Genomic DNA, 72,089 nt, shown 5'->3' on the forward strand with positions numbered 1-72,089 from the left:
TTTATCCTCACCTTTATTGGAATGTACATCCAAGTTTAGTTGCAGGAATCTGAGGGAACGGATGTAAGAACAAAACTGGACAAGAACATCTGAAACAACCACAACCAAATTCACTCTATCCGGATGGAGCAATTTAACTGGATAGTTTTTTTAAAGACCAAAATGAAATAGAGTAACGAGGCTGTTTTTAAAATGTAAGGCAGGGGTCACCAATCCTGGTCCTCGAGGGCCGGTGTCCTGCATGTTTTAGATGTTTCTCTGCTTTAAAACACCTGATTCTAATTAATCATCGTCATCAGCTTGTCCTCCAGGTCTGCACAATTCTGTTAATGACACAGTCACTTGTATCATGGTGCAATGAAGCAGGGAAACATCTAAAACCTGCAGGGACACCAGCCCTCGAGGACCAGGATTGGTGACCCCTGATGTAAGGAGTAAAAAGTATAGATAATTGCGTGAAAATGTAAGGAGTAAAAGTAAAAAACCGTCTGAAAAATAATTACTCCAGTGAAGTTTAGATAACCAAAATTTCTACTTAAGTAAGGTAACGAAGTATTTGTACTTCGTTACTTGACACCTCTGTTAATTATCGTCATCAGCTTGTAATCAAGGGCTGCACAATTCTGTTGATGACACAGTCACTTGTATCATGGTGCAATGAAGCAGGGAAACATCTAAAACCTTTAGGTCACCAGCCCTCGAGGACCAGGAAGGCCCAACCCTTGATTTATAGAGGGTCTGCATTGACGTCACTTCCCCACAACTGTTTTCCGACCTGTAGCACCTTTGTCTGATCATTAATTTCCAGGCAAATAAAAAAATAAGTTGGACCATTTTTTTGTGTTTTAACAATCAGCTAAATTGTTAAAATCGACAGATTAAGTTTGACCCCACGTAAGGGTCACAGTAAAGTCACAGGCAGGCATCGATAGATCAACAGAGTGCTTTCCTCGTTGACGTATTATGTGCAGAAGATACACAGAATCACTGTTCTTTTACTAACACGTGCCGTGCCTTTGGCCGTAAATAAGATTAATAATCTTGGAGTTTAATGACCTATAGAAAAGTAACGTTTGGGAAACAAACAAACGTATGTGGATTTGTGTTGTGAGCTGGGCTTAGAGACGGCATGAACGACTGCAGCTAGAAAAGCCAGAGCAGCCTGTGATAAAAGCAAGGCTGCTCTGGATGCCAAAAGCTAACTATACCTTTGGTGCTCGTGTCAGCTCAGGATGTATGGTGCTCCCGTTCAGCAGTCTTTAACCTCTTCCATTCAAGTCCCCCCTGAAGGCAGATGGGGATGAGGTGGTGCCAGGCCCAGACAGGAGTGCACACGGACCCCCAAACCCATTCCATTCGATACAAAGATGTCATTGAGTCCCGTCTTTGCACCTGCTGAAGTCGTGAAGGAGATGGCACAGGCTCTTCCTGTGTCTCTATGGAGGCCACAACGGTTGGCCTCCTCCCTTCTGCGAGACAAGCTCAACAAACGTTAAAAGGTTTTTATTGTTGTTCTGTTTTTTTTTTCTTCTCTTTTTCTAGAAAAAAAAAGGAAAACTGCTGCCATGCCAGAAAAGTCAACAAATGAGGACCAGTGAAACTTTCTTCATCGTGTGAGGGACTTTTTTGTGGGAAGAGGAATGAGAAAGGTTGGTGGGAGGTAGGACCGGGAGGTGGAACTGGGATTACAGAGAGACGGGAGCCAGGAGGACGTGGTTTGGAGATGGAGGATAAGACCACCCTACGTGTTAAAGGTCTCTGGGTACCAGAGGTGTTACATTTACTTGAGTAAGTTTTAGGAAATTTTGTACTTTTTGGAGTAGTTTTGAATCACTATACTTTTTACTTTTACTTGAGTAGATTTGTGAAGAAGAAACTGTTCCTCTTACTCCGCTACATTAGGCTACGTTGAGCTGTTACTTTTCTTTTATCCCTTTTATCCACGTACGCGTCAATCTCATGACATCACTGAGTGATTCTTTGGGAAAAAAGTTTGTTTTTGCATGTTTTGTCACATTTACACAGACTCAAACACACACACAGAGTTCATGGGCTTGTTCTAGTTCTGCCTGGTTAAAAAAGAAAAGTACCAAAGGCTTGAAATTTTGTGCTAATTGTGCTTAATTTATTTTTTATTTCTGCTATTTTTTTATTTATTTTATTATTTATTAAAGTACTTGAATTTACTTTAAAGGAGCATGAGGCAGGATTGAGGCAGGATTTATGAAAAAAAATTCGTATAGGTTTTAAGTTTTCTAGTAATAATGTCAGATGAAGCGTTCCAAACCAAAAAGAATGAGCCCTCTAGTGTATCTCTCCTTTGCCTTGAACAGGCTGTGTGCTGCAAAATGTGCTGCAATTGTGACCGGAATTTCCCGCGCTGCCCTGCGGATGTGACGTCACATGACGTTGCATGCACGTTCTCCCCGTTCTCCCGTGCCGGCTTCACTGTTGGCTGCAGTACCCCCAACGGCCATCGTGGTGAAGGGTGGCGCTAGAGAGTCTCATTTCTTAAAAGGAGCCTCAAGCTCCTTTAAGATTGTTTTAATTTAAGCTATTTTTTATTTTTTATTAATTTGAATTTATTTTATTATTTTATTGATTTAATTTGCCTGAAGATGATTATTTTGTACTTTTGTCTGTTTGAATGGTTGTGTTAAAAAATAAATCAGACGTTACTCAACAGTTACTCAGTACTTGAGTAGTTTTTTCACCAAGTACTTTTTTACTTTTACTCAAGTAATTATTTGGATGAATACTTTTTACTTCTACTTGAGTCATATTATTCTGAAGTAACAGTACTTTTACTTGACTACAATTTTTGGCTCCTCTACCAGCTCTGCTGGGTACTGATGCTGATCAGGTGGCCGGGGCTGAAACATCTCCGTCCCCCATCACTCTGGGCCTACATTACAATAAGCAAAGTGTTTCGGCAAAGGCATGGGCGCAGGCTGTCTGGCTACCGGCTGGGGGATTAGAATAACAATGCCCTGGGTTAATGATGTTTGTGCCGTTAAAGACACAAAGTCATTACTAAAACACCCATTAGGCCTCTAAGTCAAATAGAATGAAAGGAGTGTTTTTTAAACACTGATTGCTTGCTGTGAATTTTAAACAGAACAGCGGTCAACATACAGACACCAGTAACTAAATGTCCCCAGATTATAGCAGTTTGTCGGTATTTCTATTTCCATCCTACCCACTTTGGTTTGTGCAGCTTGTTTCACGCATTAGCGGCAGTTTCTTTTAGGCTTTTCACCTGACTTCTTAACTCATATTGTTAAAGCCGCAGAGTCAAGTCGGAGCTGGCAGAAGGCGGCGAAAAAGAAGAAGCCAAAGGAGGGGAAAGAAGGCAAAAGAAAGAGAAAGCTTTGATGAGGACTGAGCTTGCAAAGCTGTATTTTAAAGTTGATGGCACATCAGAGGCAGCTATAGTTGTGCTTTTTCAGGGCCGTATGTGCTGGCGCTGCAGCGTCCAACCAGAGGATTGTCTTTAAAGCCAAGCGGAGTGAGAGCAAACATTCGCCATGCTCGCCATGCTCTGAGGCTTAATTATCCTGGATCACAAACAGAGAGCTGGTTTTCAGAGTTGCAAAGACAAAGAGAGGATGGCTGTATCTGAAAATAATCAAAAGTGACACGAGTTCAACTGTTATTTACATTCACGTTATAGGCTGACTCTATCATTTAGAGAAGTGCGGCGCAACTCAAAATGGATTTCCTCTGCTTTGCTTTTCCTTGAAGCTCCTGTTTAAGAGACAGTTGGAAACCAATTCAAGCTTGAGAGAAAATGCTTAAAGAGGAGTAATTATGGTTTGCAGTGCCTTTTCAATCTTGAATATGCTCTGCGTTTGAAAGATGCTCAACTTGGATTTTCTCACTCCAGCATAGAAAGGACCTTTTATTATTGATTTCAACTGAGTGTGAAGATGAAATATTCAACTGTTTGAGAAGAAACACAGCCGAATGAGGCTGACACCTTGAGGCGGATCAGCACAATAAAAACACCTCTCTGCCTCGGCCAAAGCCATTTCTATTGATTATGAATTTGCAGTTTTTAACTGTGCAGTTCAATGTAGAGAAAATGCAAACGGGGAAACAAATATCAACACCATGCTGGCAGATAATATAAGCCATCCGAAGTGAAGAGCAAAAGAGCCCAATAAATGATAAATCCACCAAATAGCTTAGTTCAAATATTTGTTTCAACTCCTGTATGTCTAAGCATCAGTGCAGCCATCCATTAAAGGAGCATGAGGCAAGAATAAGAAATGACACTCATTAGCGCCACGACGACCGTCGGGGTTCCTGCAGCCAACAGCAAAGCCGGCACGGGAGCGCACACGGACTCCTCACAGCACTGCAGGTGATGTGACTTCTTTGCGGCTAACGCTACTTAGCATGTTAGGCCACTCCGACTCCTTGGTAATCTCATGTGATTTTCAAATCAAGCTCTAAATATGACTTACAATGTTATCTTACCTGGTCAGTAGGAAATGAGCCATGTCAGCATCTGTTTTCAGTCCCAATTCAAGTTGAAGCTGCCTCCATGACTCAAACGCGTATCCAATGTTTACTCGTGTGCCTGCACGTTTTTGCTCGTAATTTCTTTTCGACTCGCAACTTGTTTCTGATAAAGGCTTCGTTTTCTTCTTGGTAGCACTTTTTAGTGGGCTTTGAGTGGCGCTGGGTCGTTTGCCGGCTGTGGAAGAATCCATGTCTACCCAAACAGAAGTTTGGATCCACCGCGCTCGTCTTCTTCCTGTTTCCAAGCCGAGTGCCGTCGAGAACGCGCATGCAGCGTCATGTGACGTCACATCCGCAGGACAGCACGGGAAACTCGGGCCCAGAATTGCAGCACATTTTGCAGCACACAGCCTGTTCAAGGCAAAGGAGAGATACACTAGAGGGCTCATTCGTTTTGGTTTGGAACGCTTCATCTGACATTATTACTAGAAAACTTAAAATGTATACGCATTTTTTTCATAAATCCTGCCTCATGCTCCTTTAAGTCTTACTTATCCAAATAAGTGGGAGTAAATGAATCTTACATTGCTCGTAATCAGCATTTGAATAAACGTGCTGCAGACAGTAGAAGCAGCAAATAGCAGAGCTGCGTAACGGAACAAGAGATGCATGCTGGGAGGGGTGAAATTGGGATGCATTTCTTTTGAAAATGATGAAGTGTGGCATTTGCTCAGCCCCCATCTAAACACTCGCTGCTTCTCTTTCACATAGGTTTGGGGAGGTAATCGAGGAGCGGGGAACTAAGGAAATGCCTGTGGCTGAGCCTTTTATTTTTCCATGGCAGCGCTATAAACATATAGCGCATTGACATCTCTTGTATGTACCCACTAAGCCCGCAGAACTATGGCTGGCCTCTCAAAAGCAGCACTATGTTATTACCGCCTCCTATGAATGTTTGCTGTGTGTATGTGCACATATACCGTCCATGTTCATCTGCAGGCTGTTCCTCACACATGTCTGTTCACGGGACACACACATAATGAATGCTTCCTGTGTAAATGACCCTGACACAGGTAGATTCACAGGTCCTGACGCAGGGGCGTGTTCATACCTCAGAAATAGACTGTGAGTAAATGATGGAGATTGTGCATCCACTGAATGGCCCTAACTGTGTCTGAAACAGGAATAAATAGGCCTTTGCGTCCATGAATTTGCAACTCAGCCCTCCTGCAACCCACGGGGTGGTAAATGCAGCGAGGCCTCAAAAGGTTGTCTGTGTATGATATGGAGTCTAACCATTCTGGGAGGAAAACATCTCCACCACACATTCATCACGCAATATTTAGTTCATTCTACAAGAGCCGTGCTTGTCCGTTGAGTTTCACAGCATTTAAAAGCCTGCACTACACTTACAAAAGTGAATTCAATGTTATGATGATTCGTTTTAACTTATTGGTCATTTTGGAGAAGGTGGTTTTTTATTCCTGCTTATTTTTATCGTTTTACTTAACATTGAATGATTCTTCTGTTAATCAGTGATTGATACAGCCATTGAGACTAAAAAAATGTGAGATTTATTCCAGGACTGTGTTAAGCTCCTTATAAGGACGTGCTGTTCTGGACGAGTTTCGTGACTTCGTAACTTAAGGTTCCATCAGATCTTCAAGAACTCATGCAGCAGTTCCGTATTTTCCAAGCAGAGCACTTTACTCTCAGACGGCAGGTTTACTTGTGGTTCCTAGAGTTTCTAAAAGTAGAAAGGGAGTTAGAACCTTCAGGTATCAGGTTCCTCTCCTCTGGAACCAGCTGCCAGTTTGTGTTTGGGAAGCAGAAACCCTCTCTACAATTAATTAACAGTTTTGATGAAGCTTATAGTTTGGGACGGCTCAGGTGACCCTAAACATTCCTTAGTGATGCTGCTATAGATCTGGACCAGGGGTCGGCAACCCAAAATGTTGAAAGAGCCATATTGGACCAAAAACACAAAAAAAACAAATATGTCTGAAACCGCAAAAAATGAAAAGTCTTGTTTAAGCCTTAGAATGAAGACAAATGTCGAAATGTTGAGATTAATATTGAAGTACAATCTCGGAAAAAAAGTCAAAATGTCCAGAAAAAGTCGAAATGTCGAGATTAAAAAAGAAAGGAAAAAGGAAGACAAAAAGAGAAAAAAGTTAAAATAGAAGAAAAAAAGAAAAAAAGAAAAGAGAAAAAAAGGAAAAAAAGAGAAAAAAAAGAGGAAAAAAAGGTCAAACATTTTTGATAAATCTGTAGGAGCCACTAGGGCGACGCCAAAGAGCCTTATGCGGCTCTAGAGCCGCGGGTTGCCGACCCCTGGTCTAGACTGCTGGGGGACCTCCCATGATGCACCTCTCCTCACTCTGGTCTCTTCTACTGCAACTTCTTGTTATTTACCTGTGTTCCTTCTTTCCAGCAGATGTTCACGATTGTTGTTGCTTTTCTCGTATCCTTCCTTCCTTCCTTCCTTCCTTCCTTCCTTCCTTCCTTCCTTCCTTCCTTCCTTCCTTCCTTCCTTCCTTCCTTCCTTCCTTCCTTCCTTCCTTCCTCTCTTCCTTCCTTCCTCCCTCCCTTCCTTCCTTCCTTCCTTCCTTCCTTCCTTCCTTCCTTCCTTCCTTCCTTCCTTCCTTCCTTCCTTCCTTAAATTTTATTTGAGAGGCACCATGTGCAATTAAAAACATAAATGTAAACATTTGATGCATTGCAGCAGAGTTAGCCTGAGGCTAATTTGCATCTGCAGTCCCTGGGTACAAATAAATACAGCACAGATAAAAAACATCAAACATTATCCAAGGACATGTAACATATACTGTAGCAATAAATCACACATGAAGTGCCCCTCACACACACACACACACAGACACACACACACACACACACACACACACACACACACACACACACACACACACGTAATCTGAAGTTTGCGTTTACTGTTAGTTAGTTGTTGTTTTATGTGTAGTTTAGGCATCAGAATTTATCCTAAGTGTTGTTTTATCATCTTTTTGACACTTGTGTAAATACATTCAGATTTTTACACAAATATGTATGTGCAAATATTTTTACACATATTTGTCACCATGGCTGGTTGCAAAGGTCAGTGCTCGGACTCCTTCCTTCAACTATTATTCTGAAGAATAACTTACCTTCAGACTGATTTTGCTGTTTAGCTATAATTTTCCTGATTACATCAGGTGCTGCCCCGTTTTGATTCATTCATTTTGATAATTCAATTTGATAAATAATCTACTTTATCAATTAGTAATGATTGTGGAAGGACAATCATTAATAACTCTGTGATAACTGAACCAGCACCCCTGTGGCACAACACCAGCACCTCCATTCCTTCACAGTTGGTGTAAGGTGTTTGTGAACAATACCCTTTGGAAAATGAGACCATAGAAGAGATTTCTGGTCATAATGCATAATGTCAAATTTGTCCAAAACCAAACTCAACATCTAATCCTAAAAGTCTAGTCTAAGGTCTCCACATTTAGCGTTTAGCTACAACACACCCCGATACAAATGTCAAGGTAGTCCTTGATGGTGAGCTGATGATGATCTATTAATCTGAATCAGCTGAATCATTTAAAACATGTAGGACATTTAAAACATGTAGGACATCAGCCCCCGAGAACTGGAACTGGAAACCCCTGTTGTAGATGCTTCCCAGCTTTAACAGCTTTGATTCAAATGGCGATTCAAATGGCGCTTTTCCACTAGTTCCTACTCAGCCCGACTCAACTCGGTTTGGCTCTTTTCCACTAGGGGTCTAACGTGCCGAGTAGATTCTTTTCTGTATCTATTCTGCTGAGGTTCTAAGTGACTGAGTCGGCTGTATGTGACACCATCACACTACAGGCCACCGATTGGTCGGGGGGGTTGGAGTCAGACGTCTGAGTCAAGATGTGACATCAGAGAAAGAGACTCTGACGGCTTCTTGTTCATTTTATTCCACCAGCAATGGCAGCAGAAGTCTGTTTCTGATCCAACTCTGAGGTGCAGATGTTGATAAACCTGGTGCTGAGGAGAGAATTAAAAAGGGATCTAGACGGAGATAAGGAACAACCAGATCTACCAGGAGCTCTGTCTCTTCATAGCTGCTCACGGCTCCAGATGACTTTTCAGCAGCACAGAGACAAACAAACAACAACAAAAAAAGCATTGCCGCTTGAAGCTTCTCTCTCTCTCATTTTTTAACTTGATATCAAACACAAGCCACAGATCCAGCAGCACATCTATCATCTCCTCCAGGTTCTACATCTTTAGTGTTGTCTTCTTCATTTAGATCACACAATCAAATACGTCACAGCAGCTTCACTCCAACCTCCTACTTCTGCTCCAGGTGCTGAATTGTAGTGGAAAAGAAACCAGGCCGAGTTGAGTCGAGCCGAGCTGAGATGATCCTGGGGACAATCTGATGGTGATTGATTCATTTGAATGAGGGGCATAGAGCTGGGAGGCTCTAACACATGCAGGACAGCGGACCTTACCCCTGCTCTCATCAGGCAACATTCTTGAATGTTTTCAACATCTCAATAATCTTTCTTACTCCGGATTGAAAAAGTCCAACCTGAATGAAAATCTTGATACTTGAACCAAAGTAGAGAAGAACAATATATCTATCTGATGTTTGAATTCGGTGTGTTGGAGTTCAAGTGGGAGGACAAGCCACGGCAACGAAAAACTAAAATATGTCAGGATTTGTCTGTTCCTTTCCTTAATTATTCAGTCTAAATCAAAGCGTACATGGATTTATTCCCATGCATTAAAGTCTGATCACTGAGAGAGCATCTTGACAAAATGACATCCATGTGATATTATTTGATGCAGATAAGAGCAACTCACGCGATCAACACACAACGCATGAAACTAAGCTGCTCTGTACAGAAAACCTTAAGATCGCCCGTGACGGGGGCTCCAGACCCAGGGAAGTTCTTCCTTTTTCCACAATCTCAGATTCTTTATTCTCGTTTGGCTGTGCTTGAGGAGCCCAGGGATTATTGTCATAGCCAACCCCGATATTATAGAATTACAGTCAGACAGAGCGACTCCTGGTGCTGCGTGGACGATTACCCTGCGGCCTGGATGTCAGTGGAAAAGCTGCATTAGAGTGAAACCTCAGTCTATCAGATCATGAAAAACAGGGGAAGTGTTGGCAGTTAATGTGTCAATACCAAGCAAATTAATCACAGCGCGGCTCAGTGGAGGTCTGATTCCACTATATTAGAAAGTTCCTCTCCCAGAAGAAATGAAACACCGCTGGGTTCAAGACAAACGTAGACAGGCTCTGGTAAAGAAACATTTATAGGAAAATGTTTTGTTCTAAGACCATGAAGCAGGTTTTTTGGACCGTTACTGGTCCCCTGCTGGGGGCTTCAGGTTGCAACAACCTTTGATGTCTAAGTATGCTTTAAGAACTTTAAAGATTTTCTTAAACTACAGGAGCTCTCACAGTAAAAATCACAGTTTGCAAAGATTTGTGAAGCCAAGACTAACGGGGCCCCAGTAACATTTCCTGTACAGGGAAGCTCTCTCCTTTTTTCCTGCTTCCTGCGTTTCTCTTCAAACTCTCACTCTCTGCAGGGAAATGCTTCCATCTTGTGGCGAATATGAATTCCAACACAGAAGTCTGAATAAAATAGGGGAGTCCACGTCATGGGATTTGCCATGGAAAAAGAAAATCCACACAGTCCACAAATAGTTCTCCTGATGAATGTCCAGAGGTGTCTTCAGTATTCACATTCATTACTCAGGTAGAAGTATAGATACTAGAGTTTAGAAATACTCCTGTAGAAGTTGAAGTATCAACTCAAGTTTTTTACTCAAGTAAAAGTATAAAAGTACTGGTTTCAAAACTACTTTAAGTATAAAAGTAAAAGTAATGTAAGGGGGAAAAAGCCATTGAAAATGAATGCATCTTAGTATAATGCAAATATATTAAAGAAGCATATATGTGTACTATTGAGCATTAACATGTGTTTCAGAGAGCAGGAGATATGATGACTAGTTGCCTATAAGTATTGTAATGGTGCAAAAAGTCAAACTTCAGAGGCATGTTATCATTTATCCTAACCTTTATTGGAATGTACATCCAAGTTTAGTTGCAGGAATCTGAGGGAACGGATGTAAGAACAAAACTGGACAAGAACATCTGAAACAACCACAACCAAATTCACTCTATCCGGATGGAGCAATTTAACTGGATAGTTTTTATTAAAGGCCGAAATGAAATAGAGTAACGAGGCTGTTTTTAAAATGTAAGGAGTAAAAAGTACAGATAATTACATGAAAATGTAAAGAGTAAAAGTAAAAAGTCGTCTGAAAAATAATTACTCCAGTCAAGTATAGATAATCAAAATTTCTACTGAAGTAAGGTAACAAAGTATTTGTACTTCGTTACTTGACATCTCTGTGAAAGTCCATGCCTGAGACAGAATAGGCTATAGTGACAATGCCCCAAAATATTTGACATACCCCTACCGGGGGTAGAACAAAACCTAACAATGTTTTTCCTCATCTCTAAGGTCTCCCATATATGAAATTGATTCTTAGGTTAAAATATTTTACTGCAAACATTGTTAAATTGATACATATTGTTATACACCCCAAACCTAAAAAAGAACCAAAATACAGCCTGGCCGTATGGGAGTTAAGATATATAAACTCATGTAGATTAATAACAGAAGCTCTGACAGCTTTGAAACTTTACATAATTGTGGTCAGGAAGTTGCTCTACCTTTTAGAAAAACCTGGATGTGAATATCTTGATGTGTGTTACAAATAAAGACCTTTGAACACTTGCCTAAAATAAGCGGACATGCAAAAAAAGAATATCTATGCAGAATGTTCTCATTTACATTATAGTTGCCTGGCCAGGGATTGTCATAGAAACACATATCATGGCTTGTTGGAAAGATGGGGTTGTGCTGAATCCAGTGATACCAAATATATAAAGATACCATGCATAGGCATTGTGGTACATCAATCAATGTATGAGGTGTCCCAAATTAAAGAAAGTGAAAGATTGACATAATCAAGCCTCCACAGCTGACCAATTCAATATTACTGCAATATAAGCAGGTAACTTGCGGATATATATGATGCATTAAATTAATTATACACTAATATGACACCTTTTATCCATACTTGAGATAACACTTTAATTATGGATACATGTACTGTCATATATGATGGCTTGAAGGAAAAATGACTTCCAAGGGCTGTGACACCACAGTATACTTGTGTAAATAAATATTAAATAAACTTCAACCTGAAATAAATAAATAAATATTAAATAAAAAACTTCAATAAATAAACGAATACGAGTCACAAATAGCCATCAATTACTAATCAAAAGAAAGTAACTTCCACCAGCTCAACCCCCACAGAAACCTCAAAGCAGGTCTAGCAGGTCTGAAATCAGGACTAAACCTGCACGTGTGTCTTTTACAGCTGCACACGTCTCTATTTTCTGGATGCAAAGTCATCAAGGAGGTTGAACACTTCTTAATAACATAAATTGATATAAAACAGAGGTTTTCAACTGGTTTTGTCCCAGGGACCACCATTATAACCAAGAAACAACTCGGGGACCAACTGCTTTTGGGGATGTTTGTTTTATTTTGCGCCTTGCTTTTAAATAAGAGTATGGGCCTATATAGACTATTTATTTGCATCAGTGTCTATTTTTATTTGCACCTTTTGTTATAAAAAAAAACTCAATGAAAAATGAACAATAGGAAGCCAAGAGGGGTTATAATATTACAAAGTTCACTCTCACTCATTTGACATAATTTGGATGTGTAAATTATTCACAAAAATGAATAGTAAATGGAAAATAAATTGAGTCTAAAGAACAAATATATATTTTTTAAATTATTATTGTTTTCCATTTACAATTTCACGGACCACCTGCAATACCGCCACGGACCACCAGGGGACCGCGGACTACAGGTTGACAATCCCTGATATAAAACATCAGCCAATATGTTAAAATTTGTCACCTATATACGACCAACTGGTCATGTTACTACTCTTTTTCAACAAACGTGAATGCAGAGGGCGTTAACAAGGCATTAAATAAATGTTCATCGGGGCTACTGGAAAAACAAAGTTCTCCAGTCCAGACAGAGATTCCTATTCAATGAGTGGCAGCTCAGGTGGTTGTGCTAAGTTTTATTTCAACAACATACCCACCTCTAAGTGAAGCACGAGTTTCCAAGTGTTTTGTATTTTTTTCCCTCTTGTTAGCTCCTGATTCTTTCGTAATGTCTTTTGGACGACATGTTGAAATCTCACTTTCTGCAGCGCTGCAAGAGCCTGCCTGCACGTGCACCCCCTGATTGGTCAGATGTCGGGTGCTGCCAATCATTGCGCGGCCAGATTAGAGTTGTCTTTTCTCTCCTCTTCCTCACGGTAGCGCATATGTGCATCCATTGTGCATATGCACTACCGTGCATATGTGTCCTGTGCAAAATGTGGCCCCCGTTGGAAGATGAGGCCCTACGCACAGCGTGTGTTCTGCGTTTAGGGAGGGGTGGTCCTGCTTGTGTTGTACATATTGAGGAATATATTAACGTGATGGCAGAACTAATTCCAAGTACTTAATTAAAAGCAATAAGTCCAACCAAAAGTGAACTGCGCTTTGATACCTCAAAAGATAGATCTGTTGAAAGAAAAACCCTGAGAACATGGACAACATCATTTACAGCTACTGTGTTGAGAGAATTGTGGTGAAGCAATGACAAAAATGAGGCGAAAAGGTTTTTTAATACAGCCCAAATCTAGGAGACAAGAGGAAATTGACAGACGGATGAAGGAGAGAAGACAACTGAGAGAGCAGTGAAAGAAGGACGATGTACTGCAGGCTGAAATGAGGCAACGTCTGACAAAGCTGCAAAGGGCAGGACGACTTAGACAACAGTGATTTTACAGCAACGCTTCAGCCCCTTGAGCTTCGTCCAAGGCCTGTTTGGCAGAGAGAATAGTGGAACCCCATATAGGACCTGACCAAAAATTATTATGATAAAATGATGAAATATGAAGCTATCATCATCCAACATGACCTGCCACTGTTTAACCCACACAAGCACCATATGATACAAGACCTCCCACGTGGAACAAGGAGACAACAGCTCTATTAATATATATTGATCTATAGTTATATGTACACATGTGTGTGTATCTATGTATGTATTTTATTTTTTTACTTTTTCATATTCTTTTTTTACATGCATGTTCGAAATAAAAATCTTCAAAATCAAAATCAAAACAGCTACAAAGGCAAGGTCATTCAGGACGTTTACATGCACTAAAAGAAAGTCCAATCACTGCCTTAGTCCGACTGATATCAATGTTTAAAAGCCACGTAAACACCTTAGTCAGGCTGCAGTCGAACCGAACTGGAGTTCTTGAAATCAAGCTATTAGAGCAGATAATGTGGTTCTAAATCGAGCTGTTTCAGCATGTATCCCCAAACAGCGCTTAGCCGAGCTATTGACTGGCCTGGGACTCCCCCTTCTGGAAGTGATGACCCCACAGAAGCAGGAACAGTTACAGCAGCAGGAGGAGAAGAGGAAGCCTTTGCATGCGTCTTACCTACAACATGATCAGGCTTAGTATGTGAGAAATGTTCAGAGTTGCTGCATGTTTTGAGTTCTCGGAGTTCTCGGAAACTTCCAGTTAAATCCTTATCTCATTTATTGCCAATAGCTTGAGTTATATGTGCATGTAACCTTACTGATTGTCAGACCTCTAGACCTGATGGCTTTTACGTAATATAGGCTCTATCTGAACACCCCAGGAGTCCTGAAAATACTTCTGGAGGCTGATAAGGGGTTCATGGCAAAAAAGGAACCATACCTAATTCAAGGCAAAGGGCAGTAGGTGTTGTGATCCCCACGGAGAAGAACTCCTCATTCATCAGAAGGTTTCACCAGATTAGCCTTCTCACAGTAGAAGGAAGGCTCTTCTTTGACGTGCTTGCTTTCCAAAGGCTCTCAAACTTTCTGCCAAGAAACAAAGTTTGCAGAAAACACCTCTGAGCAGAAAGTTGGGACACGTGGCTTTCCAGGATGTCTGGAGCAGGCCAGTATAATCTGGCCCCAAATATACTGTATAACCAAGAAAGAGCAGTGAGACCTTGTAGCACCCTATAATGTAATAACGCCTGAAAATGTAATAAAATTTGCACTTAACTCAATTGAAAATGTAATAAAATTTGCACTTAACTCAATTGAAAATGTAATAAAATTCAATAATGTAATAACTTCACCAATAATGTAATAACTGATATTGTAATAACATTTTTACCGATAATGTAATATCTTATTACATTATTAGGAATTTATTACATTTTCAGGTGGGTCTTTTTTTTTTTTTTTTTTTCAAAAAGTGAAAATGTAATACTTGACAAATAACTTAATATATATGTTCATTTTCAGTCCAGAGTTCTACTTTTTGTGTATTTAAGTATCTAAGAATCTTACATACACTGGATTTGAAACACCAGAATTACTATTGGGTTAAATTGCAGACTGAGTACCATGTAATAAATTCCCAATAACGTAATAAGGTATTACATTATCGGTAAAACTGTTATTACAATATCCGTCAGGATATTTTATTACATTATTGGGGAAGTTATTACATTATTGGGTTTTATTACATTTTCGATTGAGTTAAGTGCAAATTTTATTACATTTTCAGGCGTTATTACATTTTCAGGAAATTATAACATTATAGGGTGCTACAGAGCTGCATATGGTGTTTCTAGATCTTGCCAGCACTTTTAGATCAGTTCCTTACAAGGTCCTATGTGTAGCTTATAACTTGTTTCATGTCTCAAGCACATCACTTAATTGTTTAAAACCTATTTTCGGGATCACAAGCTCTCCTTCACAAAGTAGAATAAGGTGACTTTTTACAGTATCCATGTGATATGTCGACCAAGCATATCACAGCTACACAATGGGCTAAAATTGGGCTACATTTACAACACAGGTCTTCATGCTCAATTTTGAGTTGTTGTCAAGATCTGATTTTTCCTTTTTTTATGGTTGATTACATTAGTATCTCAAATGTGTCTTATATTCACTTCAATTCAATTTTATTTATATAGCATCTATTACAACAGAAGTTGTCTCTAGGCGCTTTCCAGAGACCCAGAACATGAGTTCCGAGCAATTATTACATAAACATAACATAAACACTGGCAGGTAAAAACTCCCCTAGTGGGATATACAGGACTGTCTCAGAAAATTACAATATTGTGTTAAAGTCCTTTATTTTCTGTAATGCAAAAATGTCATACATTCTGGATTCATTGCAAATCAACTGAAATATTGCAAGCCTTTTATTATTTTAATATTGCTGATCATGGTTTACAGTTTAAGAAAACTCAAATATTCTATCTAAAAAAATTTGAATATTCTGGGAATCTTAATCTTAAACTGTAAGCCATAATCAGCTATATTAAAATAATAAAAGGCTTGCAATATTTCAGTTGATTTGTAATGAATCCAGAATGTATGACATTTTTAGGGCCCGAGCACCTTCAGTGCGAAGGCCCTATTGTATCTGTAGGAATTTTTTTTTTTCTTTTTCTTTTTCTTTTTCTTTTTCTTCTGACGAAAGGAAGGCCTTTTTGCCCCCCTAAACGTGCCCAAAAAGTCACCAAATTTTGCATGCAAGTCAGGCCTGGCGAAAAATTTGATATTTAATGGTTTACATTAATGGGCGTGGCAAAACGGCTCAACAGCGCCCCCCGGAAAATTTTGTGCCTCAAGCCCCACAATACGGTTTGACGTACATGCACGGAAATCGCTACACACCTGTATCATGGGACAACTTAAAGAAAAGTCTCTTGGCGACATGGCCCAAACCGAACAGGAAGTCGGCCATTTTGAATTAATCATGTCACTTTGGCGCAATTTATGCCATTCCTTTGGCAGTTAATACGGCCCGAACCGTAACGTGCACCCAGGTGTGTGATACATCAAAATGTGCGTCTCCATCCTGCGACAACACGCATTACTTTTCTCTTTCAAAAGCGTTACCGTGGCGACGCTAGACGCCAAAAAGCGCGCCCACCCTTCATCTGGTTGGTTCAGACCGAAAAAACTTTGCGCCTCAAGCCCCAGAATACGGTTTGACGTACATGAACGAAAATTGGTACACACCTGTATCATGTCGCAACCTAAAGAAAAGTCTCTTGGCGCCATGGCCGAAACCGAACAGGAAGTCGGCCATTTTAAACATTCTGAATTAATCGCGTAATTTTGGAGCAATATGAGCCATTCCTTCGAGAATTAATACGGCCCGAACCGTATCGTGAACCCAGATGTGTTATACATCAAAATGTGCGTCTCCATCCTGCGACCACACGCATTACTTTTCTCTTTCAAAAGTGTTACCGTTGCGACGCTAGACGCCAAAAGGCGCGGCCCCCCTTCATCTGATTGGTCCATATTTGATAGTTCCCCAAAAGTCACCAAATTTTGCATGCAAGGCAGGCCTGGCGATAAATTTGATATTTCATGGTTTGTATTAATGGGCGTCGCAAAATGGCTCAACAGCGCCCCCCGGAAAACTTTGTGCCTCAAGCCCCACAATACGGTTTGACGTACATGCACAAAAATTGGTACACACCTGTATCATGTCGAAACTTAAAGAAAAGTCTCTTGGCGCCATGGCCGAAACCGAACAGGAAGTCGGCCATTTTTAATTAATTGTGTAATTTTGGCGCAATTTATGCCATTCCTTCGGCAATTAATACGGCCCGAACCGTAACGTTAACCCAGGTGTGTTATACATCAAAATGTGCGTCTCCATCCTGCGACTACGCGCATTACTTTTCTCTTTCAAAAGTGTTACCGTGGCGACGCTAGACGCCAAAAGGCGCGCCCCCCCTTCATGTGATTGGTCCATATTTGATAGTTCTCCAAAAGTCACCAAATTTTGCATGCAAGCCAGACTTGGCGATAAATTTGATATTTCATGGTTTGCATTAATGGGCGTGGCCTAACGGCTCAACAGCGCCCCCTAGAATACTTTTATCTGCCATAACTTTTGAATGGTTTGACATAGGAAGTTGTGGGTGGTGTCATGGGACTCTGTAATGAGTTCTTAAGCTTCGTTGGCCTTAATTAGCCCCGCCCCTTCTTCTGATTGGTTGTCCCTTTTTTCTGCTATAACTTTTGAATGGTTTGACATAGGAAGTCGTGGGTGGTGTCATGGGACTCTGTATGGAGTCCTTGAGCTTCGTTGGCCTTAATTAGCCCCGCCCCTTCTTCTGATTGGTTGTCCTGATTTTCTGCTATAACTTTGGAATGGTTTAACATAGAGAGTCGTGGGTGGTGTCATCAGATTCTGTATGGAGTCCTTGACCTTCATTGGCCTGAATTAGCCCCGCCCCTTCTTGTGATTGGTTGTCCCTTTTTTCTGCTATAACATTTTAATTGTTTGACATAGGAAGTCGTGGGTGGTGTCTTTTCTGATATGCTTATGGGGGGCGGTGGCCGTGAGTGCGAGGGCCTGTTCATCGCTGCTTGCAGCTTTAATTGTTTTTTTAATTGCATTACAGAAAATAAAGAACTTTATCACAATATTCTAATTTTCTGAGACAGTCCTGTGTATTATATCAGACGTTGTTGTTTGTTGACCTGCATGCACTCTAAGATAAATTGACGTCAAACTCAGAACGGCAGGTGGACGGCAAGATTTTGAACAACGACCACATGTGGAGCGATGGCGTCAACATCCGTACAGAGACGTGTGGGGACGAGGGATCGGGGCCAGGAGTGCTGGAGCGTGACAGGAATGATTCCACTGGAGCACATTTAATCCAAAAAATCCCAGCAGCCCAGCATTACGACATTAATCTCATAACAGTGACGTCAACGGTGGCTGAGATGACAATTCAGATTACGATGCATTGGAAAGCATCAGAAATGTCTTCCAGTTTAGGACGACACCCAAGTTTGATGTGAACAAATTGGACTTTGTGTCATTTGACGAAGCCTTAGAAACATTACAGAAATATGTCTTAGGAGTTAAAGTTTTTGTGTAAAAAATAAATGTTTTTGAATTGTATTTCTAAAATAAAAAAATAAGTTATATTACACGTATACTAAAAGAATAAAAATGCTTTTGTGAGCATTTTTTCACACAACAATGCCAAGTTGTAACTGCACGTAAAACATGGCGCTGACAGTTGGCAGACTGGCTGTGGAAACTCCTCAAACCTATTTGACAGTAAGTATGGGGCTTGTTTATATTGGCATTATTTAAGATGAAGAAATGGTTCTGACACTAATAAAGTAACAACTATTTGCTTCACTAATGTTATAACATGGATTCACAGTCTTACAAGCTTGTATTGTGCTGTGATGGGGACCGACCGGCAGCAGGTAGGAGGCTGCAGGTCTTCCTCTAACCCAGGGGTCGGCAACCCAAAATGTTGAAAGAGCCATATTGGACCAAAAACACAAAAAACTGTCTGGAACCACAAAAAATTAAGTCTTGTATAAGCCTAAAGCCTGAATTATGGTTCTGCGTTAAATCGACACGGAACCATAAATAAGCCTTAGAATGAAGACAACACATGCTGTATGTATCTATATTAGTTATAACTGGGGGAAGATTTTTATTTTCATTATGCACTTCAAGAAAAAAGTCGAAATGTTGAGAAAAAAGTCAAAATGTTGAGAAAAAGTTGAAATTTCAAGAAAAAAGTCGAAATGTCGAGATTAATGTTGAAGTACAATCCCGAGAAAAACATCGAAATGTCGAGAAAAAAGTTTAAATGTTGAGAAGAAAGTTGAAATGTCGAGAAAAAAGTCAAAATTTCGAGAAAAAAGTCAAATGTCGAGATTAAAAATGAAAGGAAAAAGGAAGAAAAAAAAAGAAAAAAAGAGAAGAAAAAGAGAAGAAAAAAAGGAAATAAAGAAGAAAAGAAGGAAAAAAAAAGGTCAAACATTTTTGAAAAAGCTCCAAGGAGCCCCTAGGGTGGCTATAGAGCCGCAGGTTGCCGACCCCTGCTCTAACCCTAACGTCACCATCCTCCTGCCCATTTATACACTATCTTCCCTCTGTTCATATCCAAGACATCTCAGTCTCTCTGACTCACTCTCCAAAGCATCTAAGGCCGTTTTCACACTAACACCATTTGGGTCGACCCAAAGGCCCTCTTGACCCAAGTATGGTTAGCTTTGTCACTGTGATAACTGTAACCACAAAAGCTGCGCCAACACCATTAATCCCATCGGCCATGGAAACACCAGTTTGCTTACAGCTGTACTGTTTGCTGTGTAAAAGCTCCAGGACCCCGACTGGACCCAACCACAGGTAGATCCCACATGTTTGAGTTAAACACTCCTGTTATGTTCATTTTGTCATGAATAGCAATGGTGTCCTCGGGTGCATGTTTAATTATCCAAAAGATGTCATAAAGCAATAAAATCCCAACAAGCAGTGTGAATATTTCATCACTAACTCCATTACTAATTATTCTATCAATATTTAGAGCAATGATGTTCCTTACCTCCAACACGTGATGGTTCAATTAGGATAATTCACTTGTTTTTCATTAAAAAGCAATAAATATTCAAACTTTTTTAATGTTTCACTACTTTATTACTTTTGAAAGACCAACATATAAAACACCCCTAACCCTAACTCCCTAATGTTCGGTGCATAGGTGATTTTTATCCAATATCCCAGCTGATTACAGGTGAAAGGCAGGGGAACACACTGGACCGGTTGCCAGTCCTGCTCACAATTCATTATGTTTTATTCCAAATTATCTGAATGATTGTGAGAATAAAAATTCAAAAGTATTGTTGAAGAATAGTTGGGGAATGATTTTGTTGATGCTGATGTTTGTTAAACTGGTGTTAAACTGGTGAATAGGCTTAAATGCTAGAAGTCTGGCCCCATTCATTGAAGCCCCAGGCTTTGGACTGATGTATGTGTGGAGACAGACAGACGGACATGTGGACAGGTCTGCTCAAAGTCCAACTCACTCATACAATTTCCATATACAGACAACTGAAATGTATAAACTATATCAAGGACACATTAGATACTTGGACAATGTGGAGAAGGTCTTCTGTTTTTTGTACAGAATTAAACTGTTTTGAATATTTTGTTTCTTGTTAATTTAATACACAAGCTTAATCAATAGGGAGTTAGTAAAATAGCTCTCAGAGGAATGGCCATGACTCCTCACACTGCAAAAACTCAAAATCTTACCAGGAATATTTGTCTTATTTCTAGTTAAAATTTCTCATTTTTAGTCAAAAAATCTCATTACTCATTATTGAGTAATGAGTAATGAGTAATAATGAGTAATGATTATCCCCCCCCATCAAAAAGGCACAAAAACATACACAAAAAATAAATAAATAAAATAGATGAACTGGAAAAAAAAAGTGAGTGAATAAAAATATGGAAAATAACATCAGTAAATGATAGGGGCATCAAAACTCAAATACCTACAGATACATAAAGTAAATGTCAGCAATAAAACAGTATTCAGCGGACAATGAAGTTCTCTAAACCAGAGAATAATGGGAACCAAAAGGTTATATTTTTCCAAGGTAAGTTTTTCTAAGGGTAGAAATGCTGTGAGTTGATCTAAGAAAGTCTTATAAGATGGAGGGGAATCGTTCTTCCAAAATAAAAGTATACATTTCTTTGCAAAGTAAGTGATCAAAATTAATATCCTGCATTTTTTGTTATCTAGTTGTAAATTATATCTTTATTAAACATTTAACATTTAATAAACAGCCTTTTAGCCTACTGTCCTTATCTTTTAGTGTTTAGAGTTTTTAGTGTTTTAATTGTTTTTTTGCTTGCTTTGAGCCAGTGGCAACGAAATTTCGTTCCACTTGTACTTGGACTTTTGGAATGACAATAAAGTGAACCTTAAACCTTGAACCTTGAATATATCAGTGACTTTATCAAACAGGAAAAATAAAGTTAATGAAACTAAAGCGACTTGATAATAATTCATATGCACTGACTTCCCCATACCAGTCTTGTTAGTCTGTCTGTTGGAAATGTCTTTATGTGCGTCAGCATCTCCATCAGTCACTGGTGGTCCTTATCCCTGTTCTCCAGGGGGCGGCGCTGTAAGACTAAGAAACTAAAGAGGCTGTGAGAGACATGACAGTGTGAGGTTAGAGTGTGTGCGTGATGTGACAGCAGTTTGTTGAGGAATACAGGAAGTGTGCAAACACGGAGTCCGGGTGTAATCAGGCTGTATTTCAGGTGCAATCCCCCCACCGAGTGGTACGGGGCTTCCCCCCTGCCCCCATCCCACCCTGGCCCAATGCTTTTCCCTCAAATGACCAAGCTGGCAGCTATTAGGACAGTGTGGGACGAGTGGGTAGAGCAACTCCCACTACTCTACAACCCAGGCGCTAATATCAAAGTGGATAAAAGGCTGGTGGTATTCAGAGGTTGCGGCCCATTTAGGCAATAGATGCCTTCCAAACCAGCTACATGTCGGATAAAAATCACCTATGCACTGGACATTAGGGAGTTAGGGTTAGGGGTGTTTTATAGGTTGGTCTTTCAAAAGTAATAAAGTAGTGAAACATTAAAAAAGTTTGAATATTTATTGCTTTTTAATGAAAAACAAGTGAATTATCCTAATTGAACCATCACCTGTTGGAGGTAAGGAACACCATTGCTCTAAATATTGATAGAATAATTAGTAATGGAGTTAGTGATGAAATATTCACACTGCTTGTTGAGATTTTATTGCTTTATGACATCTTTTGGATAATTAAACATGCACCCGAGGACACCATTGCTATTCATGACAAAATGAACATAACAGGAGTGTTTAACTCAAACATGTGGGATCTACCTGTGGTTGGGTCCAGTCGGGGTCCTGGAGCTTTCACACAGCAAACAGTACAGCTGGAAGCAAACTGATGCTTTTCCCTCAAATGACCTTCCAGGACCACCGTAGCAAAACTGAACACAGCGGGGAGGCCTGATGCAGAGCTCAGTCCACAGAAGCTGAGAGCTCCGGGGTTCAAACAATCCACCAGACTCTCTTACTGGTCTTTTAATTCAATTCAATTCAATTCCATTTTATTTATATAGTGTCTATTACAACAGAGGTTGTCTCTAGGCGCTTTCCAGAGACCAGAACATGAACCCCCGAGCAATTATTACATAAACATAACATAAACAATGGCAGGTAAAAACTCCCCTGGTGGGAGAAAAACCTTAAGCCAAACAGTGGCAAGAAAGAAAAAAAGCTTGAATCAGGGTGATATCATCAAATATCATCAAATATTATCCCCCCGTCTAGCACTGCAGGCTGAGTGATGCTGCAGTAGTTCTCAGCTTTGTTGACTACAGGGGTGTAAAAGAGTTTTAAACTGTTTTTCTAACATTAAACATACTTCCAGGTTATCTCAATAAAATAAATGAATTAGAATAGAATTGCAGGTGAATTGAGGAAGTAATTTGCTATGGTTGGAATATGTCTTCATTCATAACAGAGTATCATAAGCAGTGACGTACAAAAGGTGCCAAAGTTTGAATGCATTCATGTTTATCTTTAGTACATGAACAGGAAGTACAGGAGCCACGTTCCTGTACTTTCCAGGGCTGGAATCCTAATGAATATCATCTGTACAAGCAGAGTTAAATCTGTGCTCGGCTCTGCGGGAATTCACACTTAATAGTGACTTTTTGCTTGTGGAGTTATGTTGTTCTTGTGTGGTTTATTTTGTTATCACCTTCAGGTTGTTTAAAACAACTTCCCTCAGCTTTTCCCACAGTGGATCATCATGTTCCTCAAATGGATTTGGCACCAACTGGATTCGGGACCAACAACTGGTTCAGGTCTTACATTATCACTGTATTTTCTCTAATGTGTATGGCCATTATGATGAAGCAACTTTAAAAAAGTGATGTGTTACATTTTTGCACAGTAGGCCTACTGCTGTACATTGATAATATTGAAAATTTATGAGATGGTTTGTTTTCCTGTTCAGGGACTAAAGAATCATATATTTTACCCCTCTTTATGAAATATAAAGGGATTTTTGATTTATAATGCATTATATACTGTACGTTATCTATTGTGCATAAATGCCCATTGTGACGTGTAGTTGATTTGTTATAAAAATTGAATAAACTTTATGGAAACACTTAAAATTTTCTCAAAATAAAGCCTCAAATCGGCTGAATTTAGAAGCCAAAACTGAACTGGCGGTGCATCATTCGTTCAGATGACCTCTGTTTTGGGGGATCTACCTTGAAGCTGCTTTGGGTTTTCAGAAAACTTCCATCTTCTCCAGTATTGTTGTTATTATAATATTGTTTCCAATGAAGATCAATATTCATGCAAGTTTTATAACAACATGTGACTTGAAACTCTGCATATTCCTGTGATGAAGTCCACATTCTGGCGAGTACACAACTATTTATGATTAAAAATATTTCAGCAAATAATTTTATCTTTGAGTAAAATGAGGGATGAGAAAAAATAAAGTCAGATGTGCCAAAAAATACTAACTGAATGTAACACGTGTCCTTTAATGAAGGAGGCAAAATAATCTCAATGAAAGGAAAAGAAGCTGTATTTGCACGGCGGAAGTCTGTTGCCTCTTCTTTCAGTCACTTGCAGCACCCTTCCCTTTGATGGAAATTGCACATTTAATGTAAAACAAGTTTATTTCTAATACAGTAGTTCCACCATCAGTATCTGGCATTCCCTCATTTACAGCTTCCATTATTCTCTTTCCAAATATTGAATCATTGTTGCAGCAGAGCTCTTTCATCATGTCTCCATGGGACTTTGCCCGTGTTAGGTCACTGAGAAGCATCATTACTTTGATGTCACCGAAACATTTGTGCAGACCATTTATGTAGAGAAATCCTGCTCCCATGAAGCACTGTAGCAGTCAGCAGTCAGCCCCATAAACAGGGTTTAAAAGGGTTTAAAGAACACACCAACAGTCTGAGGTGTTTTACCTGCCGTCCAACCCCCTCAAGTCCAAATCCAGTAAGACCCCCCCAAAGCCTCTAAAGTGCCTTTACATGTTCTTTGGTTGGATTTGTTTGTGTATTCGTGTGTTTTGTATGAGTGGTTGAGCATTGCTCGTTCACGTTGTGCAGTCTGTTTGTGTTAAAGCTACATTTTCTTTATCGTAGACTATTTACAATACCAGTGCCTTGAAAAGGTGTTCCCTCCCTGGGTGTGTGCAGTGTAACTGGTACTTTATATTGATATGTTCGAGGATGTTGCAGATTCTTTGCAAAGTTGAATGTATCTCTTTCCAGTAATTCTTTATGACAGGGCAGTCCCAGAAAACATGGTAATGATTTGCATTTTGATTCCCACAGTTTCTCCTACAGCTAAAGGAGTTATTATCATAATGAGACTTCTGGGAGGGTGGAATAAAATACCTATCAGACTAAAAAAAAAAAAAAAAATCAAGCCAGGAAGAGGAACAAAAACAAAAAAAGGAGAAAAGAAAAAACTTATTCAGGTCTGAGAGGTTTGTTTGTTTGTTTTATTTAGGATCCCCATTAGCATTATCTATTCTTCCTGGGGTCCAACATACACACAACACACAAATTAACACTTAATACATAACAGACATACATTATACATGACAAACAAAACAATAATAGACAGAGGATAACTAAATCACCATCATTCTGAGACATAAATACATAGAAATGAAATCAAATAAAACACCTTCATAAACAATACCTGCCTGAAATGACCTTATCTTAGAATTATTTGACCACTTTTCACCTTTATTGTGATAGGGTTTACATTTCTGTAATTCGATTCAACCTTCACTCTGTTCCTTCCAAATGTCAAATCATCATTCATTAAATTTTAAAAGATATTCTTTCAACTGAATCTTAAACCAATCTTTGCTACATGCATGAGAAATATGAACTGGTATAGAGTTCCAGCCAACCATGGCTCTGTAAAAAAAAAAGTTATCTGTATCAAACCTGTTCTGACCCTTGGTAGGACCCTCCTTTCTGATGTGATTCTTGTACTGTAACCATGGTGAGAAAAATGATAATATAATCTGTCATACAGTTGTTTCGGAGATCGTGTCACCAGTATATTTCTCAGAAAATTTAACAAGGTGCCAATGTTTATGAAATTGGAAAGAAATCCCATGAAGTTGAAATGTTGCAGCTTGAGTCTCCAGGACGTTTAGTACGGAAGATTATTAGGGCCATGCAGGAGAAAAAATACATGAGGAGGGAAGATTTTTTTTTATTGTGCAATTCGAGAAAAAAGTGGAAATGTCGAGAAAAAAGTGGAAATGTCGAGAATGATGTTGAAATACAATTTCAAGAATAAAGTCGAAATTTCGTGAATGAAGTCGAAATTTCGAGAATAAAGTTGAAATATATTTCGCCTTTTTTCTCGAAATTGTACTTCAACATTAATCTCGACATTTTTACTTTTTTCTCGACATTTCCACTTTTTTCTCGAAGTGCATAGCTAATGAAAAAAAATTAAAGCTGCAAGCAGCGATGAACGGGCCCTCGCACCCTTGTGCACGTTCAGGCGTACTGCAGTGGAAGCGCTTGTATGACTTGCATGTAGATTCTTCAGGCCTGGGGCCTCATTTATAAAAGAGTGTGTAGGATTCATACTAAAAATGCACGTAAAGCCAAAAGCCGAAAATGGCGGGCGCACACTTGCACGCAATGTTCGCTTTATACAGTAAATCACAGTCCAGCTGGAAGGTTGCGCAGGTGAATTCGCCTCATATCCCGCCCTCTACACGCCCACTTCATACCATAAATGGGCAATGCAAAGTAGTATTTGCATATGAATGAGCCTGCTGAGCATGCGCAGCGGCTTCCTGCAGCCTGTTTGGGCGTCAGGATGAATGAGACGTGTCGAGCCACCATGCCACTAAATTTCACGGAGACTGAGATCGAGATGTTGTGGATGAGGTGGAGGACAGGAAAACGACATTATTTGGTGGTCACAGTAAAAGTAGAAAAAGTATATAAATAGTATAAAATAAAGCGAGTGAGTGGCAGCACGCCGTTGCTGCCCGTGAGTGCCACGGCGCAATTTCCACTGGGAACAGGGGGGACATGTCCCCCCCACTTTTCAAACTCATGTATTTGTCCCCCCCACTTTTTACTGTAGGCTCAGACTGTAATTGCAAATCATCAAGACACCCTGTGCGAAGACGATGCGAAAACAGCACGGGAGCCCCGCTCCCCCTCCTCCCCTCCCCCCTCCCCTCAGTGCTGCTCAAGGCTGATTTATGGTTCCGCGTCACTCCAACGCAGATCCTACGGCGTAGGTGCGCGTCAAACACAGAGGGACACGATAAGCGCTATTCTTTTATAAGTCTGATATGTGATGACATTAAGAGTATGACATGAATCTGGCTTCATTTCACCACCTCACCGCCTGCGTCGCCAGTTCCCCAGATCTTAAGTAAGTTCCTACGGGAGGGTCAGGGTTGGCGTAGAAGAGATACGCAGATCTTTCGATTCGTTTTTTTTTTTTAAATCCCAACCTTTGCGTAGAAGGTGGCTTGCGCATCTTTCAAGCCCTGTTTTGTGCGCAAGCGAGCTTTATAAATGAGGCCCCTGGACATTTAGCGGATGACACTACCCATGACTCTCTATATCAAACCATTCAAAAGTTATGGCAGAAAGTAGGAACTATCAGATATCAACCAATGAGATGAAGGGACTTTTTTCTCGACTTTGACTTTTTTCTCGACATTTCAAATTTTTTCTCGAAGTGCATAATGAAAAAAAAAATCTTCCCCCAGTTCTAACTAATATAGATACATGCAGCATGTGTTGCCTTAATTCTAAGGCTTATACAAGACTGTTTGCAGCTCCAGACATATTTGTTGTTTGTGTTTTTGGTACAATATGGCTCTTTTCTTTTTTTATTTATTTATTTATTTATTTATTTATTTATTTATTTATTTATTTATTTATTTATTTATTAACATACAGTGCAAACAGCGATAAAAGACGACATCAGTTACAATTATATGTATCTAGGTGTGTGTGTGTGTGTGTGTGTGTGTGTGTGTGTGTGTGTGTGTGTGTGTGTGTGTGTGTGTGTGTGTGTGTGTGTGTGTGTGTAGAATGTAAGAATATTAATTCGAGAATAAATAAGTAAACAAATAAATAATTATCATATAGAGTAATGTAGCACGATATAATATAAATATAGCGTAATAATATAGTAATATCCTAATATAACATAATAATATTTATAATATTATAACATATAAAAAAATGATATCACCATACTATAATATATAACAATATAATAATATTATAGTTTAACATCCCATGAGATTTCATAACTTAATATGGCTCTTTCACACATTTTGGGTTTAGACCCCTGGTGTAGACTGAGAACCAGTGAGCTGCTCTTTTCTGAATGGGGCTCCTGGCCCCGCCCCCGGCCTCCTATTGGCTGAGGGGCTCTATCAGCTGTGGGGCCTTTATTCTATTAAAGCTCCTAAATTCCCCCCTGTCCTCCCTGACACTTGCTGGTGCCGCCTGCACGTCCCCGAGAGAGCGTTTCCTTGGGATTTCCTTGGGGAGTGATGAACTCCGTGGAGCCTCAGCCGCACCACCACCACCAGCACCAGAACCAGCACCAGCTCCTCCACAAGGGCCCCCCGGAGCCCCCGGCCCCGGACATGGTGTACTGCGACAGCCTGGCCAGCGTGTACCAGCAGCAGAGCCTGCCGGCCGGCCCCGGCCAGAGGGCCGGCTACGGCTCCTCTGTCCTGGGGGACTACGGCTCGTCCCCGGGCCCCCACAGCGGCCCCTACCTGTGGCCCGTCGGCGCGTCCGCGTCCTACCTGCACGGCGGCGGCGCGCCCTTCATGCCGCCCGCCTACGGCGCGCAGCGGCCGTTCCTGGGCGGCTCGCAGCCCGGCTTCGGGGCCGGCTTCGGCGGCCCCGCGGTGCCGGACCTGGGCTGGCTGTCCATCGCCAGCCAGGAGGAGCTGCTGAAGCTGGTGCGGCCGCCCTACTCCTACTCCGCGCTCATCGCCATGGCCATCCAGAACGCGCACGAGAAGAAGCTGACGCTCAGCCAGATCTACCAGTACGTGGCCGACAACTTCCCCTTCTACAAGAAGAGCAAGGCCGGCTGGCAGAACTCCATCCGCCACAACCTGTCCCTGAACGACTGCTTCAAGAAGGTGCCGAGGGACGAGGACGACCCGGGTAAGAACCTGCGGAGAAATGCGCTCTGAGACTCCTGCATCACCTGTAGACAGAACTGGAGTTGAGGGGGGTGAGGGGGGAAAATTGAAATAAAAACGGTCAAAATCATCCCCCCTGTAAAAACTGCAACATTTAGAGTCATCACCAGAAAAATATCACCAGAAAAATAACTTATTTGACAATTTTCACCTGTTTCAAGTCAATTTTCACTTGAAATAAGTAGAAAAATCTGCCAGTGGGACAAGATTTATCTTCTTATTACAAGCAAAAAAATCTTGTTCCACTGGCAGATTTTTCTACTCATTTCAAGTGAAAATTGACTTGAAACAGGTGAAAATTGTCAAATAAGTTATTTTTCTGGTGTTATTTTTCTGGTCATGACTCTAAATGTTGCAGTTTTACACGGAGAAGTGAAAATCTACTTGAAACAGGTGAAAATTGTTGTTTTTTCCAGTGATGAGTCTTGTTTTAAGTGTAATGAGATTTTTTTTACTAAAATGAGACATTTTAACTAGAAATAAGACAAATATTCTTGTTAAGATTGTGAGTTTTTGCAGTGATCCATTTTACTTATCCTATGAAGGACAGTCATATTGATAAATTCAGAAAAGTGTTTTTTATTGTTGTGTTTTGATGTATTTGATGTAAGCCCAGTGGATATTTAAAGCTTACAGAAGGCTGCATTTAACTGCTGCTATGTCATTCCTGCAGTATTTGTAATATATCATATTATTTGTAATCAGCACAAATTATCTGTCCCCATATGATAAAATCCACCATCCCCCCGATTGTTTTTTACAACTCGAGCACTGCCTGTATATACAGTATACAGTATACAAAATAGATAGATAGATAGATAGATAGATAGATAGATAGATAGATAGATAGATAGATAGATAGATAGATAGATAGATAGATAGATAGATAGATAGATAGATAGATAGATAGTCAACTTTTTTGCATGAGATTATTATGTAGATCAAGAAAGACTAGTCTTTGTATAAACTACTTAATTTTTTATATGTAAATAATACATTTTGCAAGTACAGTCAACTTAATTGTGTTAAGTTTACTTTATTTATCAAAATTAAGTTGACTTTACTTTGTACATACTAAAAATGAAATAATTTATACAAAGACTAGTCTTTCTCTATCTACATAAAAATCTCATGCGAAAAAGTTGCCTTAATTTTTTTTAAAGTAAATCAAGCAAGATATTTTTTACTGTGGTGTTCTACTTAAACACATAAAGCATGTTTCATCTAAACGTTGGTCAATCTGCCCAGTAGATTAAAATTGTTTTTGAACAAATGCAGATTAAGTTCAAAACTAGATTTATTCATGTAAAGCAACAAACTTCATTTTTAATTGATAATATCACAGATTTAAATATGTTATATTTACATGCGCTTAGATACATTTATTTCAGTGTAGATAGATACATATAAAACAACCACACTTCCACTCAGACAATAAAAGCACATTAGTATTAAAATAGACATGAAATGAAAGGTTAAAACAAAGTGCAAAATAGCATATAAAGTGCAAAAATAGCATATAGTCCATGTGGCAGAGGTGAAATGTGTGTGAGTGTGTGAGTGTGTGTGTGTGACTGAGTTCAGGGGGAGTTAAACAGTCTTATTGCTGTGGGGACGAACACACACAATGAAACATTACTTTTTTATTACAACCTTTCTTCCCCCATGCTGTTGCTCCGATGAACTCTCATAACTCAGAGAGTCTCAGAGAAATCAATCACTGTGTAATAATAATAATAATAACAATAATAACAGTAATCATAATAACACAATCTGCTGTAACAATGCACCTTCCAATAATCATAAGAATCATATCTACCTCATTCTGCTGCAGCTTTCACTTTTAAAAAATTGTATATATGTTAATAAGAGCTGTCACTTGTCTATTGTCTATTACCTATTTACCTATTTACTGTAGAGTGAGCGAAAACAACCGAATCAAACCTGACCTGGCCAAATAAACGTATTTCTGATTCTGATTCTAATATAAAGCCAGTTATTAATGAAATATCATCATCAACAATATCCTCAAAGTTCAAATATTGCAATTCTTTAACTAAGACTGTAAAGTGTCATTACCTTCTGGGAAAAAGAAAACAAATTAAAATTTCATGAAAAAAATACATTTGAACTAAAGTATTCTAAAAGTATTCTAAAGTATCATATTCTTATATGACTGCAGCTTGTGTTCCTTCAACATACTTTAGTGCAAAGCTATGCAGGCTGCTTGTACCAGAGTTGCAGGTCAGGAGAGGTGACACAACATTGCAGAAGATAGTTTTTCAGGATAAATGATGATGATTTTTGTAGTTTTACTTATAAGTGTGCAGTCGTGTTTTTCTCAGAAACTTTCTCGTTACAAATGTTTCTCATGAAAGACAAGGCAAGTTTATTTGTATAGCACAATTCAACACAAGCTAATTGAAAGTGCTTTACATCAATATTAAAAGCAGCAAGACACAATTAAACAGTAAATAACAAATAAAATGAAATAAAATGATAAAAGAGGTAAAATAATAAAAAGCACAAGTTGTTAAAAAGTAAGGGCAGTAGAGTACAGCAGGTACATCTCATTCTTAAAATGGCAAGAATTACATTTCTATAGGGTCAAAACGAACAAAGATCGGGTCAAATACAGTATTACAAAAGTAATCTGAAAGGTGGTTAATAAAGCTTTCTAACGTAGTCCCCGTGCCTCCATCAGATTGAGTTCTCCCAACAACCCAGTGAACTAATCACTTTTGTCTCTGTTAAATTAAAGGGAAGGGAAACTACTGGACCTTGGACCCAAACTGTGAAAAGATGTTTGACAACGGCAACTTCCGGCGGAAACGGAAAAGACGGTCGGACCCGAGCGGCGCCGGAGGAGCAGCGGCAGCAGCGAGCAAGTCGGAGGAGCGGGGCCCGACGGCGGGGGCCCCCCCCCTCAAGCCCTCCGACAGCCCCCAGCTGCTGGGCCCTTCCTCCCCGGAGATGGAGCCCATGAACGACAACCACAAAAACTCTTCCCCGTCCCCGTCCGGACTATCCTCGGCCGCGCCGTGCTTCAACAACTTCTACAGCAACATGTCGTCGCTGGGCTCGGGGGCCCCGGGCCGGCAGGGGTCCCTGGGGCTGGTGAACGAGCTGTCCAACAGGAACATAACGGCCCTGAGCCCGTACCAGCAGGACTCGGGGCCGGCGGAGCACGGCGACGGCCTGCACTTTAACCGGGGAGTGTACTACAACACGTTCGGCGGCGCGCAGGGCGGACAGTTCAACAGCCACTTCTACAACAGCTTCAGCGTCAACAGCCTGATCTATCCCCGGGACGGGACCGAGCTGTAGGGGCCGCTCTGAACACTAAACTAAACTTTAAAGCCTACACACATGCGTTTGCCACGCGCAACGGACCGAGCTGGAGGTCGCTCAGCCTCCCGGACTCAAACAAACTCATAAGTGCAGCAGAGAGATTTCTTTTCTACTTTCAGTCAAAAACACTGACTTTGATTTCCCCGCATCGAGCGAGCCTGCAGATCCTGACGGAGGACGATCCAGCTGAGACAATCCTCCACCAGCAGCACACACACTCCAAAGTTGCCTTCGTGACACCACCATTACCTCAAAAACAACAACCACGTGTGACGAGACGGCCCTCCGTCCGCCCGTGGCTTCTCTCTTTAGACACATGCAGTAAGTTTGAAGTGAGAAAGGGCTTGCCTTACCCCCTTATAGCCTTCATGTTGAAACTGCAGCGCGGTGGCTCACAAATATGCTTGATTCATGTGTATTTTTTGTAAATTAAACATAGTTTGTGAATATTTATGCTATTTATGTGAATAGACATTTTTTTACTTGTTGTCCGAACATAGTTTGATTAAAGCAGAAGTATTAGCTGGCAAAGTGCACAGAGAACCGCATCACTAAAACCCATATATCATAAATATACAGTATATATAAACATATATTAAAAAGCTATATCTGGTTTTTGTGATTTCTCTCAGGATACAGTCTGGCAGTTGTTAAATAGCTTTTCTATCTACTATTGTATTTTCTTAATCTTTCTACAGTAGGTGCATCCTACAGGCAGTTTCCCGTGGGTCATGAATAAATACTTTGTGATCTCTACTGAGTTGTTCTGCATCTTTTTGAAGAAGAGCAGCAAGTGTTTTCAGGGCTTCATTGTAAAGTGAACGCGTCCCCCCAGATTTACTTTAATCCCATAATCAATTATTTCTACTCTATTTCACCTCCATGCGCCCTCTCCGCAAGAAACAGACGCAACACAGAACATCTGTACATTTTCAGTTTTTCAAACTCACATTACACACACTCACATTTACATGCATTTTAATCCACGTGTCATTAACATATCCGAGCGCCTTTCGGTTGTTCTTTTCCAGACACGTTTGTTCCGCTTTTGCGACTTAAGGTCAAAGTTACGTGAGATTAAAACTACAACTGCTTCTTTTCTGTCTTCTGTTACTGTAAACCAGAATTTCATGACTGACATGAAGTTAAAAAACAATCTTCATGCATCAGAAATGTGAGGAAATATTCACGCTGTCTTTTTTAAAGCCATTTTCTGGTTGATGGTTGAAAAACCTGCTAAGTGATTCAAAGGGAAGACCAAAAATCTGATCTGTCAGTTCATTTGGATGTAGTTTCCGAGTCTTCACCTCCAAACCTCGCTGTACTTGAAGCAGGATTCTCCGGCTAAGTCCAGAGCGATGGGAGAGCAGCGGTTTCCTCCTGCGTTACACCAGCCTTCTTTTAACCCAGAGTCAAGTAACAAAGTACAAATACTTTGTTACCTTACTTAAGTAGAAATTTTGGTTATCTATACTTCACTGGAGTAATTATTTTTCAGATGACTTTTTACTTTTACTCCTCATATTTTCACGCAATTATCTGTACTTTTTACTCCTTACATTTTAAAAACAGCCTTGTTACTCTATTTCATTTCAGCCTTTAAAAAAAAACTATCCAGTTAAATTGCTCCATCCGGATAGAGTGAATTTGGTTGTGGTTGTTTCAGATGTTCTTGTCCAGTTTTGTTCTTACATCCGTTCCCTCAGATTCCTGCAACTGAACTTGGATGTACATTCCAATAAAGGTTAGGATAAATGATAACATGCCTCTGAAGTTTGACTTTTTGCACCATTACAATACTTATAGGCAACTAGTCATCATATCTCCTGCTCTCTGAAACACATGTTAATGCTCAATAGTACACATACATGGTTCTTTAATATATTTGCATTATACTAAGATGCATTCATTTTCAATGGCTTTTGTCCTTAATGGCTTTTCCCCCTTACATTACTTTTACTTTTATACTTTAAGTAGTTTTGAAACCAGTACTTTTATACTTTTACTTGAGTAAAAAACTTGAGTTGATACTTCAACTTCTACAGGAGTATTTTTAAACTCTAGTATCTATACTTCTACCTGAGTAATGAATGTGAATACTTTTGACACCCCTGTTTTAACCTCACACTTCCTAGCCGTTTGGAAGCCCAACACTTTAATTATTACACTTTTACAAGCGGGACCTGGTCGTCACGGGGGGATTCTCTTCCCCACGATGCACCACATATTTTTAAAAAGATGCAGACTTGGACTGCAGGCAGGTCAGTCACACACACACACACACACACCCTCTCTCTCCCTCTGTGTGTGTGTATCCAGCCACAGTGACCTGCAGAAGGAGGTCTGGCTGAAATAACCACCGACGTCTCGGGAAAATAAGTTTCACTAATGGTAGCAGATGCATTTCCAATGTCCAATGTTACTAGAATGCTTCAATGATCTGCCCCCGTTTGCAGCTCAACCCCTGAGACAAATCCGCAGCCCCCCCACCGTCACAGATGCTGGCCTTTGCACATCTTTTTTTTTTCTTTTCATATTTTCCAAGTGGAATCTGTTATGGTTTTTTTTTCAGGATATAAGCTGGAACGCACATCCATCAGCCCACAAACCTGCATCCAGAGGCTTCTCTGCTCATCTGAGATGAGCTCCTGCACACGTCTGGGTTGTGTTTCTGTGCACAGTGGAGCTCTGCTCACTGATAAAGGGGTGCAAATGTATCTATTTGGATCTCCGCGGCGTGACTGTTTCTCACACAGCAGCATCCTGAGGGCTCAAAGGTCTTGGCCTTGGCACTCTGAGGTTCCCCCAGACTCACTGATCCACATTATGGACTTTACACGTGGAGGGACTTATTTGCAGTTTTTCGTTGACAGATATTTTCTTGCACTGAATGATGACTGTGACTACGTTTACATGCAGTCAAAATTCGAGTTATTGCTTATATTCCGGTTGCTGAAAAATTTGGAATATTCCGTTTACATGGTAATTAATCATTCAGGATATCTGGATCAAACCAGCGACGCACGGAGAACGTGATGACGCAATTCCTGTCATTTCCACTTCTTCTTCCTGTATCCAAATTCAAAACAAATGCTGCTTCGCGCAACTTTTCTCTCACCTTCTTGTAAATCTTCTATCCCGGTACTTTCTACCGTCTACAAATGCAGAAATGTTCATATCCTTCATTACATTTATGAAGTGATTAGTCTCCTCCTGGTCTTGTGTTTCTCCGTGTTTATAAGAACTTCCTGGACTCAAAAGACCAGGATTCCTTGTGAACAGAGCATGTGCAGAAAACAAATTCCTGTTCCGTTTGATGGGGATATTCAGTTTGGCGTTTACATGACCCAATATTCGGGTTTTAAAAGGAGGAACCCAGGGGTCATATTCGGGTTTTTAAAAACCTGAATACGAGCAAATTCGGGTTATTTAAAGGGGTTATTGGTGTTTACATGGCCGTGCAAAACTGGGTTATTGCCAATATTCGGGTTTTAAAAGGGTTATTGAGTGCATGTAAACGCAGTCTGTGTGACAGACGTTGGCGTCAGGTGGTGAGCCAGTGTCCATCGTTACTTAGAAAGACTAGTTGAAGGGATGACATAAGGCTATGAACTAAATCTTGCAAAAAAAATAATTTATTTTAAACTATACCTCTCCACGGGTTGATCTGAAAGGAGCGACCAGGAATTCAGTTTGGTTATGAAATAACAGAGAATCTAACTCCACTTTCAGCCACTGGATCAACTGGAACGTATTACAATATCAGCAGACGCTCCTCTAGTTAAAGATTATGTTTCATTCAAGAGTTACACTGCAGTACTAAGTGGACAATGTATTCTTGATGCTGTTATTATTTGGTTAAAATGGCCTTTTGTACAGTCTGCAGTCTTTCTGGAGCTGCTTTTTAGACATGCATTTAAGCGTAATGACTAGTTTCATCTCTGCTATCTAAAACACAAATGCAGGTCTGTCAGTCTGCTAACGGTGCAGTGCAGTGCAGACTAGATGACACGAACCGTGTTGTTTACCAGTGATTATTTTCATCTGGAAGTCTATGAGCTAATATCAAATCATAACTCAGTCTATATGGTTAGTATTATTATTTATGCTTGAATAAGCCATACTGAAGTGATTCAGACACGTATGCATGCAAGCATGGGCCTCACGTCTCGTGTTTGGGTACGCCGTTGCGGTCAGTCGACCCAAACCTGAAACCTGACAGCTGCAGCCGTCACTGACCTGCCGATCCTTCCAGATCAGAGCCAGCTCAGGAAACGTTCTCTCAGGGGGCTGCTGGCAACATACTTCTGATTTACAATCAGTTTGGTCAACAAAGTCACTGAAACCCAGACCTTGTCTTTAAATAATTGTTCAAATGAATTGACAATCTGTGCGTCCGAAATGCCATACTAAAAAGTATATACTAAAAAGTATACTTAAAGGAGCATGAGGCAGGATTTATGAAAAAAATTTGTATACATTTTAAGTTTTCTAGTAATAATGTCAGATGAAGCGTTCCAAACCAAAAAGAATGATTCCTCTAGTGTATCTCTCCGTTGCCTTGAACAGGCTGTGTGCTGCAAAATGCGCTGCAATTCTGGGCACGAATTTCCCGCGCTGTCCTGCGGATGTGACGTCAAATGACGCTGCATGCGCATTCTCCCCGTTCTCCCGTGCCGGCTTCGCTGTTGCCTGCAGGAACCCCGACGGGCGTTGTGGCGCTAATGAGTCTCATTTCTTATTCTTGCCTCATGCTCCTTTAAGTTCGGCACGCTTTTTAGTAAATATCAGTAGTATGCATTAATTCGGACGTACTATTCAGAGCGCACATGGCACTTCCTGCCGTTGGGAGGAAGTGACGTGTCACAGCAGCAGTAGCAGCACCGCTCCGCTCTTTCCCCTTTATTCTGGCCGAAACAAGATGACATTATATAATATTATTATATACGAATATTATAATATTAATATTATATAATAATATTATTATACTTAATATTATACTTATGACATATACATATCACTTAGCAACCAAACGCCGCTGCATTGCATTGTGGGAAGTTTCTGCTCGGATAGTGTCCATCAAGCCACACTAAAAAAGTTCTCCAGAATGAGTATGGATAGTACATACTATTGAGTACCTACAAATGTTTCGGACACACTAAAAGATCTTGCATACTCATTTTTTCATACTCATTAGGGTGGAAGTATGCGATTTTGGACGCAGCCATTGTTATGATTTTAGTTTAGTTAGTAAAAAAGCCAGCTTTTCTAGAAAAAGATATTCTTTAGAGACAGATATATTTCTGCAGTTGTTAATCTTCTTTGATAAATATTTTTTTGCACTCCATAACTTGGAGACTGAGATTTGCATCCTCAGCAGTGATAAAAATCTGAAAACTCATCACTTCTGTGCATATTTTTTTTAACAACTACAGAAACAAATCTCATCTTGTGTCATGTTTTAAATGTATTTGTATTCCCACTTCTAAAAGTAATTAATTTAAGTCGAACATAATGTATTTTAGGACGTTAAACAGCATTGGAGGCATAAATGAGTAAAAGAAGGTAGAAAAAAAAGAAAAATCAAGTTTGGAGCAAGGTCAGACTGTGCAGAGACACAGCAGTTGACAGATGTCTTGATACAGAAAGCCATGAAACAATAGAGCTATTGTCAACTGTCCTTTATGCCAATGCCCATGTATCAATTAGGGGCTCTGTGAAGAGAGGTGCCGATATCCCCCTTAGACCAATGGGATTTAAGCATGTCTTTGTCTCCATTTTCCAGCACTGTGTGCCCCAAATGGAGGGGAGGCCATCTTGCTTTGTTCCTGCTAAGAAACAACAACACATCAAGAAATTCCTTGTGCAAACATTTGCCACCCATCGTGCAGATTAAGGAGAATGATTTGATGATTTATTGAGATTTCGCTTTCGCTTTATAATTCACACCGTGCATTTGTCCTGGTACTTAGACACTGAGCTGTGAAACTGATATGATAGGATTTAAAAATAATCTCCGATTTGTGTCTGCTTTGGCGCTCAATTAAGAGAATGACTGCTGGTAAAGTACTACTGTTTTTCTTTACCATATTTAGTACAAGGTTAAAAGGCAAAAACAGTTACATTTTGAGGAAATTTGGGAAGCATTCAAGTTCCTCAAACTCGAACTATGAACTTTAAATGAATGCCTGTGAAATATGAATGTATCCCATCTAGTGTAGTCCCGATCACGTCATTTTCAAAACGTCGGTATCGGCCAAAAAAGTATCAGGACATACCTAGTTATTAATGTTTTTAATATATATTAATTATTGAATTGTTTTATAATTGTAAGGTCTAAGGTTTTAGAGAAGGTTGTTTTTACCCAGTTACAATCATTTCTGGAGAACAATTCTGTTTTTGAAAAGTTTCAGTCTGGGTTCAGGTCTCGTCACAGCACTGAGTCTGCCTTGTTAAAGGTGCACAATGATATTGCCCTGTCTGTTGATGTCAAGTGCCCTGTTGTCTTAGTGCTGCTGGATCTCACAGCAGCCTTTGATACAGTCGACCACACAGTCCTCCTGTCACGCCTGAAACAGTATGTTGGCCTTTATGGCACTGTACTCAAGTGGTTAACTTCATATTTGTCTGATAGAACCTTCTCTGTTATGCTTGGTGATTCCTGCTCCTCCAGTGCCTCCCTCTCATGCGGCGTCCTGCAAGGTTCTATCCTTGGCCCACTTCTTGTTTCGTTATATATGTTGCCACTTGGGTCTATTATAGCCAGACATAACTTTTCATTTCATTGTTATACAGATGATCTACAAATCTATCTGCCACTGAAGCCTAAAGCCACTATTGCAAAAAGCTTCCTGCTGGAATGTATTACTGACATCAAGCAGTGGTTGGCACACATATTTTTACTTTTAAATGAGGACAAAAGGGAGTGCATTTTGTTTGGTGACACCGTGACGGCTGACTTTGGTGCTTTGTCTGGATCTTTCAGTCCCAAAGTTAGAAACCTGGGAGTTATTTTTGATAGCTTTTTAAAATTTGACCGACAAGTGGACAATGTTGTGAAGACAAGTTTTTATCAGTTGCGTCTTTTAGCCAAAGTAAAAACATTTTTGATCCGTCACGACATGGAGAGAGCTATCCACGCTCTAGTCAGCTCCAGATTGGACTACTGTAATGCACTTTATGTTGGCATCGCCCAATCCTCTTTTAGCCGTCTTCAGCTGGTACAAAATGCAGCTGCCCGTCTTTTAACGAACACACCCAGACAAGAGCATATCACCTCGGTCCTCTATTCCCTTCACTGGCTGCCTGTTCGTTTTAGAGTTGATTTTAAACTTTTAATGTTTGTTTTTAAAGCTCTTAACGGCCTTGCCCCTCCTTATTTATCAGAGATTTTAAAGGCAGAGCTCTGAGATCTTCTAACCAACGTTTTTTGGAAGTGCCCAGGTCAAAGCAGAAGCTCTGGGGTGGCCGAGCCTTTTCAGTTCCCCGGGCTCTGGAATAAGCTCCCCTGTGACTTACGCACCATTTCTGACCTGGCCCTTTTTAAATCTAAAATGAAAAAATTTATTCAGGGTGGCTTTTAATACCCAGTAGTGGGGCAACACTTTTTTTATACTTGATGTTTTATATGTTTTATTCTTGTTTTATTTTGTTGATTGTATGTTATGTAAAGCACTTTGGTTCACCTCTAGGTTGATGTAAGGTGCTATATAAATAAAGTACATTTACATTTACATTTGTATTTAACAACTGTATTTAACAAGACAGTCGCTGTGTGTTTATTACAAGATATTGCTTTTGGGCAGCACCAGCGGCTGGAAGAGACGTTTGTGCTGGAGGGAAAGAAGCTTGGCTAACAGAAAGCTAATAGCAGCTAGCCTTGCCTCAGATAAAAGGAGACAATGTCTGAAAGTTTTAAAAAGAAAGAAAAGATGTCGGAGAAAGGTGACTGTAGTGTTATGTAAATGATTATCCGTCACTCGTTAATCATCTCTTGGTCCACTTTATTGACTCTCGGTGACAACAACACAGGGATGATGGAGTGCTATTTTGCGGGCTGGTGTTACGGTCTAAAAGGTCCCTCTCTGAACAACCACACTTGGTTCCTACGCTCTGCGTAACATCATTACAACTGAAATGTATTTATTTTTGTTACTGCAATATTCTGCACTTACATACATTTTGTGGCACCAGTGCTGATAAGCTTTGTTTTGATCCAATGATGCGGTCAGTGAAAGGAAATATAAGTCCATGTTGGAGAGAATGGACAAGAAAAAAGCCATTCTCTAACATCATTATCTATGCAGGATTCTGAGTGGGCGGGGCTATGATAATGAGGCTCTGTGCTGATTGGCTGCCTTAATGACGCGATACACCACTACGAAAAAATGGCGGAAGCTCCGGCCGGCGGAGTTAGTTGTTTTTTTTCCGGCCAGAGTTAGTTGTGGGCGTGGTTTCACGCATCGGAGGCCAACCTATGTAAATCGCATTTTGGTTAGGTAACGACGGGAACAGAATCTGAACGGCTCGTAGAAGTCACATCACACCGGACGGCTTATCCGGGCGGCTGTACAGACACTGCAGAATTTGGTTGCTTTCCTCCTTCTCTGAATTGGCAGGCTGAGGGGAGACCACTTTATATATGTTAAAGCAAGAAAAAAAATGTGTTTTTCATAATAGGTCCCCTTTAATTCATTGCCAAAATGTATTTGATCAAGAAAAAGTATCGGAATTGTATCGGGAGTCAAAAAAAGTGATCGGATCGGGAAAAATCGGGATCAGCAGATACTCAAACTCAAGTGATCGTGATTGGATCGGGAGCTAAAAAATCCTGATCGGGACAACCCTAATCCCATCATAAACGCAGTCAGCCGTCTAATCTGAAACCAGATCCCAAATCAGAATACGGACGGATTAACAGGTATTCCATCATTGTGTGTTTATTTGTCCAGCTCAAATGTCAGGATGACCTCTGAACCACCACCGGAGGATCCTCGTCTAAACTTTTCCACTCCGGCCGGCGGTGCCAGCGCAGCGTGGTGAATGAGTGCTCCCGCTGCCAAGTGTAAACGTCTCAATTAGAGAGGATCCATTGACACAAGCTCTGTTTGATCACCTTCTTCTGCGCCTACATCAGGCATCCTGCCCTAATTTGGCACTCGCGCAGCTCCATCCAGTGAGATGTGAAAAGCGGCATTGTTGGACCAGCTGGGAAGCGGGTTAAGCACGGGTCCATTGGTGCTATTTCGACCAGCGACTACATACTGTAGGTTCACGACCTTAAACAACCCAACACTGACCCCCAGCTCAAATTGTTCCTCTGGATAATGGAGAGGGGAGAGGTGACGCCTCGCTAATGAGAAAACATCTTAGAGGGAGCACAGAAAGCAACTGTTGAGTCGAGTCAGCACATTTCACATGAGGGGCCGGGGATCAAGTTCATCAAGGGTCCCTGACTGGGATGTTAAATAAGGACAGCATAGTGACGCGATGCCAGGCCTCATTTCAAGAATAAGTGTCCTGAAATGGTCTTTAAAAAGATTTTAGAACATACGCATGAATTACACTCGAGTACATCTCTGTTATTTAACCTCATCCTGACTTTCAGCTCCAACAAAAGAGCAGTTCCTGATCGTCATTGTTCCACAGGTGTTCACTTTCACCTCACGATCACCTGCATGGCCGGTCTGGACACCCTTTTGTGGGTAAAACGGCAGATTCACTCCCCGGTTCACTAAACCTCCGTGGTCGGCTGTGTTATGACGGCGTGGTTCTTTTATTCTCACGTCGCTGCTGGAAGTGACCGACACTCATTCCATGGTGCTTCACCGGGTTGAGACACTCAGATATTTTTACACATGCTCCTTTGATACATGAGCCAGATTGTTTTTAAGAGACGTAGGGGAAAGCATTTCCACGATAATTAGCCGCACATCTGAAAGCCAGCGGCTCCCACTTGTTAATATCCCGTGTTCCGCTCAGTAAACACCGATTTCTGTTGTGCACAAGTGGTTGGACCGAACGGTGCAGCTGGAGCAGTACTGGGGTTGTGTGTAGGAAAACATCTTGAAGGGTTGTGTCAGGGAAGGTTGAGGTGGGAGGGTGTGTGTGTGTGTGTGTGTGTGTGTGTGTGTGTGTGAGGGGGTTGCTGGTCGGGTGGCTCGGGGGGATCCTGAGTATGATTTGATCCTGGAAGGCTCAATTAAGTGGTTCGTTTACCCCTCGTGTGGAGCTGGTGAATTGGAGCCAGGTCAGCTCCGGGTTGAGGTGTTGTTCATTATTTTTCCGCCTGTCGGATCCCATGAGCGGCCGCTGGAGACGGTGGCTGCTCAGCGGCCGAGGAGCAAAGGGCTCGCCGGTGGGGTACGTCAAACACACTCAAAGCCTTTTCCCCTCGCTGGGGGGATTATAATCAACAAAGCATGTCCTACACCTGCACCGACCAGCACAATGGAAACTCTGTGGGCCAATGGAGACGCAGAGAGAGAGCAGTTATTAGAGGCCCCCACCAATGAAATGGATTACATTAACCCCTTCTGTTGGTCCTCCTCCTAGAACTTGAACATCAAACTGACAGACTCCACATCCCATTGAGAAAAAAATCCAGGTTAACACTTTGTTACAATAAATTTACTGCAGTTTAGCCAACAATGGAGAGGTGCCGCTTCTCTGCTGATGCACAATGGTTTGAGGACAAGTTTTAAAGTTGCTGTGAAATTCTGATTGTTTTTTTTTCTTTCACAAACATTATATTTTTGTAGCATCAAATGAAAATGAAGCGGTCAAACAGAACAGCAAAAAATATACAAAATATTACTGATAATTAGAGAGAGATTACCGTTTTTAATGAGCATTTCAGTGTTCAAATGAACATTTTTAACAGAAAAACCTGTCAGGATCTATCCAACTTGGAAGTTGAGATATTTAAAAGAAACAAAAAAGCATTTTTTTTAAATAAGGATATGAAAATAAACAGAGTACAACAGTCCATACCTGTGTTTTTATATTTTGAAAATACACTCCCAATGGAATTCCTGTGCCGGATGATTAAGTGGACCATGCCCTAGAGCTACAGCGTTGTGGCTTTGTGATTTATACTATTGCCTCACAGTTAGAAGAGTCCTGGTTTGACTCCCGGTTGAAACATTTCTGCGTGGAGTTTGCACGTTTTCTTCTAAAATGAGCGTGGTTGCGTGGCCCTGGGATGGACTGCAGACCCATAAGCTGCCTACGATCAGTTGAGACCAATCGACTGTATAAAAAGAACTGGACAACCCCCTGCCCCCTTCACAGGTAGGGATGGGAATTGAGAACCAGTTCTTGTTGAGAACCGGTTCTTGTTGAGAACCGGTTCCCGGTGTTTCAATTCCTTGGAATTGTTTGTCTTTTTTGCAAACGATTCCCTTATCAATTCCAGTGGGCGTGAATGACGTCACTAAGTGCAATCGTGCCCAGCAGGAAAACATGGGGACAAAGCGGCATAAACGCTCGAAGGTTTGGTTACATTTTACCAAAAAGGATGACAACAGGGCGACTTGCAATGTGGTCATTTCAATAAAGGGGGGAAACACTAGCAACATGCAAAAGCATTTGCATACACAGCCTGCAATAACTTTTAAAATCGCGTGTTTGATCTGTTCCGAGTCCGGAGAGAATCTTCTCAACCGAGCAGCAGTGACAACGTTAGCCAGTCCTCTGCTGTTAATACTGCAGGTAACTAACAATCTAACACTCCCTATCATGTTAGCGCCATTTGCCTTATTGTAAAACCTGATATTACTACCTACTAACGTTAAATGAATCCCTTCTCATGCTTTACATTTAGATGACCATGACGAGAGACATAGTCTGCCTGGCTCAGAGGCTGCAGTACTAGTACTAGTACTGTACTAGAGTACTGCAGTACTAGCTCCAGTTACCGCTAGCTTCTCCTTTCATCAAGGCAGGGAAGAGAATGACCCAGGCCAGAACAGATGAATGTCACCGAGCAGGGACTAAGTTTGTGGTGAAAGGCTTGCACCCATTTGCCACAGTAGATGCCCCTGATTTTCGGTAGGTGAATGTGTAAAATTGTAGGCCAAGTTGATGCTAATCGACCTGTTTGTTCTCCTGTTATCCAAATGATAATCGATAAGAAAATCGATGAAGAATCGAATTGTTCAACAGAATCGAAAATGGAATCGGAATTGGAAAAATCTTATCAATTCCCATCCGTATTCACAAGTTTCCCAGAGTGCTTTGGAAGCCTCTTTTTCCTCACACTGTGCGGTGCCACACTGCACATGAGAGGAACAAACAGATCAAGAAACCGGCTGGAACACACTCATCTTATTTCAATCACAGTTAGCTATTGTAGCTCGTGATAAGCTACGATGCTAGTTAATGTTATTTATATTCATTCCACTCAAACATCTGTATTTCACGTGACTGAGGTCAGTGGAGACTGACTGGCATCAGGAGCCTGCCCCTAGTGCTCAGTTGGAAACTACAGCTTTTCTCAGTTCCACATTAGTTTCAAACCAGAGGCGGGGGTGGTTTGGTTGAAAGACTACTTTCTTAAACGTAGCCTGCATTATTTGATGGAAGAGTAGCACATTTCCACAATTTGTTTAACATATCAAACCACCTTATGGCAAGAGTGCAGTGACGTTGAAACCCTGTTGTTATCACAGCTAAATTAAGACTGATGGTATCAAGTTCAGTGTTGGCTTTAATGTTATATTCCAGGTCATGCTAGGACATTCTGTTGTGGATAAAAATCATGCTTTATCTCCTATAAGATGAAAAATGTAGCTGAAATGATGAGGAATGTTGGACCTGTTTGTTAATTCATGAAAAGCTTGCGCTGTACGTTTCTCACCTGGGCTGGGACAATCTGTGGCCGAGTGATCTGTCTGGACAAGTTCTGACTGAGCAGCAACCTGGAGGCTGCATGCATCGCGTTGCTCTGTCAAGTCACCTCGCACTTGCTCAGAAGGGATTTTAGCATTTTTTTTAAACCACTAACTAAAACGCAATGAAGCATTTTGATACAGATACAAACTACAAAACCCATTTTGTAGTTGGAATACATCTTTTAAGATATATATCATTGTAGCAGTGCGAGTGCTACGGGGCCCGACCGACAGGATAGATGAGGACACGGAGTTTTGTGCAGAACCCTTTTATTTCACTCACGACACCACCACACGTGCACAAGCACCACGACCAGCAGTTTCTGCTTCCCTACAGCAGTTTCTCAGTCCAAACCAGGTGCAGTCTCCCAGTCCTCCTTATCAAGGCTGGCAGGGTGAAGAGGCTGATGGGACACACCTGTGTCCCGTCAGCCTGAGTGGCTGCAGCTACTCCACCCTGCCACAATCATAAATACTGCCCACCAATGACTGCAAACAAACACTGTGTACTGCTGCTCAGAGAAGTGCACATGGTTTGATACTTTAGTTTAAATACTTTAAATAAGCTAAATCAATTACACATTCATGTATCTAAACTGTCTTTACTAAAATTCAAATGAACGTGTGTCATGTGATCTGCTTGTAGTGGTTCCAGTGCTAGTGCCAGACTTCTTGCCACTTCTTTGCTTTTCAACCACCGACTGCAAGGAAAGCACCGACTCGTGGCAAGAAAACTGGTCCCACGCTGGCACCCAAACCTCGCTGGGCCAGATGCAAGAAGCGCTACAGCGGGGGCCGTGATGATTGGAACCAACCAAAACGATGCAAATGCCATATTTAAACAACCTCTGTGAGTTTAAAACAAATATCCCACAAGGAAGCTCTGGATGCATTCTCGCTGATTTAATCATGCAATTGAAAAAATGTGCACTGTACCGGAACATGTGACTTTCATCCTGAAACATAAACACTGTGATGACTTGCATGAAGTCAATATCAGGCTTTTAGGGCCAGGATCAGCGTCCTTCAGTTGTTTCATTTATTTATGGGCGTAACTCTTTTAGTTCTCTCTGTACCACGTCCTGCGAGACTTCTTTTCAACACAACACAAAAGGATATCTTGGCTTTGAAGAAGATGGACTAAAATGTCTTTGACAAGTTATTGTGACTGCTGCTACAGCTGTTGCAAAAATAGTCAAGAAAAGTTGAAGGCAGCGGATGATCCTTCGACGATTATTCAACGATTGTTCAGAGGCAAAGCAGATTTGTGTAATGCAGTACAGCATAATGATTAAGTAGTGTTATAGCACAACTATGTCGTATTAATGAGGCCAAAAACAGCTGTAAACTAGATTTTGATTACTTTAGATGTACCGCCTAGGCCACATCCAGGGCTGCCAGACGTGAAAATGTGGAAAAAAGTGTTTCCATGACACCAAACTGGATTATCAATCATATTGAAAACCCTAAAAATATAACGCATTGCATCATTAAATTCACAATTTAAAAAAACAATGTTGGTAATACAGTAGCACAACAATACAGCTTAGCAATGGCTGACCAGCCAAACCCAAAGGCCATGCAAACAGCTTAACACGTTCCACAACGAACTTGAAATATCTGCAAAGCTCCACAACGAAAACAAGCTTCTGTCCGTAGCACCATTTCAAGTCATACGCAACGAGAGGATCCACTTTGTGGAAGATTGGTCATAAAACAATAAAACTGAACTCTATAAGTAAATCAATCAATCACCGCAGCCCAAGATTACCGTGCCTGTACTAATGCATGGACGTAATCAGCTGGTAAGGTAGAGGGGGCGATAAATGATGCAAAACACCAGCAAACGTCTGAGAAAAAAACGTTTCCGACTGATACTTGAGGAGAATTTCTGGATATAACTGCCTTCAGATGCCTTCCAGAGATAACTCAGGTGAGATAGTGATCACCTGCTGTTGGGTAAGTCGTAACGGTTTCTCCTTCTCGTTATTTTGTTCAACGTTAGGCTTTGATGACTTTTCCTCCTCACTGAAGCACGTTTATCTGATCCCCAACCATGAAAACATTCAAACATTTTGGAAACATTTTGTTGCAACTAAAGTGAAGGGTAAAGGTTATTCAACCAAGTGCTCTTTTTTCTGGACCGATCTGGACCAAATAGTGTATCTACAGTGTTCAAATAGATCAGGTAGTTTTCAACTGTACCGCGGGTCAGTTACAGCCTCCTGATTATCAGCGTCTGCTTGCTCTTGAGCTGCTCCTCTTCAACTGCTTTGATCTTGGTTGATAAAAGAAATACATCTCTCTGCAGATCAGCACAATCTGGGAACCTCAAGACTCCCTTATGATTGGTTTAGTAAATCTGGCCAATACTATGCAAGCTTCAACTTTAAATGACAAGTCTGTATCCTCATGACAACCTTAGCGTATCCTGGATGTCTACCTCTGGACTTAAAACAGTTGGGAGAAAATGTTGTGTTTCCAAAGGACCAATGTCCAAGAGCTAATTTGAATTGGAAAATGTTGGGACTAAAGCTAGGCCCTCCAGAAAAACGTGATTACGCGATCGCATAATTCATTGCATAATCAACCAAATGGCGCAGATTACGCGGGGATAGATTTATTCCTATAAGGGCGCATATTTCCCGCGATAATTGCATATGTCCGCGCTAAATATGCGATTATGCGGGGATTATGCGGGGCTCGCTTGATTTCACAATTCACATTTTCGCATAAAGTTTGGAAAAGGGGGAAGTGTGTGATGGACATGTCGGGACGCCCGGTCGCGACGTGCGGGACCTGCCCGGGGACCTCCGCACCCCTCACAGAAACGCCCACCCCCCAAACAGCAGCTCTCACCCGCGGGGGTGAGAGGTAAAGGGAGTGCCGTCTCCGCCGAGCCCCCCGTTTGCGCGGTGGGCGCGGCTGCCGGTGGACTCAGGATCCGCGCTGACCGCGTACCACTGCGCACGCTGCGCACGCTCCTGTCCACTTGGGGACCTTGGCGGCGGACGCGTGGGGGGACGAAGCTCTGGGTCGCCCCCTCACCGCGTCGGTGCGCTCGGCAATCACCCGAGCACCGAGCCGCGGGCTGGAGGGGAGAGACCAGGCGGGGACCGGCCTCCGGGCCGCCACCCCCCCCTCTCCACCTGCGCTCTCCTTTTTTTTTTCGTCTACGACCTCACATCAGACGAGACAGCCCGCTGAATTAAGCATATTACTAAGCGGAGGACAAGAAACTAACAAGGATTCCCTCAGTACAATCAGCATTCTTTTAATCTGTGTTCTTATGTATTGAGTGTTGTATGTTTTTATCATGGACCTCGAGTCTGACTAATAAACGATGATGATGATGATGATGAGTAGCGGCGAGCGAAGAGGGAAGAGCTCAGCGCCGAATCCGCAACTGTCATGGTGCGGTTTTTAAAGGACCCAAGTGCAGGAGACAGAGGGAGGCTGGAGGCAGAAGTTCTCAAAAACAAAGGGTTTTAATCCAAAAAGGGAAAAAGCAAAGCGCTGCAGAGCAGGATAAAATACAAAAATCAGGATCAGGACAAAAACCACGAGGAGACATGGAGGAGAGAACAGTACGGACCGACAGGGAACCAAGGAATGACAAGACAAGATATACTGAGGGGATAACGAGACAAGACGAGACACAGGTGCGGACACAATCAGGGCAGATGGGACACAGGCGGGGCAAGACAGAACTGAAACTAAAACTGGGAGGAAGTGTCAAAACCCTGACAGTACCCCCCCCTCCAGGGACAGATCCCAGATGTCCCCAGAGTCCTAACCCAGGGTGGGCGGAGGGGGCCTGGAGGAGGGCCCAAGCCACACACGGCCAAAGTTCCGGGGGCCGACCTCGGGACCGGGCAGACCAGCGAGACAGCTCGGGGGGGCGTCCCCGAGGCCTAGGCCTGGGTCTTGGCGGGGGGCGTGACGGGGATTCTTGGCGGGGCTCGGGAACCTGACTGGGCTCGGGAACCTGACGGGACTCGGGAACCTGACGGGACTCTGGGACCGCCTCAGGAACAGAGGGCTGCGGGACCGCCTCAGGAACAGAGGGCTGCGGGGCCGCCTCAGGAACAGAGGGCTGCGGGGCCGCCTCAGGAACAGAGGGCTGCGGGGCCGCCTCAGGAACAGAGGGCTGCGGGGCCGCCTCAGGAACAGAGGGCTGCGGGGCCGCCTCAGGAACAGAGGGCTGCGGGGCCGCCTCAGGAACAGAGGGCTGCGGGGCCGCCTCAGGAACAGAGGGCTGCGGGACCGCCTCAGGAACAGAGGGCTGCGGGACCGCCTCAGGAACAGAGGACTGCGGGACCGTCTCAGGATCCGGAGTCGGGGCTGACAGGAGGCGGGGAGCCGGAGTCGGGGCTGACAGGAGGCGGGGAGCCGTAGTCGGGGCTGACAGGAGGCGGGGAGCCGGAACAGGAGCAGACAGGATGCGGGGAACCGGAACAGGAGCAGACAGGATGCGGGGAACCGGAACAGGAGCAGACAGGATGCGGGGAACCGGAACAGGAGCAGACAGGATGCGGGGAACCGGAACAGGAGCAGACAGGATGCGGGGAACCGGAACAGGAGCAGACAGGATGCGGGGAGCCGGCGTCGGGGGGCAGAGGATCCCCGGAGCTGCCCGAGTGGGGACCCGGGTCCGTGGCGCTGGCTGCGGGGGTACCCGGGTCCGAGGTGCCGGCTGCGGGGGTACCCGGGTCCGAGGTGCCGGCTGCGGGGGTACCCGGGTCCGAGGTGCCGGCTGCGGGGGTACCCGGGTCCGGGGCGCTGGCCCCCCCTCAAGGGACAGATCCCAGATGTCCCCACAGTCCACATCCAGGGCGGGCTGGGGGGGAACACGGGTCCTCAGAGCTGGCTGAGGGGGGGCACGGGTCCTAGGAGTTGGCTGAGGGGGGGCACGGGTCCTAGGAGCTGGCTGAGGGGGGGCACGGGTCCTCAGAGCTGGCTGAGGGGGGTCTGGAACCATCACCGGAGGAGGAACTCCAGCAGGAGCTGAGGCGTCCAGGACCACCGCTGGAGCCAGAACAGGGGGCGATGCGTCCAGGACCACCGCTGGAGCAGGAACAGGGGGCGATGCGTCCAGGACCACCGCTGGAGCAGGAACAGGGGGCGATGCATCCAGGACCACCGCTGGAGCAGGAACAGGCTGGGGCTGGCGCTGACGCCGTCGCTTCCCCTGGGGCTGAGAACCCCTGGGCCCGCCTCGAGCCAGGCGTGTTCCCCAGAAGGGGGAAACAGGCTGGGAAGCGTCCAGGACCACCTCGGGAACAGGAAGAGGTGCGTCCAGGGCCCCCACCGGAACAGGCTGGGGCTGGGGCTGGGGCTGGGGCTGGCGCTGACGCCGTTGCTTCCCCTGGGCCTGCAGGCTCCTGGGCCCACCCAGAGCCAGGCGTGTTCCCCAAAAGGGGTTCCAATACTCCTCCTGGCGCAAAAACTCCATAAAGGTGAGGTAGTCTCCCGCTGGGTCCACCTGGTCGGTCCGTTCTGTCATGGTGCGGTTTTTAAAGGACCCAAGTGCAGGAGACAGAGGGAGGCTGGAGGCAGAAGTTCTCAAAAACAAAGGGTTTTAATCCAAAAAGGGAAAAAGCAAAGCGCTGCAGAGCAGGATAAAATACAAAAATCAGGATCAGGACAAAAACCACGAGGAGACATGGAGGAGAGAACAGTACGGACCGACAGGGAACCAAGGAATGACAAGACAAGATATACTGAGGGGATAACGAGACAAGACGAGACACAGGTGCGGACACAATCAGGGCAGATGGGACACAGGCGGGGCAAGACAGAACTGAAACTAAAACTGGGAGGAAGTGTCAAAACCCTGACAGCAACTTCCTGCATATTTTGCACATTTTGCAACTTTCCGCATATTCCACGACTTCCCGCATATTCCGCAACTTCCAGCATATTTCGCAATTTCACCGCATAAAAGCACGTAAAAAACCTGCACATTTAATCGCATAATCACTGATTTTAGCCCGCATAATCAATGATTTTAGCCCGCATAATCAATGATTTTTGCCCGCGTTTTTCTGGAGGGTCTATAAAGCCATCTCAAAACACCTGATCACAACCTCTTTCCAGGTCAGCCTGAAGCTCTTTAAACCTCTCACATCACTGGTCTGACAAGAACCTCCCCCAGTCTCCACCTGCACTTTTAAGACTGAGAAACTTGGAAATAGTTTAATTGACAGAATCTGATTAATTTTCATGTATTTAAGAGAAAGTTCAGTGCTCAAAAACTGTGAGTTATCAAAACCCCTTAAAAGCACAACAGACATATTTTGAAAAACCTTGATTTTTTTCCAGCTAGTCACTGACCATGATGGTTAGATTTTTTAATAACACAATTTTAAACTTTGTCAAATTTTAAAATTTGGCAAAATTAAAGGGGGTCAGGGGTCGGTCTCGGGACGTAGCAGGCGGGTCAGGGGGTCGGTCTCGGGGCGCACAGAACCCGAGGGGCCGGCTTCGGGGGACACTGGGTCCTCGGAGCTGGCTCGGGGGGAACCCGGGTCCTCGGCGCTGGCTGAGGGGGGTCCGGGACCATCACAGGAGAAGGAACGGGGGCTGATGGGTCCGGGACCACGGCCGAAACAGGAAGAGGAGACGATGCGCCCGGGACTACAGCCGAGACAGGAACAGAGGCTGATGCAGCCCAGACCACCGTCGGAACAGGAAACGATGTGCCCGGGACCACGGCCGGAGCCGGAAAAGACCGGGGCTTGTGCCGACGTCGTCGTCGTCGTCTTCCTTGAAGCTGCTGGCTCGGGCTTGGGAAAGCCAGGCGCGTTCCCCGGAATGGGGACCCCTCTTCCGTGACCCGTAGCATGTTCCTCTGTGCCTCCCGGCAGAAGAACTCAAAGAGGGTGATGTACTGTACTCTCCCGCTGGGTCCATCTTGGCTGGTCCGTTCTGTCACGATTACGGTTTGTTGAGGACCCAAACGCAGGAGAGCAGGAGGCAGGAGTTCACCAAAGCAGGATTTATTCAGCAAAACCAAAAGCGCTGCTGAGCAGGATCAAAAAAGGCAGACCAAAATCCAGAACTTAGACAGGATCAAAAACTTGACATGCCACATGGAGGGAGGAAACAGTACGGACCAGCAGAGAGCAGGGGAAAGACAAGACTAGATATACACAGGGAATAACGAGACACAGGTGCAGACAATCAGGACAGATGGGAAACAGTAGGGTCAAGACAGAACTCAAACTCAAACTGGGGGAAATGTCAAAACCCTGACAGAAGACTATTAATCCTCGACATTCTCTGTGTCCTGTTTCTCAGCCTGCATCAACAATACAACAAACGTAGCCCGTGAAGGTGTTTAGGTTTTATTTCTGATCTGTTTTGCAACAACAGAAAACTACAATACTCCCATTTCCAGTCAAGAGGGTGTCAGTCCCCAGGGAACCCATCATGGGTGAATTAGACCAAAGCTCAGAGGAATGCACATTGCTGCCCTCTTCCTCACCCCCTAACTGATACTCCCACCGGCACCCCCCTCCACACACACTCACTCACTTTCTCCCTCCTGCTCACTTTTCTCCTTTAATTGGACCCGTTCTCCTGGAACCTCTCCAGATCACACTGTCATTTTACACTGCGTAATAAGCTATTAGCCCCGCCTGGACCGGGTTCCACCGCCACACCACGCTAATCAACATGGACGTGGTCATTGTGTGGGACTGGGACTCAGGACAGCACAGTCCAGCTATTGTTATTGCCTAGACCTCGGAGCCAAGGACGGCCATGCCCTGGCTCAGTGTGAGGTAAACAGAGGAGGAGATCAAAAAGAGGTGAACTCACTCTCAGTGCCCCCTAGAAACAACAAAACAAACTGTAACACCTTTGATTCAGCCATTTTGCTTTGGCAAAAATATGACTTTCTGCCTCACTGTAAAACAATGGTGCACCTATTAGGAAAGCTGGTCTGCTGTCACCGGATACTAAACTAGCAAAGAGTAATGCGGTTCATCTCTGACGTATTTCATCACCTCAACTCTCAGATCCAGGAACAGCTCTGAGAGTTCACATTTTAAATGGAGGAAATGCTGGAAAGCAATGATTTTAACATAAGAATACACATCTCCAAGTAATTTATATGCAACACACTCATTTTCTTTCCTTAGGAGGATATCCTTTTCTATTATTTTTCTTCTTCTGAGATGTAATATGAGTCTGTATTGGTATGTTGTTGTATTTAAGAAACAATACATTATCTAATCTTGGATCTGGTGAGAACCACCTTTTTCTTTTCTTCTCTGTCAGAAATCTGTCCATCTTGCAATCCACATGTCAACACTTGTGACTCACCTTTGGCCTCGTAACACTAAAGATAGCATTTCACTCATTTTCCCTAAGTTTGGCATGCTATTCCATAAATGAGTGTCCCCAGACCAAATCGCCCGTGTTTGTTCCAGTTTGACAGAGTTGGGCCATGTGCTGCCTGATGAGATTGCGAGAGGGAACCTTTCCTAAATCACTCCATAACTCCCGTACAAGTCCTGACTCCTCCGGGCAGAAAATCAGGTGGTTAGACAAGACCTTGGCGTGCAGCCTGTCTGACGCATTGATGCCTGAACACAACCTTGACAGGGAGGACGACGGAGCCATATTTTACGCTGGGGATGCAGAGATTTGTGCTCATTGCTGTATGTCAGTGTCTCGCTTGCCACTAGAGTTTTGAATTGACAGCTGCAGAACGGATCCGCAGACAAATAAATCACATTGTGAGGAAGTCTGCTAATAGGAACAATTTGGAATTCACCATAATTGTGAAGTTTTTCCTTTATTTATTTATTCGGGATGTCAAAGATGTGAGAGATTGTGCATGTGTGGAGGAGCATACGTGTTTGGGGGAATGCTGCAGGACAGGCTGGGACAGAGCCGTGAACAGGTGCATGATGGGGGAAGTACAGGGAGGAAACCCTGTGGTTTAGAGAGAGAGAGAGAGAGAGAGAGAGAGAGAGAGAGAGAGAGAGAGAGAGAGAGAGAGAGAGAGAGAGAGAGAGACACAGAAAGACAGAGAGAGACTGGTGTGTGTTTAAGTGTTTGCCTCACTAAATGTTTCTTGAGAAACTTTCGAACTACATAGCCTGTAACTATAATCAATATCCATGGATTGATATCAGAATCAGAATCAGAATTGTCTTTATTGTTATTGTAACCAGTATAACAAAATTGGCAGTACAAACCCTTAAAGTGCAGAATGACAACCCCCTTAAAGTGCAAAGTCCTGTTGTTTCATCAAGATTTTGTTGAAATGCATATCTATTTTCCAGTCTGGATATCTGAAATCTCTTATACTTAAATATTTGACGGATTATTGATTGTTGATTACTTTTTAATAATTGGCCACTGGCCATAGAAAACCCATATTAGTTGCTCTGAAAATAACATGAATTCAAACTAAAATCACACAATGTTCAGAGCTAAATTAATTTACTCACAAAAGTTAGAATCAGATTTTAGTCATTAGCGAGTCAGGCCCAGAAAGATGTTTGCAGAGATATCAGTCATTTAAGAGCTACACACTCCTGTAATGTCTGTTTATATCTCCAAGGGAGTGGATAAAAAAATAAAATGTATAGCAGTCATAAGGAGTTTACAACATAACAAGACTAGGGGTACCTACAACTTATGCCCTATATGTCCTGATATACCCTTGCATGCACACTGGGGCATGCAAGGCACCCTTCCAGCCTCTAATCCAGCTCCCTCAAGGGAGTCCAGGGTCCAAGGGAAAGGTTCATCCAGAGGGCGGAATCAAAGCGAAGAGGGGGGGCTTGAGGAGCGTTCGCTGGAGTGGGGTGGGGGCTGATTTGGTTGAGGTGGGGTGCACAGGGGTCTGTACATTTGCATAGAATGGGTGTTCGCAGGGGGCTGTGAGGGAGTGAATCCCTCTCCATGGTTTTGATGGTTTCCACAATGCTTGAATTAGTGTGTTAGTGTACTGTACGTGCGTGTTAGTGTGCGGGGGGGTTTCGTGGTTCTGAGGGTCTGAGGTCTGGGTCATAGCTGAGCTCATAGTCAGCAACATGATCAAATAGTTTAGACTGAAACCAAAAGTTTGGCGCCTGGATTTTAAAATAATTATAAAAAGGTCTATTCTAGGTGGAATCAGGGAGGGAAAATACAACGAGCTTCTGAATAAATAGGTTGAATGCAATCATCCCCATCCTACTGTAACTGCAGTGTCATCAGTTTGAATGGTTTGTAATCATATCCAACTTTTAATGAATCTTTCACAGTAAAAAGGCTTCTTAACAGTGAATAATCTTTTTTATTTTTTATTTTTGTATGTTTTCTTAAAGAGCACTTGTAAACACTAGAAGCTGATCCTCAATCACATTCAAACGGTTCGACTACCTGGCCCGGCAGGGGTCTTTCTGTGTGGAGTTTGCATGTTCTCCCTGTGCTTGTGTGGGTTCCCTCCGGTTACTCCGGCTTCCTCCCACAGTCCAAAAACATGTGTAGTAGGTTAACTGATGATTCTAAATTGCTAGTAGATGTGAGTACTGTATGTCTGGTTGTTTGTCTCTATATGTGGCCCTGCGATGGACTGGTGACCTGGGTGAACCCCTGCCTCTCGACTGTGATGAGCTGGGATAGACTCCAGCAGACCCCCGTGACCCTGCAAAGGATAAAGGGGGTTTAGATAATGGATGGATGGATGGAGTTGTGGAGAAAGCAGCCTAAGCAGAGAGGCCCAGAGCTCCCTCTCCGTAGGCACCTCCTCCTTTTGTAGCCATCTGAAAAATAATCTCTCCAGCATGTCCCTAGGTCTGTCTGCAGGCTTTCTCCCAGTTGTACATGTCCAAAACAGCTCCCCAGGGCGGCATCCAGGAGGCATCCTAACCTGACCAGATGTCCAAACCACCTCAGTGACTCCCAGTTCCTCCCTGAAGACTAGCCTTCTCCTCCTCTGTCTAAGCAAGAGTCCAGCCAGCCTGCAGAGGAAACTCATATCAGCTGCTTGTATCGGCAATCTTGTTCTTTCACTCATTACCCAGCAGAGCGTAGATGAGGGTAGGAACAAAGATCGACTGGTAAACGGCGTCTTGCCTTTTGTCTTAACTGGCTCTTCACCACAACTGACTGCAGAGTCACACTACTTCAGATGCCGTGACAATCCACATGTCAGTCTCTCGTTCCATTCGTCCTTCACATGAACAAGCCCCGAAGGGCCCAAATCTGGGGACATTGATAAGAGAATGCAAGTACGAGCAAAATAGGCTTAGGGTTCAAAGGCTGTGTATGGCATCCCACCCTTTTCTGATTGAGAACCATGGTCCTCGATTTGGAGGTGCTAATCCTCATCCCCACTCACAGCTGAGTGGGATCTGCTCTGGTAAGGGCTGAAGGTGGCCACCTGATACCACCAACAGGACCGAATCATCCGCAATAAGCAAAGACAAAATCCCGACACCAAAAAAATTGGAACCCCTCCACCCTATGGCTGCACCTTGAAATTCTCTCCATAAAAGACAGGTTCCAATTCCCGTCTTGCTAGCAGCAATAAAACCACATTGTTGCTCCATTTCTATAGAAGCTGAATGGCCTGTAGCAACGATAGCCCAGTACCCCAGTACCCAACCCAGTACCCCATACTGCTGGAATATCCTGAGAAAGTACCCCAGGGGACACGGCTGAATGCATTCCCCCAAGTCTGCAAAGCATAGTTCATCAGAGAGAGAGAAATACTGGTGGTCATTTCTTTATTAAAAATATTAGCCAAATGGTGAATGAATGGTGAAAAGAAATAAAAATCCAACTTGCCAGTTCTGTGATTCACAAATTAATTGTTATATCATGTGGACATTTATTTGTTAATTCGATCCATCCATTCTCTATACCTGCTCATTCCTGTCTTGGGTTACAGGGGTCTACCTGACCCTTTCCCAACTCTCTTTGGGTGATAGGCAGGGTTACACCCTGGATAGGTTGCCAGTCCATAGCTGGGCCACATATCGATATATCGATAGACAACCATACACTCAAACTCCTACGGGCAATTTAGAAGCACCAGTGAATCTGAAACACATGTTTTAGGACCGTGGGAGGAACCAGGAGTACCTGGAGACAACCCATGCAAACATGGGGAGTACATAGAAACTACATCCATTTGAATCAGGAACCTCCGTACAGTGTTAACCACCAAGCTATCGTGCTGCCCTTTATAATTTCCATCAGTATGAATTATTGTTAGAGCTGATTGCACAACATCCAGGCTTTCAGAACAGTCCACAGTTTTTCTGACCTACTAGAGGTCAGGTGAGTTCATTTCCTGCTTTAGTGCAGTAGTTCACTCTGTGCAGCCACATCAGTTGGACCATCAGTATCAGGCTTTTTTCTAATAGTTAAACCATCTCAATTGTGCTTCTCACCCTTCTTCTGTACAAAACCTTAAAATGAAACCTGCTCTAAATGTTCTTGGACATTCACTTCACAAGTCATTGATGTTGTTAACCTGCAAGATGTTCTCTGAACCATTCTTGCTATTGGATATTGGCCAGTCTAAGAACAAGTGCTGTTGGTTAGCATGGTGAACTTAGCTGTACAAAACCATCCCTACACTGCTACGTTTGAAGTTAAATCTACAGCTGTGCATAAAGCTAGAACTTGATTGCTGTGTTATTGCAATGCAGTTTAACGGTGATTCAGCTGATCTCCTGGTTGTGTGGTTATGTTTTTTGTGCTGGGGGAGTATGGCCTCACAGAAGAGAACAGCAGAATAAGCTGGACATACACTTACACTGTGCCACTGTCTGAGCCAGGATAAATCCCTGGTTAAGAGCCAGAATAAATGTTAATTTGCAACGTCACGACTGCATCTTTCCATTCCTGTGGATCAGTGCTGGGTGAGAATCAAGGTACCGGCCAGAAGGCTGATGTCCTGATAAACTAATGGCGCTGTCAGACCTGTGGCCCGTTTGTTTTGTTTCCGATTCAGGGGCTAAATCGATACAGTTGTTTCGTTTTTCGTTTATGGCCTCTGTGTTCACAAGGCAACCGTATGTAGCGGTTCAAAGCTGTTAACAAATGCCATGCGCAAACCAACTGTTTTCTCATTGGTCAGAAATGAACGCAGAAGGAGTTTCCTCTTCCGTACCCCGGGAAAAACAACAACTATGGAGCATCGTAAGCGAGTTATGAGTGAGTTGTGTGGGTTCCTGTGTGGATTCTGTTCTCACTGCAAACGAACGGCTCCAGGTCTGGAATGGAAGCGCGCCTGCATGCATATTCCGTTTGCAGCTTACACAGTAACACTGTGACAGAGCATCAAAACTGTTTTGCTTTCTGTTATGAGGTAAACACAACCCTCAACCCTGAACCACAAATACACAGCTCTAGGAGGCCACTCACCATCCATGATATGATGCTCAAAACCTGCAGCGAAAGAAAGACCATGAAGTCGGAGTTCTTTAAAGCCTTGGAGAATTGCCTCCCAGCATTCAATAGTCCCGCAGGACTAATCACTATCTTATATATGCACAAAACATCACACTTTTGTATTTACTGTGTGTTCGAGAGCCACTAAGTGAGTACATTGCAATTTTCTTTCAATGGTCAAATTATATATTCAAATTGTTCTAAATTCTTTTCCCCAGAAAGTATTTTGCCTTTTCTTACTGTGGTAATTCAGGGTGTTAATAACAGCAGGAAGATTAAGATTGATTATTGCCAGGCATAGGCTACATATTTCTTTCAAAAACCTGCATTTAATCTTATTTTTGTTTTTGTGAAGCTCTCTGACACATATTTTTAGATATGCCAGTAGTTATACTTAATGAATATGCTAACTGAAAAAGACCAATAGGCTAAGGCAAGGCAAGTTTATTTGTATCGCACAATTCAACACAAGGTAATTCAAGGTGCTTTACATCCACATTAAAAGCAGCAAGACACAATTAAACAGTAAATAACAAATAAAATGAAATAAAATGATAAGAAAATAGGTAAAATAATAAAAAGCACAAGTTAGTATAGTACAGCAGGTACATCTCATTCTTAAAATGGCAAGAATTACGTTTCTATACGGTCAAAACGTACAAAGACCGGGTCAAATACAGTATTACAAAAGTAATCTGTGCCGATTCGTGCGGTGAATCAAACCAATTTGACAATTCTACGTCACAATGCCTGCATTCAGGGCTTATCCATAACTTTGCACGGTTTTCAAAAATCATAAGTATTTAATTTAAGAGTATGCTTAAATAACAAATAAAATGAAATAAAATGATAAGAAAAGAGGTAAACATGAGCATACTCATACATTTTATGATGCTATGTACATATCCAAAGAAATCTTCAATTTCCTTTTCAAAAGTGGCCAATAAGGGGTGTGTTACAACCAAAAACTTAATAACGGCCAATAACGTAATAACTGCCAATAATGTAATAATTTTGGTCATTTAAAATGTAATAAAGCCAATAGTGTAATAATGTGCCAATAATGTAATAAAACTTTTGAGTCAATAATGTAATAACTTTTTGCCGATAATGTAATAATTTTGTAATAATTTTTTAATACCAGGCCAATAACGTTATTGCAACGTAACGTTATTACGTTATTGGCTCAAAAGTTTTATTACATTATTGGCACATTATTACACTATTGGCCTTATTACATTTGAAATGGCCAAAATGATTACGTTATTGGCAGTTATTACGTTATTGGCCATTATTACGTTTTTGGTTGTAACAGGGTGCTCAACTGACTGAATGTGCATGTTCAAAAAAATAAATTATACTTTTAATCCTGTGATTCCAGGATTTAAAATGATTTAAAATCACTTGTTGTGCACGAAATCAATTTTCTTTAACGTTCTCAACCAACCATCTTACCTAAAAGTTAGATTTTTGTCTTGATGAATTTGGAGACCACCCGACTGAAACCCACAGAGAGGCTGGGTGTTGTGGTCTGGGGGTTATGTGCAAGTGTGTGTGAAACAAAGGGGGGAAGAACTGGAAAGCCCCGAGTGCAGGTGCAATCTGGGGCCATCCGCGACGCTCTGTCAGCTCTGCACCAGGCCTGGAAGGGGTTCAGACAGGGGGTGGAGGGTGAGATCTTCTCACCCCGCTGGCCTTCTTCTGCAAAGCAGAGCTGGTAATTTGGACAGAGAACTGGACATGTGCCGAGAGCAGATCCAGCTTTTTTGTCCAAATTACCAGCGAGGCACCTTCACCGCCTCGCTGCCCAGCAGAAGCTGTGAAGCAGCCCACAGTCCAGCTCAGCGGGGATGTGGGGCTGAACTCAGGGTGACCAATATGTTTTTGTTGCTTCATTCACTCTGCCTTTTATCAAATAAACTCCATACTGCTCCATTCCCCTCCCATTCCTTCACTGCACTGATCCACTTTTCCGTGCTCAGCTTACGCCGTCTCTTCTCATGGATGGTTCATCAACTCCATTGTTAACTCTGCATTCCTACAGAAAAAACAGTTGATAGTTGTGTCTGAGAAATCAAGAAAACTGAAGATATGATTAATACAGTGGCAAGAAGAGGTGAACTCCTTGGAATTTAATTTTTTCTGTCTTTATTTGACATAAAATATGATCTGATCTTCATCTTAGTCACAATAATGGAAATACAATGCCTTTTCGTGTCTTTATTGGGCAAAACCACTGAACATTTACAGTACACTGCTGAAGAATAAAAAAACAAGTGAACTTGGAATTGAAAGCTCGTTGAACCTTTGGCAGCAAATGACTTCAAGCAAGTGTTTTTATTAGCTTCCAGTCTGACCTGCATGAGGCTCCTCATCATCTCTATGGGGGGCAGGTACTGTAAGGTTTCTGAATCGCCCATTCCAAAAGGTGGATTTTCTTTTTCTGAAGCTATTTTGTGGTCAGTTTACACTGGTACTTAGAGTCATTGTTCTGCTGCATCAGCCAACCGGGACAGGAACCCTGACGTCATCCTGCGTTGGTGCACTTGGGAATTCATTTTCTCCTCGCTGATGCGAAATGAGGCAGTGAAGCAAGCTCAAATGAAGATGCTCTTCTGGTCATTTTACATTGTCAGACTTTATCCCCCCAAAATAAACTTTTTATTTCAACTTCCACCCTGGATACTTCTCCCATGAAGTTTCCTAACTAGTGGTGTGAGATACTGCAAGATTTAGGTAAATACAGAGCCAATATCGCTGATACCGATATGATACCAATACTTCAATACTACATCATTAAAATGCTAAATATGAATACATTTATTTGACCTTTAAGGGTTTTTGTGACTTTGTTAATTTGGATTTTAAATTAGTTAAAACTCGTTTTAACTCAAGTTTATACGTAAATAGAAAGTAGCTTATCTAAATAAATGTATTTTTTTTGTTTAGAAACGATATATTTAAAGTATTCCTTTCACAGTTAACACACAAGGGTAGTTATATTCAGTCATGTTTGGGCCATATTATATTAAGTATGTTTGTTCCAAATACAGTAAATGAATTGACTTAAAGGGATTGTGACATGAAAAACAATTTTTTCTTGATTTTTTGTGTTTTGTTGGGTGTCTTGACATCAATTACACCCAAAAAACAACAAACTTTTAACTTTCAGTGTATTGTGTGCTTTCTGGGATTTTCCGCATAACTATGCAAAAACGGCGCATCTGGTTTGGTGGCGGGCCGTGACGTCAAGGCCCGCTAAATCACCGCCCCCTCCACCCAGCTCCCTGTCTTCTCTCCTCTCCAGCGCACCATAAAGGCTGATTTATGGTTCCGCGTTACACCGACGCAGTGCCTACGGCGTAGGGTTACACGGCGACGCGCACCGTACGCTGAACCCTACGGCGTAGGCTCTGCGTCGATTTAACGCGGAACCATAAATCAGGCTTAACACGGAGCTGTTTAGAGCCTCTTTTGTTCTCATCACCGGAGGAAAACTGCTAAGAAGACCCGCGGCCACTGACTGGACTTAAGATAAGGGGACACTGCTGCTTGCATGCCTTTATTTTTATGATTGTTTGCTATGGTTCGCCCTGCGGCTTTTCCGTGCATGCTTCGCCTGTCGCTCCCGGCTTAACTCTCCGACCCCGCTGTTAGCGTATGGCTGGGTTGGAGGAGGTTTGGAGGAGGAGCGGGGCAATGATTGACAGGAAAGGGGGGAAAGGAAGCGTTTTTCACGGCGCAAAAAAACACCGTCATAAAAAGCCAGGAATGGAGTACTAGAGTGAAGTTTTTCTTGTTACACTCTTTTAGACACATTTGAGGGATGTTGGCCAAGACTTTTAATAGTGTTAAAAGCATGTTAAAAATGATGTCACAATACCTTTAAATGACGCTTTACAATTGAATGAATGAATGAATGAATGAATGAATGAATGAATGAATGAATGAATGAATGAATGAATGAATGAATGAATGAATGAATGAATGAAGTTTATTCAGTCATGACAACACAAAAAACACAACACAAAAAACAACACAACATCAAAAAACATTGTGCACAGCATTAACATTAACAAGCGTCAAGACTTTTGTAAGCCTTCAAGCTTTGCTTCGTGTATTTCCCCGGCGTAGAAATTAAGTTCATATAAATATCAGGAAACTGGATTCGTGGCCAAATATTAATGTTCATGGACCACTGGTTCTTGGTAACTGTACCAAATATTAATGTCCATGGACCACTGGTTCTTGGTAACTGTACCAAATATTAATGTCCATGGACCACTGGTTCTTGGTAACTGTACCAAATATTAATGTCCATGGACCACTGGTTCTTGGTAACTGTACCAAATATTAATGTCCATGGACCACTGGTTCTTGGTAACTGTACCAAATATTAATGTCCATGGACCACTGGTTCTTGGGGTAACTGTACCAAATATTAATGTCCATGGACCACTGGTTCTTGGTAACTGTACCAAATATTAATGTCCATGGACCACTGGTTCTTGGGGTAACTGTACCAAATATTAATGTCCATGGACCACTGGTTCTTGGTAACTGTACCAAATATTAATGTCCATGGACCACTGGTTCTTGGTAACTGTACCAAATATTAATGTCCATGGACCACTGGTTCTTGGTAACTGTACCAAATATTAATGTCCATGGACCACTGGTTCTTGGTAACTGTACCAAATATTAATGTCCATGGACCACTGGTTCTTGGTAACTGTACCAAATATTAATGTCCATGGACCACTGGTTCTTGGGGTAACTGTACCAAATATTAATGTCCATGGACCACTGGTTCTTGGTAACTGTACCAAATATTAATGTCCATGGACCACTGGTTCTTGGTAACTGTACCAAATTTAATGTCCATGGACCACTGGTTCTTGGTAACTGTACGGGTCACTGTCAAGTCCAACTGCCTTTAATTTAAGCCAATAATCAGCTGTTATCCCGTCTTCTCCACTAGTTGCAGCTGTTTTTGCCACTCAGTGCAGTAAGGGGGCTGGTCCAGTGGGGAAGTGACATCAAGGCATACCCACTATAAATACGGATTTACATGTAACTTTCAAATGTGCTTAATTTCAGGACGGCTGTGAAATGTGTGGTATTTACTGTACATAGTTGGAATCAAACAGCAGATTATATAACGTCTCCTGGCATGGCCGCTGTTTCTCATTGGTGTTGCTGCTGTACGACTGGAACAGCCGCGGCGGGTCTTGTGGATTCACCTGCCAAGCTCTGCTAGTCAGTGTGAGGTCTACATCTGCCAAGGCAGGCGCAGCGAAGTGATAGAGGGTAATAAAGTACCCCGTAATAGAGCATCGCAGAGGAGGTAATTACAGCGAGGGGTGTCTCTTAAAGGGTTGTTTGTAATGATTCATGGTTGCACAAATGCAATTTTCCTGTCACTCCCCTCCCATCACTCATTGCTGCCGTGGTGGAACTGCAGATACTGTGCAACAGTCACTTCACCATCCAGATGCATTTCCTCAAAGTAAAATCAACTGGATTGTGGCTTCTAGTATAAACAGTTCCATAATAGAGTTACCATTTACAATAAACCAGAGAGAAGGATGACTTACCTGTACAATCTGATCCACTGTTGAGAGGTGAATGAAGAATACCAGATCTTAATATGAAGGCATTTTATTTCTTTCTAATTTTCTTTCTTATTAAATTTTTCTGCAATGTCTTATTTTGATGACTCAAATGAAACAAGCAGAAAAGCTGCTTGTTTGGTTTGAGTGTTGCGTTATACTCTAACAATGTGCACAAAGCATAGACTTTTACACCAGCGAGAGTAAGTATATGGTTTCTACATGTATTAACATGGTGGTGCCACATGACCGCCAGCAAAGGGGAAACCCACACTCTTTGAACATAGGCCGCCTGTTCCACGTTAAAGACATCACAATGTGTCTACATTTCATTCTGGATTCTACTATCATCAAAATCTTTTTTTTTTTCCTTTTTCTGCCATCCATTTCTAAAGCAGTGAGCAATTAGCAACGCAACAGAAGGTCATGTCTGGGTTTGGAGATCCTTTACTATCAACTGTAATGTTGAGATGTTCCATTCATTTGACCTGAATTGATTAAAATAAGCACAACCTCTTTAATCTACTGTGCATGCTTCATTCATTGATGTTACCTGCTGCCATCCAACGATGTGAACATAGTGTCACATGACAGCTTCGTCGTGGAAAGCGCACACATTATCAAATATATGCAGATCAGTCATGGAGGAGTGAATGGCACTTTGGAGAAAATTATTAGTTTCCAGAAGGGTTGATGCTTTTTTTAACTTCTCTCCCATTCTTGAATGAATGAATCTCCAGGTTTCTCCAGGTAACAAATTATGATGGTTAAAAATAAGCATTGATGCTTCAAACTGTTTAGTCGATTTTGGACAAAGTCTCAGTGAAAAAAAAACAAAAAAAAAACTTTACCAATCAACCTTCAGAAAAGATTTGAAAAAAGAGAAAGCAAGTATAACTTAAAAGGAACAGAGATTAAAAAAAAAACAAGATTCAGGACTAAATTGATGGAACGTTCGTTTCTGTGAAAGGAATCAGTTTATGGAACAATCTGAATAAAGAAAACAAAGAATCAATTAAAGCCTGTATGTTAAGTAAATGTAATGAAATATGTTAGTTAAGTTTGATTGACATACCAATAGACGGCGGTCATTTTATTTTATTTTAGTTTTTTATTTGTTGTTTGTGAATTTATTTCTTGGAAAAAGGGGCAGATTAGATAAGATTCTTCTTCTTTCTGCTCCCTTTTCATTCACAATTTATGAATATTTGTGTTTGTATTTGTATTGAATTGTTTGTTTTACACTTATTCTAGTATTCACTAGAATAAGTGTGTTTGTGTTTGTATTTGTATTGAATTGTTTGTTTTATTTTTTGAATGAAATAAAGAATAAAATTAAAAATTAAAATGATGCTGACGGGTCATTTTAACTTATTAACAAGGGGGGTGGGTGGGGGGATGGGAGGGGTGGGGGGGTGCTGTTTTATACTTATTCTAGTATTCACTGAAAATGTGTTGATGCCTGTATAATAAACTAGCCACACATATGTGTTTGTTGTTTGTTTTTGTGTGTTTTATTTAAATCAAAGAGTAAAAATTTTCAAATTCCTGAGTCCCACACTGCCTTCCGGCAGAGTTTTACATGACTTTCATGTGATGTAACTGGGAAAGCCATCATCTCTGCCCCTGAGTGTTCTTATTCCTCTGTCTTTTAAGTCAGTCTGGGGGAACTCTATAGGCTTATTTATCACCACAACAAACTCCTTCACCTCCTCACCCAGCTCCTTTCGTCTTCTTTGATAACCTGGGTTTGCATGAGACATCATTCATGTTCACAAAAACCACTCGGCCGGGCTTGGAAGGGGCTCGCGGTGCGGCATGCAGCAGCACAACGGCATTGCCTCTTCCCTTCGTATCCCAACCTAAACCAGGACCCAGACATCAAAGGCAGGTGGAGTGAAACCATGAAATTACAGGTAAGGTGTCAATTACCCTTTGAAACCAAGCACTCTCCAAATCCAGGCAAGACCCAGCCGGTCCCTGGAATTAGAACAAATAAAGTGGAACTGAGGGAAGAATAGCAGGGAAGGGGAGGGAAGTGCAGTGGAGGAGGTTTTATGGGCCATGTTGACAATATGGCATCAGCATAAAAGGCCCTAATTCAGCTTTAAATTACCCCCCTTCCCCTGCCCTGTCCTCACACAACTGTACAACCGCTGCCTGTTTGGGTGCGTGAGAGTGTCTTGTCTGGGTAAAAAGAGGAGAAGGGGCTGTTTGGAGGTGAATTCTGCCTCTTCACAACTGTTTTTACATGCATCAACTTTCTCCTGCTTAGTGTTCACTGCAAAAGCTGCTCTCCTCTTCCCAAAAACAACTCAGATCTTGCACAACTGCTCTTTTACTCTAACGTGCATGGAAAATCTCCTCAGGTAATGATGAAGCAACCGAACGTCTTCTAATTGATCTGTAAACCTTTCTATGACTGACATTAACGTCTTTACAGACTAAATTACATCTGCAATAGCACTCACATTTTGAGTGATTTAAAGCTGGAAAAAAACAAAAAAGTAATGGAGTTTTCTTGGCTGACATTTGTTTTTGTAGCATAAATACTAAAGCAGTCATCAGCAGAGGACTCGTGTTACTTTCCGATTAGTTTAACAATAAACTGTTTATTATATTCTCAAAAAGAAAACTGTCTCTAGAAGTTAATTAAATGAATTATTGCCCTTTTTCTCAGACATTTTCTACGTGAGTCAGTTGACAGCTCACATAAAAAAAAAAAATAAATCAATCCGCAGCTTTGTGTTACACAACACACACCTGCCTGCTGAGCGACAGACAGAGCGAGCCTGGTCCGGGCCAGACGCTGCAGAACACCCACAACGTTTCCCCACCCTGGGCCTGCCTTCCCCGCCGAGCCGGGCTCCTCGGTACGCGGAAGAAGGTGTCCTGAGTTAAGGAGTCGTAAAGCGTGGAAGAGTTAGAGGACATCTGTTTGTGTGTGGGGCTGCAAAACACATATGGATGAGAAAACTGAAAGCTGGGGAGATGATTTCTACTGTCAGTCAGTACGTTTACATGCAGCAAAGAGATCGGATTTCTGATCGTATCAGATAAACATCCAGAATACCAGATCACTTTACATGATGTTCAGAGAAACAGATAAATGGGCAGAGCATGGCTGACTCCGTGACGCTGGTGGCGCTGTAACCATTGTAACCATGGTAACCATTTCAACAAAGAGCCACTTCCGGTTGACGGTTGTTTTGTTTGGCGCCAATGTTACGCCTTCCGTATATTTTTCCACTTTATATTGATCTGCTCTGGTGTCCTGATGAAGCTTCTGCCATCTCTTTCACAATCTTTTTAAAGGTGTTTAAACAACTATTTAACACGCGCCGTCTCCTTTCACTTCCGGGTGAATCCCCAGAGGAAATTCTCCAGCATGCGCTGACTGCAATATCCGATGTCCCTGTGTACATGGAGTTAACATTCCGACTGTGAACGGGTTATCTAGGTGTTGTTATCCGATTATTAAATGTCCGATATAGGTCTGAAGTAGATCGGATTAAGGTGTTTACATGCAGTTTAAAAGTCCGAACGATGTCTTATACGATCAGAAATACGATTGAACTGTTGCATGTAAACGTACTGTGTCTGGTTTCATCATTTAAAGCTAATTATTCATGTCGAATGTGATAAACTAAATGTAGAATGTATTCGGTAGTTAATGTAAATAAACTGAATTATTAGGACATATTAATATGCTACTCAGCAGATTGGAAAAGTGGGTGGGGAAAAACTAATTCATGCATTCATTTTCAGTAGGTTGGATTATTGCAATGGCATCTTTACAGGCCTTAACAAGAAATCAGTCAGGCAGCTGCAGCTGATCCACAACACTGATCCAGAGTCCTTACAAACACCAGAAAACTGGACCACATTACACCGGTCATGAAATCACTACACTGGCTTCCAGTGAGTCAAAGGATAGAGTTTAAAATCTTACTGCTGGTCTACAAAGACCTGAATTGTGTTGGACCAAACTACATGGGGAGAATATGCAAACTCCACACAGAAAGGCCCTTTCACCAACCCCACCCAGGGTGTGGTGCTGAAGTCATGGGGGAACTTAACACGCCCTTAGCGCCCACAGCGTCCCCGGTGGGGATTGGAACCCAGGACCTTTTTGCTGTGAGACGGCTGCACTACCTGCTGCGCCACCGTGCCCCCTCCTTCTGTTGAATTGTACTATACAAATAAACTTGCCTTGCCTAATAAAAGTCAAAAGGACTAAACAACCCCTTGACCCTGACCTAGGTAAGGTATAGATCAGGAGTATTCAATTAAAATTCAATGAGGTCCAGTTAGTAAAATTTCCTTCCAGCAAAGGTCCGAACCTCATAATGTCTAAATTGTGTCCTATAGCCTACCCCTATGTCCATCAAATAAAATCAACAACGTACATTTTCATATTGTTTCAACAATATTTATTCTCAATTTTCAAAGTGGGACTTTAACATACACATGGAACTTGTATGGCACTTGAATAGTAAACAAACAGCTCCCTTTACCATAAATAAAAGTATTCCCAGCTTAATGAACTTAAGGCCAACATTTCAAGTAAAAGAAAACACAGACTATTCAAAATAAAATAAATAAAAAAGTGCCTCTTTAGGAAAAAGTGCCAACAGAGCCCCTCTTTATTTTTTTTCTTTTACATTTTTTCTACTTCCTTCCTGAATGAGAGAAATGAGCATGTGACTGCCCTGCCAGTATTTTGAATCTTGGCTTGAATGGAGTTAGTGCAGGGATTAAAGCAAAAAAAAATCCCAGGACGGAAAGTTTGCGCTTCCTCCCGGCACCGGGGCTCGGCGTGTCCCTCTGCGGTACTCCCGGGGACTCTAGTCCCTAGTCCCGCAGCCCCAGTGAGTATTTTCACCGGACATTTTGACCGGAGAGATTATAAAATACCGGACTTCGGCATATTTTACCGGACAAAGTCCGGCAATTACCGGACAACGGAAACCCTGGTGCAGTACCCCCCGCGACCGCTATTTAGCGATCTTTTTCTGAATGGTTACCCGACTTTTTCCAGTCACAGTGAATCAAAGAGATAAGGACAACTATTGTGCAAAAAAACAAAATAAAAAAAAAATCACACATAAACGTAGAAAAGAGCCAACCACACGCCGTAGGCACGGCGTCGTTTTGACGCAGAACCATAACTCAGCCTGGGCTGAGTTATTAGGTGTCAGGTTACGTGCATCTAAAACCAGAGGAGAACTTTACTGTGTGTGCACAGCCAACAGCTGATTGACTGCAGTGGGCGCCGTTCGACAAGTCACCGCGGCGCTACAGACACCCCGGTGTTCATATTTTTTGTCGGATTTGCGCTTATCTCATAAAAAAATATCCCCAAAAAATCCCCAGGACGGAAATCCGTACCCAGTACGGAGAACTTTAATCCATGAGTTAGTGCCATTCTCATGCACATCTGTATTTGACAGATTTTTTCACACAACTCGTCTTTTTGTTTTCCTTCAAGTAACGTCTCAGCAACGGCTGTCAACTGTCCCATCACTAAATGTTTTCTTATGTTGCCCCAAAATCCATGCTACCTTTAGTGCGCATTCATTTGCCCGTTGCTGGGCTGTAAATGAGTGATGAGTCGGGTAGATCTGTCATACTGTGCTCTCAGTTCGGTTATTTTGCGTGCCCTCAGCTTGGACTTCAGTGGATAAGTTTGCTCAAAAGATTTGTGTTTTGTCTCGTAGTGGCGCTTCACATTACCACTTTTGATTAATGCCACGTTTTCGGAATATATGAGGCACACTGGTTTAGAACAGGCTGCCGGAAGAATGAACATAAATTGGTCTGTCCATTCATCTTTAAAAGTTCAGTTTTCCGCATCAACTTTCCTTATTTTGGAGCAAGTCATGCTGCGCTCTCTCTCTCACGTCTCTCTTCCTCTCTCCACAGTCCACAGCGTGCAGGCCACACAGGGTAAACAAACGATTTGATTGGCTCAATTGAGTGACACTATTGCCGTGTTAACTGGATTAGCTCCGCCCCCTGTCTAAAACCGTCAGAAAAAAAATATATTTTTTTTTGTGATCAACTTTTTATTTCTTTTTCATTTATACAGGAGAAGCATCCCCATAGTCCAAGAGAAACAGACAACAAAACACCACCTGAAAAAAATTAAATAAAACTCCCATGTACAGTAAAATTTATTCTCATTAATTTATTAGAAATTGGTCACGGGTCCAGATAGAACCATCACTCGGTCCGGACCCGGACCGGGGTCCGCCATTTGGTGATGGCAGGTATAGATGATGGAAGGATGGATGGATGAATGGACTGAACAACAAGGCTTTGTTGTGTGAAATAAAGTCCTTAAATAAAAAAATGTATTTGTTCCTAACTTTAAACGAATGACTGTTCTGATGGATAAAAATGAGTCAGATTGTTTTCACTTGATAGTTGTGACGATAAGGGAGCCATTAAAAACAGAGTTTCTAATGTTATACTCTTTCATGGTCATCAAGCAGCTAAAATTTCTCCCAGAAATGGGGGTAAAAACATATTCAGTGAGAGACGTCTGTGGAGATTGGTGCAGATTATGAAAAGAAATACCTACCGCTGATAACTAAAGAGCTTCAGATTGACTTCAAACAGGTTTTAGGCCATGACGCGTGGAAGTTGAAGCTTTCCAAGCGTCAAGGAGGGCTAGGGAGAGAAATGCAGGACATTAGTAATGGCGCTTTTCCACTAGTACCTACTGTACTCAGCCCGACTCGACTTGACTCGCCTCAGTTTTGTACTTTTCCACTATGTGTCTAACGTGTTGAGTAGATACTTTTTCTGTAACTACTCTGCCGAGGTTCTATGCGGCTGAGTCGGCTGTATCTGACGTAGGTACTAGTGTAAAAGCGCCATTAGACCATCACGTGATTCTAAATTGACACTAGTGTGCATGATTGGTTGTCTCTGTGGCCTGTGCAGGCGGAACCCGGCCCTTTTTCCCGAGCACAGCTGGGATCCAGCAAACGCTTGAGGAGACCCTGAGGAGGAAGACGTGAGTATAGCTAGCTAGGTGGAATTGTACCCGTTACTTTCTTCAACAATGGCTTCCTCTACGGACTTCTCGCAGCTTCTGGGACTTCCCTGCTGGTCGTTTTCGGCCACTCCTCCATTGCAAAGCGTGTCTCATTATGATTCCTTTCTGCAGTTGCAGATTTCCCATCTGTGGGGTGTTTAATGGGATTTCGGTCTGATCGTCTTTGTCTTGCTGAAAGATCACAAACATTACCTGAAACTGTCTTCCTACGCTGGCTCCTGACGTCCTAACACTGAGACGTACTCTTTCCTTCTATACAGTCACTATCTACAGTGACAGAGCACAGCTTGAAGCCTCAGCATGATCAGCCCTCCACCGTTTTTTACTGTTGGTAGGGACATCTCTTCATTATGAACTTCATGTCACTTATGGCGCTTTTTCCACTAGTTCCAATCAGAAGTAGGAGGTTAGAGCGAAGCTGCTGACGTATTTGATTGTGTGATCTCTAGATCCCTTTTTAATTCTCTCCTCAGCCACCAGGTTTATGAACATCTGCACCTCAGAGTTGGATCACCAAACAGACTTTTTTCGCTGCCAGTGCCTGTCCAATAAAATGAACAATAAGCCGCCGTCAGAGTCGCTCTTTCTCTGATTTCCTCCTCCTGACTCAGACGTCTGACTCCAATCCCCCGACCAATCGGTGGCCTGTAGTGTGATGATGTCAGATACAGCTGACTCAGCCGCTTAGAACCTCGGCAGAATAGTTACAGAAAAGTATCTACTTGGCACGTTAGACCCCTGATGGAAAAGAACCAAACCGAGGTGAGTCGAGTCGGGCTGAGTAGGTACTAGTGGAAAAGAGACATAAAAGACACGTTTCTCGGCAGAAGTACCAGCAGCAACAACCAGCGAGGGTTTGGACCTGCATCCTTCCAGCCATGACGCAGCAGTTCTCAGAATCAAGCCCCTATTACTCACTCACTCGTGTATCCAACTAATTTACATGTGATTTAATCAGAACAACTGTGATATCATTATTATTTGGGGAAAGTCC

General features: G+C 42.3%; 1 protein-coding gene across 1 annotated transcript; it reads left to right on the top strand.

Annotated features, from left to right (window-relative positions):
• Positions 1–28,051: 28,051 nt before the first annotated feature.
• On the top strand, positions 28,052–32,833 carry foxi2 (forkhead box I2). Its single transcript, XM_061743157.1, has 2 exons — positions 28,052–28,725; positions 31,525–32,833. Exons 1-2 carry the CDS (start codon positions 28,095–28,097, stop codon positions 32,088–32,090), a joined length of 1,197 nt encoding a protein of 398 aa, XP_061599141.1. The 5' UTR covers positions 28,052–28,094; the 3' UTR covers positions 32,091–32,833.
• The last annotated feature ends 39,256 nt before the right edge of the window (positions 32,834–72,089 follow it).

Source organism: Cololabis saira, chromosome 16 (genome assembly GCF_033807715.1).
Source record: "Cololabis saira isolate AMF1-May2022 chromosome 16, fColSai1.1, whole genome shotgun sequence".
In the NCBI taxonomy this organism is placed as follows: Eukaryota; Metazoa; Chordata; class Actinopteri; order Beloniformes; family Belonidae; genus Cololabis; species Cololabis saira.

Bases quoted from the DNA above. Each gene is read 5' to 3' on its own strand.
- foxi2 (XM_061743157.1), top strand. From the start codon at position 28,095: ATGAACTCCGTGGAGCCTCAGCCGCACCACCACCACCAGCACCAGAAC. The intron at 28,726-31,524 runs GTAAGAACCTGC...GTTAAATTAAAG, and splicing joins GAGGGACGAGGACGACCCGG to GGAAGGGAAACTACTGGACC.